Raw genomic sequence first — 72,089 nt, forward strand, 5'->3', positions numbered from 1 at the left:
AAAATTACTTACTTCCACGCTATAAAGCTTATTAGAAGAAACGTTGTATTCCTTCCATTCCAATTCATTCAGTTCTTCTTCAAGGTTCTCGTTTTCTCGAACCGTTGGCATTGGCGCTTTAGTCTGGCTTAAAACATTTTCCTCCAGGGTCCGTTGTAAAGGGTTTAAGTCTCCAATCTGCCCCGCGTTTTTAATTTTTACTGAACGTAAGAATATGAACGCGAAGCAAATAAGTAAGGCAAATGCAATTTTCCTTTTATGCTTGTTAATACCACGATAAACTCCATGTATCCAAGTAGATTGACTGCTGTGTATAGAAATCATAGATATTATATTCCCTCTCGTATGAATATTATAATCTTCTCTCGTAAACTGATTTTAACAGTTCGCAGTGAATAAGAAACAATTTTGTTTATCCAGCAGTGTTCGAGGACGTGTATTTAATATTCTGTGAATTTTTATACAAATTAACTAACAAGTAAAGACCTTCGCTTTTGTTTTGTTCTGTTCTATTAAACATCTGTAATTGACAAACTAACTTGGGATACTTTCGAACTGAAAAATCTTTCATTTCTTCGTAATCCTATTTCGTTCAAATATTAGAATTCGAAATAAAGATAGAAGTGCCTGAACGCAGTGATCAGCATAAATTTTCTCTCAACATTATATCCAGCCGTCAGTGCATAATTAAAAGAAAAAGTTACAATGATCACCAAAGGAGAAATGATTTGATCTTATTAAGACGGAATCCACCAGGAAATTGAGTAATTTTAGTATTCAGTGGACAAAAACCTTGTACCAGAATAATTTAAAGCATATTGCATTATTTTTTACATTTTTCAAGGGCTAAAGATGTAATTAATCATCTTTAATAACACCAAACAAAATTTCTGATCGGAGCCCGAGAAAATGAACGCCAAATTTCACAAAATTACACCTTACACATTAACTTTTAAGAATTTTACCTTTGTTTTTATAATTCTTGTGAAATTTGACATTCATTTTCTCGGAATCCCACGAGCAATTTTCTTTGGTGTTATTACAGATGACTAATTACATCTTGATCCCTTGAAAAATGTAAAAAAAAGCAGGCAATGTTCTTTAAATTATTGTGGTACAAGGTTTTTGTCCACTGAAAGTTAAATTACTCAATTTCTTGGTGGATTCCGTCTTAAATTCTCTCAACTAATTATTCAACAAAACGCATGGAGATCGGTCTGGAGAATTTGGATGCGGATACTTTGGGGTTAAAGGATTGTAAAGTATGTTTGGGTCGAAAATTGAATTGATATCAATTCTTTTATCCTCAAACTTTATCTCCTCTTCTCCCCGTGCCAGTTACACAGGTTTCAATGAAAACATAGTAGTAGAATTGCACGGTATTACTATTATGCAGTTACTACCGACGAAATATTTTTGTAAGACGAATTAAAGATTTCAATTGCATAGTCGATGAAGCTACTGCGCTGAGGGTTAAACGATCTTTCGGATTCTGAAGAATGGAGATTGTAACTTCCTTTCCTTAGTCAACTCATTTCTAAAGTTTCTTGTTTGATTAAAACGAATGAGGTAGATTCAACTGAATTTACAATCAAAATTAACAGAAACAAGTATTAGTACTCGCGTAACCAACATAAACTTGTCCCAAACTACAGCACAGTGGAACCTGTATTAAATTAAGAGACCCGATGTCAATCGCTGAGATACGAACGTCAGTTATGTTACTCTTTTCGTCCCATACTTTCTGTGAAACGAACATGTATTTAACTCTGGAACACTGCTGCTACGCGGGTATTTGCGAGGGTTTGCTTGACGTACGCTTTCTTTTGCACAACCGCATGCGAAGGAACTCGATAAGTGAGTGTTAAGCGTGCTAATTTTTATTTTCACTTCTTGTTAAATTCAAGGTCAATGGCTTGTAGTAACGGTTTGTCATAGTGCAAACTAAAAACCTCACCCGGAAAAATTTATGTTTAGCGTTTTAAAATTGAAAAATGAAGACATTTTTCTGTCGCGCGTCTGTTGATGACTTATCAGTCTTTCGATGTTAATAATTTCAGCCTTACTATGTTTTATGATATGATCAAATCTCTAATACGCCCCGTGATCGATGTGTTGTACACAGAATTTAGAATTTTCCAGAAGTCAGTCCATTTCGCACCCTCTTACACAGGAGCGAGGAACACTGGCCAGAAGTTAGTTACCAGTACCTCCCTTAAAGCTCGTTGCCTAAGAGATAATCGAAGTCAAAGTTTAATCTGCCCTATTCCACTTAGATCATCACTATGAAAAAGTTGCAAAATATATATGAAGAAATTTCTGTAAGGAACATCCCAACGCTTGAGGAATCTACAGAGAAGCCCATATTTTGGTCAAAATTTTGAGCCGTAGTGCTCTAAAATTGTAGACTTAATATTGTAAAATGTTAATCTACAATTCCAGTTTTCCTCTTTGATCAGCTGTAAAATATTTGCTCCGAACATTACTTGGGAAGATACATTAAGTTCCCTTTTAATCAAGCCATTCATGAACAGAAGAAGTGTTCATTTTGTGTGGTTGCTTTCTTTGGCTTGCCTATTAAATAGAACGGATGCATGACACTTTGAAATTATTATAATTACCTGAACATCATCGAACGCTCGTTTCCGATGATCGATATTTTTGCTATGCCGTGAGTCGCCTTAATTGAAATAAAAAAGGTAAAAAATATTTTGATTTGGAGTAAACTCAAAGACTGTTATCAGCACTTGGATATTGCTTCCTTTTTGAAAGGATCACTTTTTAACGTTACGCGCACGTTTTGAAGAACTTCGAAGAAAATGAATGTAAACAGCCGACTTGCTTTTTTTGATTGATGAAAAAAAGGTAAAGGGAAATGAATGGGGTCTGAACAGCGCAAATTACTGAAAACGGATGATTTATGAAACATTTTGTAACTAACATATAGATTAAGTGATAAATGCGGAATTTTCGTGCTTGTCGGGAATATACGAATGATAACTCTAGTCCTTGTGCAAACTTATTTCGGAGACATATTCATCCCCGATGAGAATCCAACAGGTGCATTTGTGTTCATTGATTGTATTCTAATAATTCAGCTGCAGCAAAAATTACCATCAGATTATTCCGATGTAATTAGTGTAATCAGCTGAGTATTGAAGGTCAAGCCCTCGTGCTCAGTGAAACGCTGTAGACATTCGCAGAAACACAAAACGTGTCTGATCAGTGCGAATGCCATGGGGAAGATAAAAGTTTTCCTCTGCTTCGCAGTTTTCTTTTTTGGAATTTGTCAGTTCGTGTCATCCCAGGACTGGCTTGATGTATCCAAAACAGAACTCCTGAAGTTAAGAAATCAATTCCTATCTTTTGACAACAAGAAATCGGATATACTTTTTCTGATCGACACGTCGGGCAGTTTACGCGGCAGCGACTTTAACGAGGAAAAAAAATTCGTGACAAATTTACTGAACGAAATAAGTGTAGGAATGGAAGCCACCCGTGTTGAGGTGATTCCGTTTGGAGAAAAAGCTACCATATTCATAGATTATGTTTCCGTCCCTGACCTGGCAAACACGAAGTGCACATTCAACGAGAAATTTAATCCGATGCCTCACAGCATTAATGGGTGGATGACTAATATGAGGGACGCCTTTCAACTGGCCTACGATGTCTGCATTGGGAGGTTAAGCGGTCAGAAAAGAGGCCCCCTAAACAAGTTGAAAACCGTCGTTATTCTTCTCACAGATGGGTATTGGAATTGGCCTTATAATGATCCGGACCCAACCAACATTGCCAAGCAGCTTATAGCAGGAAACGTGGAGATCTTTGCTATTGGCGTTGGAAGGGTTAATTTTCCCGCACTTCAAGGACTTGTAAAGGACAAAAATAAGCATGCTTTCTATCTGAATAACTTCGATCAGTTTGCGGAGCTTGCCACGTACCTGAGAGGGGGTAAGGAAACTTAAATAAAATTTCTTAACTTTTTTTATTTTCTAAGGTCTGGTTGTCAGTCGAAATAAGGGCTTTAGAAGCAATTTGAGATATTCGTTTCTTCCTTTGATGATGAGATGATGTTCCCTTTACCCACATTAGAATGTTATGTTAAAGGAGCTGAGCCACGAATTTTATCAAAATTCTAACCGTAGGAACTGTCACCAAATTGAGTGAAACATAAAAAAATAATAGCGAAAAACATTAAAAGAAGAAATTAATAACACAGCAAATACAAAAGTAGGCACGGGTGGACAAAAATGAAGAAGATTAAAACGGATTGAAGTTGTGGGTTTTTGAAAACTTGTTAGCCTAACAGTTTTTCAAAGTTCATTTTCATTGTTTGTAATGTTTGGTACAATGCTTGGGAATTACATTTGTTGGACAAGAAGCCGTGATTTCATCGTTTACAAGAAAAATTCTTCTTCCGGTAAACGTTAAGTTTCATGGCGCATAAGGAAGCGTAATTGGAATTTATTAAAAACAACAACAAAAAAATGAAGATTTAGCCGTGACACAGCCCCTTGAAACGTTCAGGACGAGTTAAGATTTTCAGCAGACATTCTCCACGCTTGCATTTATTTTACTGAACTGTGACTATCCGGACATACCGAAAGGAAAAAAAAAAACAACAACAACAACAACAAGGAAATGTCCACCCCATGCACCTTGTATGGTTACATTACGTTGATCAATCTTGATAAAGAAAAAGGTTCATGTGCCTAACCACACATGTATCCAAATTACCAGAAAAAAATCATATCTTGAAGGAAATTATCTCAGGTACTTGAATTCTTAAGAGAGAAGTGTTTTACTTGTTAAATTCAAAGTCGTTTTATTTTATAACTGATCAGAACTAAATTTATAATAAAGTCTACGAATCCTCAGCTTCTACGTTCGCAGGATTTTGATCAACTTTCGTGGTTTGGAAGGAGCTGTCGTAAAAATGATCAGCAATGTTTAGTTGATTGGCTCAGTGACGCGGTAATCAGAATGATATGCAGGTCGAGCGCGTTTCTCTAATCAAAAGTTATCAGGTTGGCGGCAAATCTTAAAAAGCTTCCAGGGTGAAATTTCTCAGGATTCTAGTCCCCCGCGAAAATTCCTTCAATCTCGCAACTTACACAAAATCAACGAGACCGTTAAGTGCAAACTAGAAACGGCAATCACACATCCATACTTTTATCGCAACACAACCCGCCAATATATTTTCACATCTCTTATCACTGCTCATTCTTATTACGAAAGTAGAAGCTGAGGACTTGCAGACTTTATTAAGACTCGAAAAATGGATAGACTTGTCGTACATGTAATTGTATGCGAGTGACTGTACCTTGTGCTTATCGCTTTAGCTGGTGAATGGAGACGAGCACTCGGTACTTTAGCCATGGCGTTGCTGAGTATACTCGAGTGTGGCCTAAAAATGTCTACTTTTTACTTAGCATCTAGATCATAAATTTCTATCTCTGTGCTCAAGAAGCCTATTGTTTTCAATTCCTTCAAAAAATTGTGAGCTTATGCTTTCAAAGCGAGTCAGATAAGCCTGCGACCTTTATAGAGAAAACCACATTATTTTGTAGCCTTTGATTATAATTTAGTTTATGTATAAGTAAATACCAGCATAAACAGTTTAGCATAGCTTTGAAGTCAAGAGTTCCTTTACTTCAAAACTTCCAATATTGTTTTATTGGAGAAAATATGCGTAGAGATGTTAATTATTCTTTCATTGTTCTTCTTATTATTCTTGTCTTTAGATCCGTATGAATATAAATGGCAAACGAAAACAGTGAGTGCTAGCAAATGTAACAACAATTGCGACGCAATAGCAGCTTGCGCATGCGGTTTAGTGTACGGAGACTACAAATGCGCTTGCCCCACTGGAATGGCGGGCTCAGGATTCGTGGGACAATGCACTCGTAAGTGTATAGATTAGAAATGGCGTAAGATATGGTTACACAGGCTCGATCATCAGTCAACTGACTTTTGTGTGCTTATTTTGTTCGTGTCTTTGTTTTTCTGAATCTCGTTCATATACCAACCCAAAATTCAAGGTGATTGATGGCCACCCATACGAAATAGTGACTTCTTACCCCTATGCAAAGACGTATATTGAGCGATTCAATCACTCTTGTCCAGAACACATTCTTAAATGTTATTGAAATGACTGACGTCAAAATGTTTAAAACTCCAGCGGGAATAAAAGCCAAAGGCGAGTGGTGTCATTCAAAAGCCCTAAGTCTCCTTCGATAAAAGAATCAAAAGTTTTTAGTGTCCCCTGCAATGTTCTTTGTGTCTCCTTATTCCACTACGTACCGTTACAAGCAGTATCACAAAATGAACAGCTTGGTTATAGTATGTAATCTCTTGTTTGATTTCAATTCTTAAATGATAGCAGCGATTTTTTTTTTTGTTTCTTCTACTTACGTCTCGTTTTTACGTGCTTGGTTGTCTTTGTTTTTTTGTTTAACATTATGCCCACCATCAACGCACAGTAAAAAGTTCTTATTCCATCTGACTAATTTCTTGCTTTTGTTTTTCTTTTTTTCTTTGATTCTTTGTTTGTTTAACAGAATGCCCACCATCAACGTACAAGAATTTCACTGGCTTTGCTAAAAACTGTTATCCTTGTCCAGCTAACTCTGGGCACACAAAAACAGGAAGCACATCTATACTGGATTGCAAATGTTTTGAAGGTTACGCCGGAAATCCACATAATGGACAAGACTGCTCAAGTAAGAGAACTGGTCATCTGTAAACTATGATAATAATAGTATAATAATAGTAATAATAATAATAATAATAATAATAATAATAATAATAATAATAATAATAATAATAAATAATCCTTTGCTTTTGGGAAACACAAAGGCTAAGCTAGATAGCAAAACTAACAAGTTATAATAATTTTTAGATTTTTGGGGGGATGCCGAAAGCTATTAGGAAATTAAAGCTAATCAACCAGCAAAACCTTCATTGATTTGACTCTCAGAAACAGTTCAGTTGTAACAGATGACTTGTTTCTCGTGTATTTGGGCATTTTAGTACGAATTTGAATTTAGCTGATTCAACTAAGGTACCGTATCTAACGATCACACCCGGAACACAATGCTAGAAAGGACAAATATGATACCCTGTTTAAGGGTCGACACCATAGTTAACATATCGGGCGGCACATATCTATCTAGCCCATAGGGGAGTACAGCTCCCCTCCCCACCCACCCACCCGCAATTTCCCCCGATCGCATGGCATATAAGATTTATTAAATAGCGTGTTTCCTCCAAGAAATTTAGCACTTTTTAACGTAGATTTGATAACGATAATTAATAACAGTCAGATTTTTTGAGTAACAATGGTTTATCAAGACCTCTTTTACATTCTAAGCTTGTCTATTAAAGCCCAGAAAAGTATAAACAAGCAGATTTTTCCACCTTGGGTTTTCCTTTGGTGACTTCGTGTAAGATGTCGAACAGGCCTATGCTTGTAACTTGCCCGGCAACTTGCTAACCCTTTTACTCCCCCTGTGAACGACGGAGTGTTACAAGGTGGTTTTGATTTCAGTGGATAAAGTTCTGTGGTTTTACCGTTCAAAGAAATCCTCCTCAGCAGTACTTTCACATGGTACAATATATTAAGTATGTAGTTCTAATTTTTGAGCCTGTGTATCAAATCCTATGGTATTACCATTCAAATGAGACCTCTTCAGCAGTACTTTCACATGACACTATTTATTAAGTATATAGTTGTACCTTTTGAGCCCGTGGATTTAATCCTATAGTGTTACCATTCAAACGGAACCTCTTCAGCAGTACTTTTACATGAAAAGTTTTTTTTAGTATGTAGTTCTAACTTTTGAGCCCGTGGATGGAACCTGTGGTGTTCAGTATCATTTCAATGAAACCTCTTTGGGATTACCTTTACTTTTTAAAATTTGGGAGTGAAAGGGTGAAATATTATACATCAATTAAAGGAGCTGTGGCGCAAAATTGGGATCATTATATGTTTTGGAAACTGCCCACCTACCCCTCCCCTAAGCCAAACTTAACACTTTCTTCTCACTTTGGGAAAAATGTTGGTTTAGGGGAGGGGTAGGTGGGCAGTTTCCCAGAAACGTATAATGATCCCGAAAGGTATCAAAATTCAATTGTTGTTTGCGTCGTTAAAAAAATGCTTGGGAGACATATTTGTTTGACACGTTCTCGGCTGCTATTTGTCATTCTCAAGTAATTTGTCAATTTTCGTAGCGAATAAAGACGTGTGATTGGTAGTTATTAAAAAGTGAACTAGACTAGACAACTGCGACACAGCCCCTTTGCACAGAACATACAGTTTATTACCTTCACTATTCATGGTGATCTTTTTTGTAAACAGTCCGCTATTGCGAGGAGCTGGCTACACCTACACATGGAAAGAAAAAAGGTGGTAGCTGCGGCCGAGCGTACCAAGCGATCTGCGAGTTTGAGTGTAATGAGGGATATGAACTGAAAGGGTCCGCCAGTCGGCAGTGTACTGTAAAAGACCCAAACGGAGTAAATTTAATGGAATGGAGTGGGACGCCTACCAAATGTGAAGGTTAGTTAATAATTAATGATAATTATAACAATTTACTAATTTGCTATTGCGCCTTTTAACCTAAAAATGATCAAAAGCGCTTTTCATTGTTTACCGTTATACTAGTTTATTATTTATAATATATACAACCGATAAAAAAGAAAAATGCTCATAAATAAAATAATGTCTTTCACGGATATGCGTTTGAAGGCTGCTCCTCGATGTAGGGGCGGCAGCGTAAACGATCTAGCGCCTAAAGTTGTCCGCATGCGCTCCTTAGGACGTTCTAAAACAATACTGTAATTTGATCTTAATGAATATGCGGAACAGGACCTAACTGCCCACCTACCCATCCCCTAAGCCAACATTGACACTTATTTCTCACTTAGGGCAAAATGTTGGCTTACTGGAGGGGTAGATGGGTAGTTTCTCAGATGCGTATAATAATTCATGCTAACTAAATCGCTAATGTAGCTAGTTGACCTTAAAAGCAATGATTGAAATTTTAGTTTATAGTGGCACAACCCGCGAGCAAAGCCCTATTGAAAAGGAAGCTCTGCATGAAACGGGTAACGCCTTGAAGTGGTCAATACCCAAGCGTTTGGACCAATCAATCTTGTTCTGTATTGTCAAACTGAATTTCCCAGTGCCAGCATCCGGTAATCGATAAACCGCTGGTCGTAACTGAGTTGCAGTAGTAAGCGCACGGGTAGTAGACCTAGGCTTGAAACTGTATCTCGGTACAAGCAGCACATGCGCAACAAAGATCTTACTCAATAGTTCATTACCACATGAAGGATTTGTAATAAGGAAACAAGACGCTGTGGGAGCGTACATTTGGGCATCGAAGCACTACGCGCGTGTGTGATGTTTTTTTTTTTACGTGTATTAGGGATGTGTGAGTAGTTCAGTAGCCTTGAATATTTTAGGGGTTGGTTGAGATGTTATATTAGACGTCGCTGATTGGTAAGATAATGGATGTAGTTTCTTAATCATTGAAACTGGTTTCTCATAGAATGTAATATGAAGTAACAAAAAACGATTTTGTTTTTGGAAGGTGAAAGATTTTAAGCGTTCCAGTGAGGTATTTATGGGAGTGCTTATTTGGTTATGAAGGGAAAGTGTAGTTATAGTCTGTTTTAATGAAGTGGTGGTTGTGAAAGATCTTATCAATAGTAGAAAATATGCTTGTACTTATTTTAAACATTTGCTAGGCTTTCTGTTTAGGATTTTTTTTCGGTCGATTTTTTATGTTTGTATGCAAAGAACGTGGATGGGGAAAGTTCATTTAATATAGAGAAGGGGGGTATGAAGATATTGAGAGGGTGGGGCTGAATTTTTTTGTGTGTTCGGGGGCTTTGAAAATTTGGTTAGGTCAAGTTGGAGGGCGTAAAATCTTGCTACAGAACTTAGGGCCCTATTATATCAACCGGGGATGGCTTGCTTTGCAGAGATCTTGGCATCTTAGTTAAAGTCAACAAAAATCAACTTTGTGATTATATAACAACCGGGCTAGTCCGCCGGTTAGCTAGGATCCCAGTATTGTGACGCCGGGATCCCGTGTGGGAATTTTCCAAGTAATCACTCTTGCTGAGCGGCCTGACGAATGAACTAAGCAAGAAACAGGACAGCAGGTAACACACTACTCATGCGCATTGCTTCCAATCTCCATACAAAAATGGCGGCTCACGGCTGGCCCTTTTCATGTAATAATGGGATAAAAGTCACCTCGGCAGAGCTAGCCAGCCAAACAAACCGAACCAGCCCGGCGCATGTGATCAGGCCCTTACTGTGAGTTGTACTGTTACACGGTTTGCACGTAAAATCTTTGGAATTTGCCGCTTTCGTCGTCTGTGTATGAGAGAATATGACTTAATCTAATTAACCCAGGCGTCTAAAAATAACTGTCATGAACGCGGTTTACACGTGAAAGTGTTGGACTCTGCCCCTTTAAGGGTTCGAACGTGGAAGAATGCAACTTGTTTATGAGATCATTTTGCTCAATAAAATTTTAAGAAATCACCACCTTTCCGAAAATCTGCATTGCTTCATTCAATATTACCCTTATTTATCTCATGCATGGTCACGGAATTTTGCGTGACATCTTCTTTGGCTCTCGAAAACTGAGGGAAAAATTTTGTCAAACTCTCGGCAATAAGCCATTGCTAGCAATGAAAAGTCTGTTCAATGAAAAAAAGGCAATGATAGGTACCTATGGTCCGTGTTAGAAAGACTCACGCCGTGTGCTGCGAGGACAATTATTTTCTAAAGGAAAAATTTAAATTATGTAATAGTTTGTATCACTCGGTGTACCTTGTTTTTTCAATACGTTTGTTTTCTATTGCCGATATGTTTGCCGTGCATTAGCTGTGGGACGTATTGTAACGAGGATAAATGCTGTGTCGTGACACATCGCACCGCAGACTTTCGCGTCGATTGGCTTGTTTACTTAGCTTGTTTACGTTCGCACGTATTGCGTGCCTATTGCAACTTTGAATCAAAACAAGCAATCTCGATTACTCTATTTGGGCGCCGCCAAAAAAAAACGCTGTCCAACCATTGTGATTGGCCTCAGATGTATAGGCGACATCTTTAAAGTCCTGAGACCCGAGCAACGAGGCCTGGTAGGTCTGCAGAGAATATTATTTTAGGTTTTCATAAATATAGAGTAATGCCTGAGCTTCTAGACCTTCTAAAAAAGAATGACTGAGCGCGTAGTGCTTGGTCATCATTTTTAAGAAGGCCTCGTATGCCAAAATTGTAAATACAGGTAAAATCAAGGATTCCAACAACGACGGAACAGTAACGCTTGTTGTAGGTTCGCTTTTTATTTGCTCTCTCTAGTTTTACCTTTTTGCCTTTTATGTTTTTATCTGAAAAGCTTTATGTACAATAGGCTATTTCTGAGTTGCTCCAAGCGTCTGTTAAAGAGCTAGGCTAAATGTGAAGCCATTGATATGAAAATGATTTCTATTCTCATGCAAATAAAACTCATTTGCACCTAGGTTCGTTTTAAAAATGAGAGTTTTTAGTACTCGAAAATGGCCCATTCAAGTTTCAATTGTTGATTTCTCACTCTACCAGAGAAATTACCATATTAACTCTGCAAGGTTTGTGTATTCATTTATTGTCTTTTGTTGTTTTTAGAGATAACTTGCCCCATACAATCAGTTACTTATGCGGATCCTACCACTGGTACATGCGTGGGAGCGGATGGTAAACAATCGGCTAACTATGCTTATAGAACAACGTGTACCTTTAAATGTCAGCAAGGTTACGATCGAATTGGTAGCGAGACAAACACATGTCAGCTGGACAAAACGTGGTCACCTTCTGCTCCGACCTGTAAAGGTATGCAGTTTATCACGGAGGGGGGCCATTACCTATCAGGGGCACCCAACGACGATTTCCCCCTAAATACGTTGAAAACACTTTTTAGGCCGTCCAGAGTATTTTTGAGGTCTCTAGAGATACATTCTAAGCGGCGCTATAGAATTTGTATCCATTTGGTCATCCTAGGGAATTTAGATGCAATTTATCGCTTTCCGAATGTGAGAATTTTTCTGATTCCTATCTCAATCACTTTTTTTAATGAGAACACTTTAGGTTTTTTTTTTTCTACTAAAAACAGCATTACTCGGGGAGTGAAATGTGAAAAATTAAGCTTCAGAAAATCGTAGGGAATTTATTAGATAAGATTCGAAAATTGTACATGAGTGGAACGGTCATCTAGAAATTTGTAGCGGTCCTCAAGCAATAGAAAATTCTAGGCAATATTTGCTTCTCCGAACAGATATTTTACAGATTTCTATCTGGCACGTTTGATGAAGAAGCCAATTCAAATTAGCTTTAACTGTTGGATTTGAGGGATAGTTAAGTCTTCAGTGCAGACGTTCGTAGGGCTTCGTCACGCCCTCCTGCCTCACAGACGGGTCGTGGCGCGGGAACGCGTGATGAAGCTGTCTTCGTCTGTGTTGGAGGCTAAGGATGGTTTTGCACCATCGTGAATATCACCACCAGTAATACTTTAGCTTTATATCTAAAACCGTTGTGGCCTGGTAAGGAGCGAAGAACATGGCGGATCTCTTTATAATCATTTTATAATGATCCTTTTTTTCTCATGTAAAAATCAGGCTCACTAACCAGAGCACCTCAAGTAAAATTTTTCGTTTGGATTTTGTTTCTGAGAATAAATCAGTTTTTTTTTGGAGTTTTTAAATATGCAAAAAATTTATTACATCTATGACTTGTATGCAAATTGCAATTAAAGATATAAGTGTGGATGTGAACCGCTTAGGTTCTGCCTTTAACTGCGAGGATCACATGCAAGTAAAAGGAATAATTCAGAAATGGCCAATAACCGTTCTTTAAATGTTTGTTTTTCTAGAGGTTCGTTGTCCAGCACTACCTACAGTGTCTATCGGTACGTACACTCCAGCCGACTGTGACGATGGCACGAAGCGTTTCTTTAGCACCTGTACGCTGGCATGCCCGGATGGGTATCACATTGCATATGGTCCTAAAACTTTGATAACTGACACAAGAAAATGTCAGCTGAATGGCACGTGGGAATACAGAGCAACAAGTCCAACGTGTAAAGGTCAGGGAAATCTCCCTCTGTTTTTTCCCCCGCCGCTCCACAAATTCTGCGTAAACTAGTGTTGTGTCCCAGAAGAACTGCATACCGTTAATTGTCGCTTGTTAGCCGGCGCTTATAGATCTTGTTTAGGGGTTTTAGGAGATTGTACAAACGGGGGGGGGGGGGGGGGGGGGGCTTTTATCTGAACCGGGAGCTTATAACCGCTTTTAAACAAGCTTTGGCATTAATGCTAATCAAAATACGTTTTGAATTTCTTTTTTAATTAAGCTTAAAACGTCCTAATAAATCAAATTCACTTCAATACTTTTGAAGGGGGACTAATAATCAGAAGCCTCTTTTGGGCAAGCAGGTGGGCCTGTAACGGGGGAGCTTATAAGATTGAGTCTACGGTATTCTTAAGAGCCTGGGAATTGCCGGCGACGTTTGATCTAGACCTTTAGGAGCCCAAATTGAGATGTAAAAGGAGATCATACTCTTCAACTGTAGTTGTCTTTGGATTTTCTTCAAGAAGAAAGTGAAGTAGAGGTCAACACGAACTTAGTTGTGACAAGTTCACAATCATGCCGTGGCATGATGTGGATGTTATTTCTCCAGATTATATTTGGTACTGAAAGAGACGTTCTCGGAGTTACCTCTGATGTAAAATGTTTCTTCATTTTGCATCGTTAAATGTTGAGTTCCACGGGGTAAAGTAGGTGCCTTCGGGTGTTATTTATGTATGTACACAAAGGAAAGGCGGGAAGACTGGTGGTGGTGGTGGAGAAAAACAGTTTTACCAATCTATGTTCATATGTACCCCACCGTATCCCTCTGTAATTTTTAAACGTTTTACCCAGATTTCAGGCCTCCAACGCTGTCCTGCCCTGGCCCAACACTTACGGCTAACAACGACAAAGGAAAAAATGTTGCCACTGTAAACTGGATGTTCGACTTTGATGACAATTCGCTGGTTGCAAATGAACCTGGAATAACCAAAAATGATTCTTTTACCGTTGTGCTGAGCATAGGTGGCAATAACGTCGATACAAAACTTCCAAAGCTAATGGGTATAGGAACGAACTCAGTCAAGTATTCTGTTACAGATGCTGCTCATAATACCGCAAATTGCTCATTTACTGTGACGGTTAGAGGTAAGTCAACCGTTTGACTGTTTAGAGTAAGAGATCCTGGGCCGGGTTTTACGAAGCTGCGGGTTAAGATAGCCTAGAGTTAGTGCGAAATGTGAATTTAGATATGAAAGCTTAAAACGCGAATTCAGTTTTATTCTTTTTGTCTACAGTTTGATGAGTGGATGCTATAAAAAGAATAGAGAAAATTACCCTGGGAATTGCTTTTGAACAAAAAGAAAAAGAAACCCAGATAAAAAACATACAAACAAACAAAAACAAAAAAGAAAAAAATAACTCTGAGTTTTTGGCGCTAATCGGCCTTCGATCAACTCAGGGCCCTGGCTAGTAACTCGCGCATAAACCAATTTAGATATGCCAATTGCAAGCTCTCGATTACTTAAGTACCAAAAAAATCTTACGACTAATATTCGTTTGTCTTTGTGTGTTTTGTATTTGTGTTTGTTTGCTTTCTTATTTTTTGATGGCCTTGTTGGTTGTTTGTTTTACTGGGCCTGGTTTACATGGAATAAATAGAACGGAGGGTATGTTCTTCGAGAAGAACTAAAAAAATTCTGAGTTCCAAGGGGGAATTGAATGCATACAAGACAAAATATAAACGCGGTAAACCTAATAGAAATAGTCATTATTCGTGGAGTACATTCTTCTTTGCAAGAAGCATTTGAGTTTTGATACCGCTCGTTCGCAGAAGAGCTCAAAACTTGAGGATAACAGACCATTTTACAAATTTACATCCGCACCCCCCTAACTACTAGATTAATTATGTAAACATTAAAGACTTATGTCATCAGTGTGGACGTTTTGGGGCCGAAATCGCACACTTCTCTCTCGCAAAACCTTCCTAGCTGTGGGGAGCGATAAGCAGTGGTTGGATTTGTAGGCTTTAGTTGATGGAAAACTATAGAAATAATGATATAAAGTGTAAAATTTAAAAGCTCAGTTGGGAAATTGTGTCAAGATATTCACACTTGTTATTGACGCTTTTTATTGTCTTTATTTTATTTTAATTTTTTCCTTTACTCAGAGTCTAAAGGCCAGTTATTTAAACGGAGTTTAGCCAGTGTTTAACAAAACCGCGTTCTAAGCCATTTTCAGTATGCCCAACGCTTTTATCTAAACACTGTTTGTCGTGAACAGTTTCACGGCAACTTATGGGGTACACTAGAGAGACATTTATCCAGTTAAAATAACCCGCTCAGGGAGAGAACAGAGAGAACAGTTCAATAATTTCTTTAACCGCGGTCTATTCAGTTAAGCTTCGTTTGAATAACCGACCCTAAGTATCTTATAACGTTTTTGGATTAGTCTAATAGTTCGGGAAATTGCCTTCCTATATATACTTCCCCCCCCCCCACCCGCTTTCCCCCACCCCCTTTCCCCCAAACTGAAGGTTAACCTCATAGCTAGAGGCAAAACCCTGTCACCAGACGGTCTTAACCGAAGGAATGAACATTGAACTGTTTCTACTTCTATTTTTCTTGTATATTTATTTACCTGTATCTTATTCTATCTAGTATTAATAATTGTAGTTAATTATAAACCATGATATGTGAAATTAAATTCAAATTTCAGGAGCCGTTAAAGATATTTTCTCCGGTATAGTTCTGGCCCAAAATATTGGCCTATAATAAATCAGCCCTTTGCCGTAGTGCCAGCGCTGCATTGAGTTTTGTTTTCCTTCACACTTTTAGTGACGTCTGGCTACAGTATCTCTTTGATTAGAGATCCGGCAAGAGGAACCAGTCAGTTATATTTACGCGTTGCGAGGACCTCTGCATTTAAACAGATTTTTTTTAATTTCTTACTTAGGGCAAAATGTTAGGTGGGGGGTAGTGATAGGAGGGTAATTTGCCAGAGTCATCATATACTACGTGTTTTGTTTTCTATTTTAGATACCGAGCCACCGACTTGTGGTTTCTGTCCACCTAATCAGTTGATCGACAACGCAACTCTGTCTGAAATCCGAGTAAACTGGCCGAGGGCAAATTGTTCTGATAACTCTGGCCAAAATCCCATAATCTCCTCAAACCGGCAATCTGGGGATAAGTTTACAGTGCCCGGTGTTTATGAAGTTGTATACACCGTCACCGATCAGCAAAATAACGTAAACAGAAACTGTTCTTTCAGGATAACACTTAAAAGTAAGTATTTATCAATTCGCTCATTTGTTAGTCCCCTACGTAACCGCGTTTAAAGGCTGGTTTCCGGAATCGTAAGAGAAGTCGTAAGAGCGCTTATGACCTTGTGAAAATCAAAAATCGGAGTCATAAGCGGAGTCATACGCGCATGGAATCGGAGTCGGAAGCCGATCAGGACGTTTCCATATTCTTCCGACTCCGCTTATGACTCCGTCGTTTACGATCTAGTGACCACAATCAACGTTTATACGCTTTGTGATTTTAATTCTTGCGCTTCAGCCTATGACCCGTCTGCGGAATCTGGGCGCCGTTTTCACCAGATAATTAAGTTTTACGCTTCTTTACGACTCCGACTCTTTCTTTACGCCCAATGTTTTGGAAAAACTCTGCCACAACTTAAGCCTTCTCTAGGCTTTTTGGTTCCGGTCGAGTTTTCTATCACAGAAAACATCTCGCAAGCTTTCAAACTTTTGTTTCTAATTCTCCGATAAAATTTGTTGCTTTGCTTTCTGTTTACGTTTAACCAGCTTCCTATTCATTTGCCCCGTCCTCCTCAACTTTTTACGTTCCCTTGTGCAATTGCATTAATTAGTACTCCATCGTGCGTTTAGGTTTTCTGAAGCGTCTTTAAATGCGCAGACATCTTCATTCGTAACATTTTAAAACTTCGGCGTCATCTTGGTACTGAGACGTACGGAACGTTGCCATGGCAATTTTGTGATTTCACATGTGAAGTTATAAAATTAGATAGGAAATTTCGCGCCAAAATTAAGGAGTAATTTGGCACCCATGATATTACAATGTTACTTTTTACTTTTTCGCTCATATATTTTTTTTCTTTCCATACCTGTTGTTTGATTAGGTTTATTTATGTTGCAGAGAAGACGTGTCCTCTTTACGCGCCACCAAAAAATGGCGCTTTGGTGGTGAACTACATTGGAGCGGACCCGAGTGTCCAAGTCCAGTGTAAAAATGGTTTTGACTTTGTGTTCACTCCTCCCTTTACCTATTACTGCTCTGGTGGAGTATGGAAATATTTCTCAATCGCTCCGTTCGATGCCAGGCTACCATGGCCAGACTGCGCAAGTAAGTGCGATGAATTTCTAATACGTTGCATTCGAACCTCCATGTGCGACCACCTTTCGTAAGCAATTACCTACCATAGCGATTACCTACCTGTAAACACCGACAAGCCAAGGATATTCGCGTTCTTGTTATTTGTTTTTACACTTGCTTCGTTAACAGCTCAAATTTCGTATTCGGAAAATGCCTCGAAGCGAGACGCCATCTTGGCTCCGGTCGCAAAACAGTGAATATCCAAGGATATTCCGAGTTACGGGAGCCAATCAAAACGTGCGAAAATTGCTATTTACTGATTTGGTAAATACTAAAAGGGAATATTTTATTATTTATTCTTAACAGATACGGTAAACCCTAGTAATGCATTGATAAGGAGTTTTCCGTTTTTCTACTTTACTGGAGACTGTAATGATCCTAACACACAAGACGCAATTAAGGGCAACTTTTTGAATCTTATGAACAACGGCCCGGTACTACCCTTATTTTGTAAAGATGTACCCGCACAGTGCAACAAGGATACAGTTCAAGTCTATTGTGGCAATGTTACTGCTGTGGAAAGACGAAGGAAGCGTGCTGCCACCAGGACGGTATGAATTGCATACTACTTAATTCATAGATTTAGCCTAAGCTAAAAGCGACGCGTCCATTTATATACTTTTAATTGATTAAAAGCATTTAAAAAAAAACGATTTTATTGCAAAAAGAGAAAATTATAAATCAAATTCGATCACAGTAATAGTCTTGGAAGGAATTCTTACCCATACCCCCCCTCCCCCTCCCTCCCCACTCTCTGTCCCAGCACACCCCTTTGAGAAGCTTGTAGGCCATGAAATTTAATCTTTTATAAAGGCTGGTTGTCGTTCTCGGAACTCTTTCGCTGCGTCCAGTTCACAGTTTATGTTTATAGGCGATTTTTGTGATTAGAATATGTCTTCTTTGCAAAATGGGACCGACAAACTGTTACGTGTACACTACCCTTTAGATTATACACCACAATATCTGATACTCAGTAACCTTTGCTGTAGAGTCGGTTATTAACTTTTTGTTTCTTCTGGCGAAAAGACCCAGGGAGGTTGATAACTTATTTGACATTTCCCCCTATGAATAACTATAATTTTGCCGTCTTTGTATGCTGTGTATTTTAATACGGTTAAATCGGCGCTGGACTTAAACTAGAAATTATAAACGTAATAACAATAAATAACGTATTCCAAAAATGCGAAAAAAGTAGGATTCTCTCGGGAAAATAATCGACAAAACTTTTATGTACTTTTGTGAGTTAATCTGTAAGGCACAAAGCACGCCATGTACCATTTTCAGACATTTTATTTACGCGTCGTGAGAGGGAAAAATCGCTACACGGAACCGTGCAAAATTATGACTGACAATCAAAACGTGAATAAAACATAAATTAAACATGTACAATAACAACACTTTTTATTCAAGACAGCAAGAAGAGTTTCCGAAAACCTTTCCGTTTTTTCGTGTTTGTTTGTTTGTTTGTTTTAGCCGGTTTGTGAGGCTGAGCCTTTAAAATAGACGAACACTCCTTCAAGCAAGAATTTTGTTAATTATCCTGACTCTCCGGCAGTCACTAGAAGTGGGTATTCGCTATTAAACAATTTCTCTTTCCATTTGCAACCAGAAAATCATTTAAGCTTGTGTAAGCTTTTATTGAACTCGAGGCCACTGACATCAATTCTTCATGACACGTCATGACATGAAATAATTACGCCTGACTTTACAACAAAACTCAAACGAGACAAAAGTGTAATAAATACTCAGACTCACCTTGGTTGCAGCTCCTGAAAGTGAGTAAGTGAGTCCCGAAACATTTTCTGTACTCTGCTGAAAGAAGCCTGCATGTTGGACTTGAATTCCGTGGCGAAGCCCTCCGCAAACGAAATTAACAACGAACACAAGAAACTTCAGTTTACCAAATTTCTGGTATCGATAGGTTTCCATTTTCCTTTGGGTATGCCGGGCTTTCCGCGCGCGCAAGTAGCTCCGCTATTAACCTCGTCCGTACGGTCATTACAGGGAAATCTCAGACCGAGACATACAATAGGGCCTGATATACTGACCAAGGGATAGCGAGGTCAATACATCAAGGCCTTGGTCTGAGATTTCCCTGTAATCATCGAACGGACAAGGTTAATAAGCTATTTATTATATGGCCTGTTTAGCGCTATTCTTAAAATGGTTATACAATAAAAAACACCGGAAAAAATTTTCAACATGTGCGCCTAAGAGGTCTTTTGAGGTCGTGTTCACTGAACCGAAACGAACCCGGCGATGCGATCGAAACTACAAGACACAGTTTCTTTGACAAGGAGAAATTTTGGACCTGAGCCCGCGATCATTAAAAAAACAACAACTAATAACTGGTCAGCGGATAACTTAAAAAAAACACGTCACCTCAATGGATTAGCGTTAGATAACATCGAGTGAAGCCACATTGGGCACCTTATGAATTTTACACAACGCATTATTTCCATAATAGAACGAGACGGGAAAGAGAATGAGGCTAGAATAGCTGAAGAAACCAAAACTACAGAGCGCCAGTTATGGAGAGAACATAGTAGAGAGTTAAGCACTGATCTGCAGTGATTAGGGTTAAGCACTGAACTGAAAACGGTTAGGTTTCAAATATTGTAATGGGATACGGCATAAGAACATGTATATTTTAAAAAATTATTGGATTTGGCAGCTAATCCTCGATGGTGTAGTGGATATGGATGTAGGCTATAAAGCAAATGACCCGGGTTCAAAGCATTACAGTGGATTTTTTCTAATTCATTGCGTACGTGGTACGAGAACGCAACCCCTAATTTGTGTTGGGTGTTCTGTGCATTATTGGGTGTCCTGTGCAATTAATAAGGGAGGTTTTTTTGAGATTGCATTTTCGTCGTCGACACACATTTGCCTCCCTTTGAGAAGCTTGCTTACGTTTTGCCTCACTTTGACGCGCTAACTCACGTGTTGCGTTCATCTTTCAAAGGTTTGCTGAGGTCTGATATTCTGTCTTCGTAAAGCGTTCATCTTTTAAAAAGTTTGCTGAATCTTCCTAAAGCGTACATCGATCTGTGATTGCTGAATTGTCCAAAGCCTTTATCTTTCAGAAGTTTGCTGTTAAATTTTACTTTGGATTAAGCCTTCATATTTTTCAGCATGATTTGTCCTTGTCTGGAAAATGTCTGCGACTCCTGGTGCATACATCAAACCGGGTTTAGTTCGTCGGCCGTTGTGTCACAAAGTAAATCTACCGAGTTGTGTAGCTCGGCAGCCGTTGTGCAGCTGTTGTGCCACAAAGTAAATCTACCGTGATGTGAAGTAAATTTACCGAGTTGTGTAGCTCGGCGGCCTTTGAGTCACAAAGTAAATTTACCGAGATGTAAAGCTCGGCGGCGCCATTTGATCATGACTTGTGATATTTTCGGCACCGGACAAACGAACACTTTAACTCTTTGTTATTTATTAGGAAAAACTTATAAACCAGCCCACAGTAGCGCCATTCTCGAGTCACTGAAATCAACACGCTCGACCACATTACTGGAAAAGTTATTGACGTGATGAGCCGCACACACATTCCATTGAAGGCTTTGACAGGGTTAGTGTAGCCTGCGTAGCTGGCGGTATTGTGTAGTAGTCGAGTGAGATTTGGCGGAGGAGCCGTTGTAATATAGTCGCTGCGTAGCTGGCGGTATTGTGTAGTAGTCGAGTGAGATTTGGTGGAGGAGCCGTTGTAATATAGTCGAGTGAGATTTGACGGCGGAGCCGTCACGAGCGGCGAAGCCGCGAGAAATACCACCTGCCAGAGAACCATGATTTTTCGAATGCCGCCCACTTATGTCACCTTAGCTGATCCCAATTAAATCAGCCAATCAAAGAGAAACCTGCAATTTGAAACTTTCGACTATTTTCGCGCGAGACAGTTTAGAAATAAGCGTTGACAGGCTAAACACGACTCCTAAGCTCGTGATAATGTGAAACGTGGCCTTGTGAGTTTGCTTGAAAAGAGGTTTTTTTATTTTCTCGGCTCTCGCGCGAAGGTTACTAGCACTACACATTGCATGTACCATTCTAAACTTTGACTGAGTAAATCTTTTTTTTGCCACACTAGGCTTAACATTAAAAGGTCATGAAGCTGGTTTGTTACATGCATACTGAGTAACCATTTCCTGTGGTTTATTCTTCTGTAGGTTTGATAGGTTTATTCTTCTGATGGTTTCTTCTGTAGATTTGATCTCAGATGCAGTTGTAAACTGTTTTAATTTTCTTTGACCTTTGTTTCTTACGGCTAAATAAAGACAATTCCAGCGCTGTGAAGTTTAAAGACGCCATTTCGGCAATTTGGTCATCAATTATGATCTTTTTAAAGGGGAAACCACAATCACTTACGTCTTTTCCAGTTTGCAATCTGCTCCTTTCTTGGGAAATATATGCCAAGGATCATCTAACATGATTGGCATATGTATGGCCCTAGACCAATCCGTTTCTCCGCACACTGGTGTGCGGACTATTCAAAATACCGGGGTTTTCTGGCAGGCGGTATTTTAGCCGCCTTGTCCCTACTCCCTTTTTTTAGGAACACGGCTCCGCCGCCAAAACTTTCATCTCGCACCCACACAATACCGCCAGCTACGCAGGCTAGGGTTATTGCGAAGTTTCAATTCAGATGTGAAAGCTTTTAAGACAGTAAATTCAATTTAATTTAATTGCGCCCTGTAATCGCGCCAGTAAAACAAAATGTTCTATTTACACGCCTGACTCACTCTGGCCAATGTCTCCTCCGATTACAAGCACTTGACACCGAACCATACGATATCTTTTCAAAACCTTCTTATAATGATACACAGTTTAAATAGAGGTTTCGCTGTACCTAACCCTTACCTTCAAAATATGCCATTATCATATTTATTTATATCGCAACCTCCCTTCCCCCTCAACTGCTACCTGTACGCCTAACAAACATATCGAACGCACTCTCCTAAGCTCTGGTTACTCCTAGTTTTATATTACACAGTAAAGTTGGACTTAAATTGTTCTTCATGTAATTTTACTGAAAGAAACAATCTGACTTCAGCCGATGTTACCTAATGCTAACCACCTCAATGAGTTGTACGCTTGAGCCCGCGATATAGTCATGTAACACTGGTCCGCGGATAGCCTTTTTTGACAGCTGTCAATCGACTATAGTATGGATGTCCACTATCAAGTTTTGTGTTTAAAAACACAGATTGTATATGGCTTGGGCACCCAGCCAGTAATGCCCGAGAAGAAAATTTTGGCTTAGCAGCCAATATAATATTATATTGTTGCAGGAGCCCATTGTAGCCACATAATATTATTATTGTAGCCATATAATAAAAATCTCTCATTAAATCTAATTTCAGCCAAGTTATACATACACTGCTTACAGGTAGCCATTGCGGCAGCAGAAGGAGAATCATGAGGTTATCCCTATATTAAAATATCCCCTTACAACACACTCAGGGTCTACGTTCCCTACTCTTTCGAACAGTGGTGTGGGTTCTTTTAAGTCCACAAGAACCAGATGAGTGAAAGTGCTGTGAGAGGGGACCTACGGCTTTTCGTCTTTATCCGAGAATACTAGAAAGACTAACCGTTTGTAGATGTCATTACAAAGGCAGCACTTTCTTCTCAGTTATTTAAGGTGTTTTCGATACAATTTTTCGGAGGCCATACTGATATTTTTCAATGGCTTTAAAAGTGATTTTGTCCTTGTCCCAACGCTGGAAAATTTTTACCAGTGACTGGATCTCAATGGAAGTTTGTCAAAATGCAGTTTTAAGTAAAAATCTATCTCACTATGACAAAAAATAGTTTAGTTCTAGTTTAGTATTAGAAATATGGTCTTTCACTGTATATTTCTGGGGAAAAGGCTATCATCATTTCATCCAAACACGGCACAAGGATCTTTTTTCCCGTTACAATCTTATTCTAAGAAAACTTTACGAAAAAATGTCCCGAAAAGCGCTCGAAAATACAAACGAAATGTGCTCATGCCCCCTGGGCATCCTACAATACTCCTTAAACCGAATTAATTCAATATATGGCCGCCGTATCGGTAAAAAGGTCTTTTTTGTGCGATCTAGACCTGCTACCGATAGAAAATCTGACTCCGGGAACTTTAAGTGTGCTATTTAGCAAATAACCTCGGCGAGAAGTAAAAAGTACTGTATTTTTGAATTTAAATAAAACGTAAATATATTTCAAACCTTATATTTTCAATGGCCGTGATAACTTGTTTATTGAAAAATTTCTAAGTGACTCAAATTAATCTTAAGTAGCGTCAAAATGCTTTCGCTGATTGGACATTTTGGTGTATTTTCTTTCTTGCGATCTTGAAAACTACCGTAACCTGTTTTCTCACCACCTGTGAGAGTTCAACTTTATTCTCAATTTTGAGTTTTAGCGCTTTTCCGTATATCTCTGGAACGGCTAGACAGACTCTTCTTTTTAAACCTCATCACATTATCTTCACGATGTATATAATAATATATGAATGTATGAAACTTTCATTAACATTGATTCACTGCAACACCTTGAAATTTCAAGACGAAACTTGCCCACGAACCGGACAAAAATCCTCGTTGCAACATTCACTGTTCGAATGATGATTAGTGCATTTCAGTGAGAATATTGTCAAGGTTTTACATTCAAAAGATGCAATAAAATTGATGAAGTCATGAACGTTTGGATGGTGAGCGTTAATTCGGAAAATTAGCATAACGTCAAAACAGTGAATGTTGTAACGAGGATTTTTGGCCGGTTCGTAGGCTAGGTTCGGCAGCAGACCGGCGCGCTCTTAACTGAGCTAATCAGGGGACAGTAAAAGACGCAATTAAGGGGATTTATTTTCCTTGGTAAGTCTCGTATTTAACTACTTTTTAACATCACGGCTTAACTGACACAAGGCCAATAACATCTCCACTTAGGCCCTGTCCACGCGTATCTGTATTTGTTTGAAAGCACAGTTTTTTTCTCCGTTTACAAAAAAATTCGCGTCCACTCGTAGCATTTTCGCCCGCCCACACGCATACGATGAATCGATTTGAAAACGATAACTTACCCGACTACGCATGCTTGACGCATACGCGTTCGGTATTATGAGCCCGCGAAATAATAAATTGGTGCCATCTTTGAATTTCTTTGGTGTGGGTTTACATTGTTGTGACGTTTTTCAAAGTCGCAGAAACAGTTTAAAATACCAAAGGCTAGGCAAAAACAAAGTCAAACTAATGGGAGATCCAACTTTCCGCCTCTTGATGCCGGTAGCGAAAGTAACCTGACAATGTTTTGCCGACTCCTGGAATAAGCAGCTTGAAGAATTAACAAAGCTAAATTTGCTTGAAAACAAGCAATTATGTTAGAAATAAGCTCAAGTTATAAAAGACAAGAAAGGGAAGCGACCATCCCCCATCTTGAATAAGTCAGTTCTAATATTGCACGGAGTGGATCGGAACTGACAGTGTGTCTTCAGCGTTTTTGAAAAGTCCCGTTTTCGTCTGGCCACACGTACACACGAAAACAGCGTGTTCAAAAAGTTCTACAATGGAGAGCGTTTTCAAAAAGTTCCGTTTTCATTGATCGTTTTCATCGGATACGTGTGCACTGAAGCCGTGTCCATAAAGAAAAAGTTGCGTTTTCAAATGAAAACGGATACGTGTGGACAGGGCCTTAATTGACCAATCACATCAATGACCATTATAGTTTAATACTGACGTGATACAACTCACCTTGACGCTGAAGATGACTACCACACAGGTTGTCCAAGCGTCAGTCACTGTCAGAAAAACAGTCCTATTCAGGAGTACGTTCATCTGGACGATCATAATCAAACTACTGATGAAATGACTTCAGGGTTCAAACCTTTCACAGTTTTAACAACGTTTCCTAGCCCAGGAGCTCCCTGAGGTGCCCGTAATATCTCCCCCTTCCCCACCCCACCTCTCCCCCCCCCCGCTCACCCCCCACCCACACTTGCAGTGGTATCCCTTTCCTTGTTGCCGCAAAAACGCATGAGAATTGATAAAGGAAAGTCCACGTTAAAATTCTAAAAAAAATCAAAAATTCTCTTTGTCTACAATGGAAGTCAAGAGTCTTGGGACCCAAGACTCTTGACTTCTATTGTAGCTCGATCACCAGCCATTAACTCTCACTTTTCCAAACATTTCTAGGTAACTATCAAATATGACTTCCACATAAACACCGGCCTTCCTGCAGGAACCACTGACCAAGCAGGACAGACCAATTTCAATAACGCGAAATCCGAAGCTGAAAAAAACCGGACCGAGATTTACCTCAGCCTTAAAAAAGTCAGGTGGGGCGACTTTCAATCGGAGTCAGGGCTGGAGTTGAAGGACAGCAATGTAGACAACTTTAACCTCGGCCATGTTGAAGCTTATTGCTCTGAGAACGGTGCAGTCGTTAGGAAGTGTACAGATGCTGACCTCAATTGCTGGATTAAACCTTGCTCATGCAATAAAAAGGAAGGGACTATCACTAAATGCAGTGAGTATATCAGTCACAAAATTTTACAATCATGAAATATGCCTTTTCCGCAGGGTCAAGCGTGCGGTCAAGATGGGTTGTTAATTATTGGCCACCATTTTTTTTCTTTCTCCTTCCTTTTTCTTTTTACCGTTTTTCGTGGACCAAAACGAATTCGAGGTCAATAAAAGCGCAAAAAAAAGAACGAGGCCAATATCCAGCCGTATTGACCGAGAAAACTTGACCAATATAGGATTTACTATATAGTCAAGAACAGTTTTTTTTTGTTTTGGGTAGCCAACCAGAAGCCCTGGCAGGAATCGCTTGTATCTTGCGGATTCAGCCACACTGAAATAATGCTGCGTGTGCGGCTGATTTAAATAGGAGTCTCCGTTCTGTTTATTTAATTCCTCGTCATGAGGGGTGGATCAAGATTTTACGGACTTGGTAAAAAATGACTTATGGACAGCTAAATGCAGTTGTAAGTGCACTCATAAGTCTTCATCAGTGTTTCCGACAAAACCCCACGATTCCCATTCCCCTCTAATCGTGTGGGGGAGGAGAGTGTCAGGGGTTTTAGTTGACTCATGTATCATTCTACGTGACTAGGGTTCTATCTAGGATTTATCATTCGGGGGAGAAGTCCCGAGTGGACAAAGGCCAGGACTTCCTAGGGAGGTCCGGGGGCATGCCCGCCCCGGAAATTTTTTGTAATGAATATGCGCTGAGATACAATTGCTGGTGCATTTTGAGACACAATTTTGAGAAATGTTCGAGAGTGTGCACTGACCTCGTCGGGTCTGGATGATGTTTCAGATATTGTTACTTATATACTGTAATGATATTTTTGTGGTGGAGGGGGGGGGGGGGGGGCGGGGGAGGGGGGACGCTGGGTACTGTACAAATACCCTAGATAGAACCCTGATGACAAAAGCAAAAAAAAAAGAAAAGACTGTGGTGGCTACTAAAACACAATGCACAGATAAAAAAGAGGAAAGGTACACACATTATGTAGATGAATCAAAAGTCAAACAAAAATTCAAGCTATTTTTAATGGAACCTGCTTGTCTTCTAACATCCAAAAATCAATAAGAAAGAATTCCTCCATTTCTTAATTCTTTCTGCACTCTTTTGTTTCACTTCTGCTGAAATATGTTTTTGCGATGATTGGAATTTGTTTGACCTTTAACTGGATAAATGTGTTTCATAACACATGGTTCAGCATTTTTGTACTTACAACTAAAAATGTAGTATCTTAGCGTAAGTCAACATTGATTTACTACAATATCTTCTCCTCATTACCTAAACATTCAAGTTTTTGTTTGTTAACCATTAGAGGCTTCTATTTTACGAACTAAAAAGATGGTAACTGAAGAACCATTTCTTTCAGTTTTTGATGCTGGAATACTATTCTCTTGCCATGACGATTAACGTATAGTTTACTGACAGTACAAATGTGATACAACGCGTATTGACTGGAACTGATTGATTTGAAATTCTGCTTTGTCGTTACTATCAGGTGTTACTTGTTTACCATCAGCAATTGAAGTGAGCTTCGAAAGCAGCTAGGTAAAGAGTATTTTTGTTATCTCAAATTAGCGAACTGATGTTATTTGCACTCTCACTGTCATTGCAGCACGCTGTCCTGTTGGGACGTACTACAACAGTGACGCCGATGATTGTCTTCTGTGTCCGGAGGGAACGTACAGTCCAAGTGAAGGCGCCTTGCAGTGTACACCATGCCCAGCGGGGACCTGGACCATAGGAGCACGACAAGAAAATTTCACGGCTTGTACAGGTAAAGGTTTTCTGTCTGGGTCCATGCATCATCTATCTATATTGCGCTAGTTCAAATCGGAGTTAAATTTTACAATGAAAGAGCGATTTTCCGCGCGCTGTTTGGTCGAGAGCTGTGATTGATGATGTATAGACCATGGAAACGAGGTAATGATGGCACAATTTTTTTTTCTCTATCTCCACTGCGCGATTTTCCAAGAAACCTAACTTCACTTCGCGTCGGGATAGACGCTTTTTTAGCTACAGAACTGAAGGAAAACTAAAGATATTTTTTAGTTCAAACTTTGGTCCGCACAGTAGGTTACGGACCTTATAAAAGTGACCAATCACATACAGGACGAGAAATGGCTTTGCCATGTAATGAAAGGCCTCGTCCCGAGAGATAGAGACGGAGTATGAACGTACCTAATGGCTTCATTTGGTTACATTTAGATGAATGTGGGCCCGGCCTGTTCTCTGAAACTGGTATCGCCAAGTGCTCCAACTGTCCGCTGGGAACTTACTCTTCAGGAGAGCGAAACAAAGCTTGTACGAAATGCCCAGCAGGCACTGTGACTGTTATTGTTGCCGCGAAAGGAATTCAAGATTGTGGAAGTGAGTAATTTAAACCTTTTACTCTCAAAGTGGCTAAATTCAAAATTCAACAAAATTGCTAAATTGTGTCTTGAAAAATGTTAAAAAGTAATAGAACCATGTGATAGTACTACTGAAGTCGTTCCATTTGAATGGTCACGCCTTATGATTTCATCCTCAGACATAAAAGGTTAGAACTACCTTTTAGTGCGCGATCAGTTCACCTTGGGATATATAATTACGGTACTTACTTATCAGTTTTTTTGTGTAATCAAAATATTTCTCCGTTTCCGATTGGCTCAGTTCTCCCTACTAATTCCTTATAACAAGCTGACGTTGACCAAATTTGGCAGACGTTAACGATATCCGGTGAAATTACGTCAATAGTACTGGCTATCGCGATAAAAAAAAAAAAAAAAGAGACGACACCCGAGACGCCCTTAGGACAAGGTTGCGTTAGCTCAGTTGTTTTAATATAGCTAGAGAAAATAGAGACCTTTAGATTCAAGGACGCGGACTACTGCGAGTACGGGATTTGACTTAAAGTTTTTTCGCGTATTCTCAAAACATAGACTCCCCGGAAAGCCTCATTTTACCATTTTTCACTAGAACAGTTAGCACTGTTACCTTTAGTGTAGGAGGTTACACCCTCTCCCGATCGCCAAATGATAAGACTTTTAACATTTGATAACTTATTTCTACCACTACGACATTCTCGCTAAAACTCGTAGTAGATTGACGACGGCTACCTCGTTTTCCCGTCAAAATGACGCTGGTTCACGCGCGAGCACAACTTAGTACTGAGAAAATCTCGCACTCGTTGTCGTACTCGTCTTGGAGTATAAAGGGCTGTAATGATGGAAAAGTTATACACGTTTTGCGCAACTGAGTTCGTATTTATATAGAAAATTCGCTTTACAAGTAATTAAATTATTGCTATTATTATTATTATTATTATTATTGTTAAATTATCATTATCATTATTATATCTGAACTTCTGCCTGAAAATAAATTATAACAGGAAGTACAAAAATGCACTCAACGGATGACACTGTTATTTCAAGAATATCTCGATAAATATCCCGTTTGATCCTGAATGTGCCGCGGAACATATAAATAAAGACAGGAAATTAACATAGTGTAAGTGAGTGTGAACTGTTTTGGACAATAATAATAATAATAATAATAATAATAATAATAATCATAATAATAACCATAATAATCATAATCATAATCATAATCATAATCATAATTATAATAATGATCATTTTAGTGATAACAACGTTTATTATAATAATAACGACTTATACTGAATTATTGTTGTTTCTTTTTTCAGTGCAATGTGCCCCTGGAACGTATTCAGACAATGGTGTGGAGCCATGTTTGCCATGTCCTGCTGGCACTTATCAAACGGAGAATGGAAAGACTACTTGTCTTCCTTGCCCGGGACAGCAGTCTACGCATGGTACCGGGGCAAGTTCTCTGTCGTTCTGTGGAGGTGCGACAAGTCTATTGTTTGTAATTCTGTCGTTTCTTTCAATGTACGGCTGTAAATCGCCTTGTAGTCTTCTTCCTTTACTCGTAGGATATGCTAAGACCACTGGTGGCCTCTGTTGAAAACCATCGGAATACCGTAAATCCTCTATTAACCCCCCGGGTACTTATTTATTTCGAACACCTCTGATAGGGTGGGTTAATAAAGACGGGCGACTTATTTGAGAGGGAGGGGGCCGGGGGGGATTATTTAAATTAGCGATGATGGTGGTATTAATTCTCCCTGAAGAACTAGAATGCAAACAGGGGCACCCAAAGAGAATATAGTTCAAAACCACTTGAACATGGCATTGTTAAACGTATTTTAGTATTTAAACGGTAGATATAGGCATATTTTTATCCCCTAAAAATTTTTCATCTGTTCGGATTTCCTAGCTGAAAGTCTATTGGCTTGTTTCCCTTTATTCTCAATGCTTACCCATTACAGCTTCGCGAGATTTTTGGGATTATAGCGTATTTCTAGTTAGGGAGAGTGGAGAGGGGCTGGTGTTTATTTGGGAGGGTGGGCTTAATAGAGGTTTTACGGTAAACCACATTCCTCTTAACTGTTATTCGTCTGGACCAAAAGACTTCCACTTATTCACGCCTACGTTTGAGTCGGTACCAAGGTTGAAGACAAGCCGTAACAGCTTTTCCCTCATCCTTGTGTTCAGGAAAAGCCCTGAAAACGAGACTGCCATTGCCCACTCTAGTTTGCCCCCTCGGTACATATAAGAGCGCTATGTCACGAGGATAACGCTGTTAGGGGTCAATTCTGTCCAGGAGTCGTTACTTAGTGTCTTTACCCATACACAAGCAGACATCAAACAAATTTCACCAGGAAGCACCAACCATAATCACTTTTAAGGTGATTTTTGAAGGCATAATTTTAAAACTTGAAAAAGATGAATTCATGTGCATCGTTGTTATCCATTGCAACAGACGACAAGAGAGAGTTTCAATGCCTAAATGCAGTCTTAAGTAACAAAACTGGACCATTATGCTTGGATTTCAATTGATGCAAAGAAAAGTTTGGATCAATTTAGGTTTCTGGGAAACTACCCAGCTACCCGTCCCCTAAGCCAACATTAACACTTAGTTCTCCCTCAGGGCAAAATGGTGGCTTAGGGGAGGGGTAGGTGGGCAGTTAAAAGGAAGGCAAATATCATGACGTAGCCCTTTTAAAACCAAGATGCCTCCCTCCCCCCCCCCCCCTCCCCCCTCCCATAACACAAAATGATCGGCTCCACAGTGGGGGAAAAGGGCAAAAACCTAACCTAGCGGTGGCCTGAGTAGGGGCTACTAGACTACTTCCCGTCTCCCTCCACTCGCCGACGCCGATTTTTTCCTCCTTTTTCCCAATGCGGAGCCTGGTGCCAGGCTACTCGATCTCGACTAAAACATTTGTACTAAGTAACCCGATTTTCGTGTCACACGTAGGCGCGGTGACAAGTAATAATTAAACCAAATTTGCAAATGTATGTACTGAACTACTACGCGAACTGCATGCAGATCTTCCGTATCTATGCGAGTCTTTTTCGTCTTTGTAGACGTTGACACCTGTGTTTCCAGCCCATGCGTGAATGGTGGCGCGTGCTTTAACACCAAAGAATCCTATCGCTGTGACTGTCCCCTTGGATACAATGGAGTGAACTGCGAGAATGAAATAAACGAGTGCTTGTCTTCACCATGCTATCAATCATCTACTTGTGTCAATAAGGTATTTTGTAACTAAACTTCAAGTAATTGATAGAACCACCCTCTTTACCTGCCGAAACCAAAAAAAAAAAAAAAAAAAAAAAAAAAAAAATATATATATATATATGTTGTAGTTATTTTTTTATCTCAGGTAATTTTTATTTTTCCTTTGTTTCAACTTCATTAGCATACATTACCATACCCCCAAACGAAACAAGAGAAATCCCTTAGTGTAAACATTCAAATGAAACCTTGGCAAAAAGTTTGCTTGGTACTATTTACATTTTAGGAATTTCCAAACAAAAAATTGCAAAACGTTTTCTTTTGGCTATTCTGAGGAGTTTTAGGAAAAACTTAGTCCTGTCATAATCGTTAATAGTTAATGTGTACCTTATTCTATCTATGCACTAGGTTAATGCGTTTAAATGTCTATGTCCCTCTGAGTTTACGGGCAACGAGTGTGAATTTCCTTACCTCCTTTGCAACCGATTAACGCCTTGTGTGCACGGGAATTGCATAGACAAAGCAGGGACATTCGACTGTCAGTGCAATAAAGGTTATGGAGAGAGGTTCTGCGAGAACAACATTGATGAATGCGCTTCAAACCCTTGTCAAAACAATGGGGTTTGCATCAGTGGCTTAGACACATACCAATGTAAGTGCCAGGCAGGTTACTCTGGTGCAAATTGCCAGTTCAATATCGACGATTGTGCTGCCGATCCATGCCAGAACGGTGGAACATGCGTGGACGGGCTGAGGTCATACACTTGTCAGTGTCCGACTGGGTATACTGGAGCCAATTGCGAGCATGCCATTGATCACTGCATTGGTCAGCCTTGTCGAAATGGGGGAACATGTGTAAACCAGCCAAATGGGTACAAATGTCTCTGCAAACCTTCGTATTACGCATGTCGCTGTCAGAAAGGTAACTGGCAGCCAACTGATTATTACTTTATTATGGTAGGCATTCAGACTGTGAGAAAGATCGAGAACAGGTCGAAAGGCCGGGGAGAGTTTTTCTCAATCAATTATTGCGATACGCTCCCTTATATCGGCTTTAGGTACCTTTATGAGGCCCTGGACCAATTCATATACCAAAACCTTTGAGTTTTTAGGCATAGAGCAATTCCATGTGTGTGTGACGAACTAGTGTGAGCACTTGCCTTCCGCCAATGTTGCCTGGGCTCGAATCCCAGAGATGATGTTAAATGTGGGTTGAAGTTGCTCCGAGAGGTTTTTCTCCGGGTAGGCCATGTTTAAGATCTCCTTAAAGACCAGTTCTTCCTCATTCCATGTATTAAATAAAAGGACTTCGTGAGAGCTTCCAAGTTTTTCGCGGGTAAATAAATCGCAGAAATCTACATTTTTGTTGGTCTTTTACTTCGTTTGCAATATCTAGCCCAGGCAAAAATTTTGTTCGTTAAAAAACCGTATTTCGTGAAAATATTCTTTTAAGGTGGCTACTTCAGAATACCAAGTGTATGTACCAAAGTTTGACAAATACGCTTTTTTCTCATTGCTATCATGTAAGTGGACTTGTAACTTTTGTGATGAGCAGCATATATAGATTAATCTATAACAAACTCTTTTTTTTCTAAATTAAATTTCAGAGCTTACGTCAGATTACGATCTTTCCTTCCAAGCCAGAGCGGTTAAGTCTTATTCGGAGATCAAAAAGCCAATTCCTGATCTCAGCGCCGTGACCATTGCTTTCTGGATTCGAACTAAAGATACCAATCCAGGAACAGTAATCTCGTACGCCACTTTAGATGGAGGTGTTGTTCAAGACAACGCTCTTACATTGCAAGACTATGCCGCTTTCAATCTCTTTGTGAACAACGTCACTGTGTTTACAGGCTTGGACGTTAATGATGGTCAATGGCATCACGTGGCAGTCACATGGGCGAGCTCTGATGGCACTTGGCACGCGTATCAAGATGGTGTCAATGTCAAAAGTTCTTCTACAGCTTTCCAGCAAGGTCAAGTTATAAGGGGCGGTGGTGTACTGATCCTGGGCCAAGAACAGGACGAAATAGGCGATGGATTTAACACTGAGGAAAACCTAATAGGAGATATTAGTCAGATGAATATTTTCGACCACGTTTTGTCGTCTAATGACATTTATAATCTTGCGTACAGCTCCTATCCTGTCAAAGGAAATGTGGCTGCGTGGGGTGATTTCAGAGAGGCGTTATTTGGAGAATATCACCTGACTGACAAGTCGTACGCCCGTGATTGTAAGCGAAAGTCACGTTTTACTGTTTTATTGATTGATTGATTGATTAATTGATTATTTTTTTTAATATCACACATACCATACTCTTTAGCAGCTTTATCAAACCGATTTCATTGTAGATAGTTTGAGAACTGACCTCTGGAGCTAAGGTATTAGGCTAAAGGAATTAATTATCAAATATTATTATATAACACCAATGAAATACCAGGTGAGCTTTCGCGCGAAAACTTGATATCTTCACATGTGAAAATATGTCCTTTGCTATGGCTACATAATCAATCGCGCCTTTCACACCAAAAAACTATTAAAGCGAAATTGTTTGGTATTTCATTGGTGTTTATATAATAAATAGATGCGCTCACTCGTAAAATTTTTTTTTCGACACTCGAAGAGAAATTTCGTATCTCCGCGCGGCCATGTAATTCCTCTATTTAAATTATTAAACCGACTCCTAGTGAAGGATATTACTTTTTTCAAGACGTAGAAGCCAAGTTCTCCAAAGTTGTAGATTTGAACAAATCGGAAAAAGTTATTTTTCTTTTCAACAAAATTGATCCATATGTTTGAAACAAAAATTCACTTTTTCAAATTATTGTTATTGTTGTTGTGGAGAACTGGCTGTAGCAAAATAAAAGTTTCGAGCCCGTTCAAAAGTTTAAAAACTTCGAAATCAATGATCTTTATGTCTCTTTTTTAGTCACTTCGGCCCAAAGGAAATTTTTTGTCACCTACAAGTCCTACATATCAGGAAACGATGACAAAGTGGTATCGAACAGTAACCCAACATCCTGTGCAGCGAGCTGTCTATCAGAAGCTGCCTTCATCTGCAGATCTTTTGAATTCGACAACTCAAGCAACACATGTCGGATGAGCGCGAAATCATCAATTGACAGGACTCTGGCAACTGCATCTGGCACCAGGTTTTTCGAGCTAAGTACGTAAAACATCCTTTTTTGAGTTGTTTGACAGTGTTCTCTAGTCTCTCTCCTTTCGCACAGTTTTGAAAGAGAGCTCTTTACATACAGGTTAGAGGTGTAAAACGTTGAGTAACCTATGGAGAGACGATTTAAGCAATACCAAAAGTGGAACAAATGTTTGAAAAGCTTTCCATTCGTCTCGCGCTTTTATTTATTTTTTTGTAAGAAATTTGTATGGAGTAAGGCTTAAATAATTCACCTATCTGATAAAAAAGCAAGGAGCTTCAAAAAAACAATTCTTTCCTTGGGTAGCATATATTTATATGCCGTCAGAAAGCCCAAACGTTTAACTTTACATCGAAAGAACTTAGCTTCGGTCAGTGGTTCAATCTGCTGGTGTTAAACATTTCGGCGTGATTTGTAGCTAACATCTACACGATATAGGAGAGTAGAGTATGGAAAGCAGTTAGTGTTTACTGTTATTATCATCAACATTATTATTATTATTATGTCGCAGTATGAAACTTTGGAATGCTGTCCACATTATGAGTAGTATAGGGCGCATAGCGTAACCTACACCACTTGAGAAGCTATACTTAGAAGTAAAAAAAGGTCGATACGAAACCTAATACAATCCTAAAATACATAGTGATATGAATCTCTCTACTTAAAAAGCCAATTTAGAATATTATTAAATTCTGATACTCTGTAAAACTTTCGCTATCTCTACTAAAAGCTTATACATAATGATATAAATCTCTCTACTAAAAAAGCCAATTTAGAATATTATTAAATTGTAATTATTATTATTATTATTATTATTATTATTATTATTATTATTATTATTATTATAAGTGATACCGGTAAAAGTAAATTATAATTATAAATCAAAAAGGATTAGCTTTTTCGTAGTCACGCTTCGAGGTTGTCCGCTATAGTGAGAAGCCTTCCATTTGCTTTTATTGAAATGGATGGCTGAAAATTAATCGCTCTTTTTGACATACAAATCATGTCCAGTGACATACAAATCATGTCAAAGATAAAGTAAAATCGGCACAAGCCGATTAATAAAATGGATTTACAAAGAAGGATACGAATTGCTCTTACTGAAAAGAAAACAACAACTTAATAGACCTTGTCACGGTTTTCGACGCCTTCTTGACGAGTAGGTAACCGCGTGAGAAATTACAGTGTTTGTATCAGAATCTAATGTCGAACAATTTCCATAAAACGGCTGTTCTGAAAAGAATAAGAGTTGTAAACTAAAGCTACGAAGTAAAAGATTGTACAAAAAAATTTTTTGGGCCGCACCTGTGCTTAAATTTCTCCAGAGGCTAGCTTTAGATTTTCCATATCTTTGTTTGTAATATTTCCCGAGACTTTCTTACAGACAAATGTATAGAAAATTTAAAAAAGTGGTTCTAGGTCTTCTAGCGCATGTAACGCCAGTAATTTTTGTCAATAGAACCCTTGGAGTGAAGCTTTAGTTTACAATTCATATTATTTTTCTCAGAACAACCGTTTTATGGAAATTTTATTCGACATTAGATTCTCATACAGACACTGCAATTTCTCACGCCGGTTTGCCTACTCGTCAAGATGGCGTCGAAAACCGTGACAAGGTCTATAACAGCCTGCAAACCACTAAGCTGAAACTTATGTCATGTTGGACCCTTTCAAACGTGGAATTTCTTATGAGTGCCGAACACCTATTTGTTAGTCGATGAAAGTACAGATTAAATACGGCAGTTGATTCAAACGTCGGACATGAAGGTGCCGAATGGACGTTCGTTTGTTTTTTTTATCCAATATGGATAAGGGTTTCTGTAATTAATGCATTAAATTCGGGACATGTGAAATGCGACTTCTAAATCAAATGTTGAACCTAAGTTGAATTTTCGACTGTTTCAGTTGCAGAGTCGACAAAGTCATATTTAATTTGAAACTGTCGAACTTAGTTTTTATTCAGACGTCCCATCTCAAGGTGGTTACCTCTCGAATTTGATTGGGCGCATGTGAAAATCGACGATTGAGCTGGGTAATGATAACAGTGTCCAGTATGACTAAAAATACCGGTAGATACACTGTGATACATACCGCATTATTTATATTCCTGTAAACTTTGCTTTCAATTTACCACATTATGTTACTAGCTATGTGCACCGTACATGTAAAAAAGGAGAGTAAAAAAGAGATTTAATAAAAAAGAAAAAATAATAAGGTTACGAAAAATTTGCTTCAAAGGGATTCGAACCCGGACCCTCAGAATCAGTTAGAACTAAAAGTTAACGCCTCTATCCACTGGACCACCTGACGGTACGCTGACAATAGGTCACTTCCGAATTCCAAAACCCCTCACTTTCAAAATGAGACTAGGTGCACAACCTTTCTTGTGAAAATGAGTTTTATTTGCATGAGAATGAAAAATGATTTCCATATTAAAGGCTGAACAACTACCCTCGTTTTGAAACAGAGGCCCGGGGGAACTCGGAATAATTTCCGTGTAGAATTTAATCTTTAACTGATCGAAGCTAGACGTAAAGCTAACAGCAAACCCATTAATACTCTGTCAGGCTTGGTCCATGTCGGGGAACGTAGAAATTTATGAACTATCGATCGCGCGGCTACCGACTGAACCATATAACCGTACGATTCTCTCCCTGCTCGTAAGGTGTCTTTTCATCTGTCGGGGAAAACAGTCACGTGACTGATGACGTTATTACCTTAGATGTGACATGGGAAGATATTTTATGGCAAATGTTATCTTGTTGTGGTCTGACAGTCTTCTACGTATAAAACTGTCAAAGTTATAAAGCTTTCAAAAAAATGCCTCAAAGGTTTCTGGGAGATTTTTTTATGATAATTATAATTCATTTTTATAATTATTTATTAACTTATTCTTTTTGGATCTAGATTGTCTTGCAAGCCTGGGAGTGTCAACAAGTCGAGGTATTCCTGACTCTGATATAACGGCATCCAGCCAGTTTAACAGCCAACATGCACCTTCAGGAGGTCGCCTAAATTATCAAGCGCAAATAAATTCTGTGGGAGTAACAACTCAAATTGGGGGTTGGGCTGCTTCACAAAATAACAAAGACCAATACCTGCAGATCAAGTTTAGCAAGATTACCCAGATTACAGGGGTGGCCACTCAAGGCAGGTCAGACGCAGATCAATGGGTGAAGTCTTACAAACTTCAATACAGTACTGACGGATCGAGTTGGACTGACTATCCAAGCGTACGTGTGAATCCTTAGTGAAATTCATTTTAGTTACTAGTGTACTAAGACTACGCCGGGAGCCGGGAGCGCGGGTCTAAAATAACGAAGAAAGGTATTGTCTTAACCCTGAAAACTGTTAGACCTTCAAAGATGGTGCTCCCGTCTCCAGTGTACATAGGAGGCATAAAAAATATTCACCCTAATTAGTACTTTCGTGCTAAATTCATTGTCACGCAAATAAATTGCTTTTTTTGTTGTGGCAGACTCTAAATGGAAACACAGACCGAAACACAGTTGTTCGTCATGAAGTCAGGTTGTTCCACGCGATGTATCTTAGGTTCAGACCACAGGCGTGGCACGGTCACATATCGATGAGAGTGGAAGCGTACGGGTGCCCACTAGGTAAGCAGAATAAGAATGCCTGCTGAGAATCCCCAATTAGGTTACCCAATCCCCCGGGGGGGTACTCCCTATAATGGCCTACGGGGGGAGGCTCCGTCCGAAGGGGGTATCTTTTTCAGGCATCAAGTACATGAAAGGGCCGGGATTTAACTTGTTGAAGAGTTTGAAAGGGTTGGGAAATCTGTTGTCTCGGTCAGTATATAGGTCCAAAAGGCCTAAAAAATGCATTTTATGGCTGTGAAGAAATCGTTCTGGTTTTTGTGCTTTCTTCGCATTTTAAAGACAGAGCATTTAAAGAAGCTAAAAGGGATGCGAAATTCTAAATTAGGTATTTGAAAGGGGTACCATTTGCCAATAGTAGGTATACAAAAGGGTACCTTTTTCTGTCAAAAATGGTTTATAAAAGGGTAAGGGGTTGGATCTCTGGGCGTAGCCTACCCTCACCTTATAAAACTTTTTTGAGTACCCTCGGTACTCAGTCCCGTTATCCCATGAAAAACTTTCCTTCAATCCAATAATCCCGCCGATTTTTTGTCAGAGTAATACCGATCCGAATCATATCTAAAAAAGTAATAAACAAATTAGGCCTGTTTCAAACGTCGTGCTACTTCCGTGCTAAGCTAGCTCGACCGCAGAACGACACTAGCACGACTTGGTTTCAGACCTCGATTTTAATTCAGTCCAATAGAACGGCTGTTGCCGAAAACAAAACACACAAGTAAATAAACTGTTTAGCAAACTTTTAAATGTATTCTAATGTATTTACAATGTACGAATTGAGTTCGGCACGGCGGTAGCACTATGTTTGAAACAAAGTCGTACCGAATGTTTGCCTTTAAAACAACATTTCTTGAATCCTACATTGACAACTGGTTCTGTGGTTTCCTTATGTGCTTATCGTGGCTATAACTGCCACATGTATAATTGGTCACTATAAAACTAATGTTTCTGAAATATTTCAGGAGTTCGTAGTCTTCTGAGTTATACAGTAATGATGCATGATAATTACTATTCCAGACTTTTTAGTTCTTGAAAGCGCTTACTAAGTAATTAAAAACATGTCGGTCCAAAACTGTTTGCAATTTTGTTATATCAACCACTTGAATCAAGTTAAATTTTGTCAAACAATCAAGAATAAAGATAAGCGAAAAAAGTATATATTGGGTCAGTTTTTAGTTTTATCTTTGTCACTTGATAAGGATGTCATGGCGACATCGAAACGTTGTGTTAAGCTTTATTCGCTTATCTTTATTCTTGCGTGATTAACTATTTGATTTACTTATTTATTTATTTCGACTTAGCGACCGTCGCACCTGTAGACAGTAGCAATGAATGCAGCCCCTCGCCTTGTCAAAACAGTGGAACTTGTATTAACAGATACAATGACTACCTGTGTGTTTGTAAAAGAGGTTACTCTGGAAAGAACTGTGAGACCGGTAAGCATGCCTACGGCTTTTTGTATGAAGGGAGGGAGGGAGATCCCGGCACCAGGAAAATACTAGTAAGCGGGTTTACGTGCAGAAGGTTTGGTCCGTGTGGTCACCAAGTTGAGGAGGAATTAAAAACATGTAATTTTGTCACAAACCGGCAGTTCTTTGGATCTTGGTGACGCCAAACGAAATTGTCGGCCTTTATTTACGTGATTACCCACTGAAAGACCCGCCGCCATTTTTGTCCAGTTTATCACTAGTACTAGAATCTTCCTAGCGAAAGTACTTAACATGGTGCCAGGATCTTCCTACCTCTCGGCTAGGAAGATCCTAGTAGGACTTTCCTAATGCTGGGGACAAGTACAACCTTTTGCATTGCTACTTGCGTTGCTATGACAACCCCGGTTGGTGACCGTTTTCAGGTATCTTTGTTAAAAGTGACGTAGTTAATTCTCGAACTTGGTAGGTAATGCCCCTAAGAAGAAAGTCATTTCCAGTCACCTTAAGGCCTTCTCTTTGGGCGAGTATGGACGCCTTCTGTAGTCATTCAAGTGTTCTCAAGTCTCACTTATTCAAACCATCCATTAATTTTACCCATGATTATTCACTAGAAGTCCGAAAAAAAAAATATTCTGTTCAAGTAATATTAAACAACTTATTTATGATAATGTTATTGTCTCAGCTGATCCGTGCAAGGCCATTGGCGCTCCTATCTACGGTACGAAGTCTTCGTCCAATTACAACGCCGGAAGCACCATCACCTTTAGCTGTAATGCAGGATACTCTCTCCAGGGTTCCCCATCTCGAACATGCCAAGGAGGGGGCTGGAGTGGGATCCATCCAACCTGTCCAGGTACTTAATAGAAATGATCAGCCTTTGCTTAAACTGATCCACAGATAGAAGTGGGTTGTCCGTTCAAGATTGTCATTGCTAATGACTCACTCAAATTGTGGATATTATTTTAACCATCAAACGAAGGAACTTTCATGTGACTTTGAAATGCTTACGTACAAAACGAAAACAACAACAACAACAACAACAACAAAAAAGAACAAACGAGCAATAATAGAAAAATCCCATTAGCTTATCCCTCAGGCAAAAACGCGCGCGGCGTTTGGTTAGTACAGCGAACGTGCAACGTATTCCTAGCGAAAGAAAGGTTTCTTAGAAGTTATTTCTATAACTTCTCGGCCACTTTTAAGAGAGCTGACTAGCAAGCTTATATTGAAGAGCCGTTAAAACCGTTTAAACGATCGGCCGTTGCCTGCAGGCGTTTTCTTCGGGGGCGCGAATGTTTTGTTCTCGAAAGCGTCATGTTGAAACTCCAAACGAGAGGAGGAAACGGGGCGAGTCAAAAGCAGCGGGGGAGGGGGTGAGGAGAGGGAGAAGAGAAAACGCCGTATTTTTTTCTTCCCTCCCTCTTTCCCTTTCCTTCTTTTGCCCTAGCACCTATTCTAAGGGTTACTGTTTTTACTCTTCCCTTATCTTCCTCCGTCATAAAATCAAAGATGGCGGTTACAATATGAACATAAACAAGCGGCTTTCGCACGCCAAAAATACGTCTGCATTACAGGCTAAATCGGCTGATGCTTTGCATATCCAAAGAAGGGAGAAAATCAAGGAGCTGTCTTCTAGAAAGTATAGAGATCTTTGTCGAATTGTTCATTGTGATATCTTGCTATTCTGGGGTCAATGTAACAAAACTTTTACAGTTGTAATTGTAAGTGAAGGCATTGTGTTAGGGTCCGAAAACAGTTGTTACACTTGTAAGACTTTCATTAAATTGACCCTTGTCTATGTCATGTAGACACCGATGAGTGCGTCAATAACCCTTGCAATCAGTGGTGTAAAAACACAAATGGAGGCTACATTTGTCATTGTCACAAAGGCTATCAGCTACAAGGAGCAACCAACTGTGTCGGTAAGTCAAATTCAGTATCATAAAATGAGGTGATAAATTATTATTATTACTATTATTATTATTATTATTGTTATTATTATTATTATTTTGTCGCTTTAGTTTATTTGAACGTTAAGTTGTCCGTTAAGTTTTTTAGTTGCTTTGAAACCACCGAAGAAGAGGACGTGTATTTTGACAAAACTTGAACTTTCACTGTTTAGTGCGTTAGGCAGTTTCTTGTAAAATTTAATGAAATAAAATTTGCCACGTTGGAGAGAGTCGAACATAGAATACTTGAATTACGGTCTATCAAATAAAAGAGGTATGCCATTGATGAGTAAACAAGTTCGATGAACAGTTTGCGTTGATTCCCAGGGGATTTACACATAGAGTATCTATTTGGTGACTGGTTGGTACGTTTTTGACAAAAAGGAAACTTCAGCTGTTTTATTTGTCATTACTGAATGGGAATAAATTGATGCGTTGCTATGGATTTCTCCTCAGAATAATAAGAAATGGAGTGCTTTTTTTAAAATTTTTATTTCCTATTTTTTCTTTCCTAACGTCCTGGTCAGATATCAATGAATGTTCATCCTCTAAAGGAGGCTGTTCCCACACTTGCCACAACTCTGCGGGATCATTTACTTGTTCCTGTCCAACTGGTATGGAGTTGGATTCTGGAAAAAGAAGTTGCAAAGGTAAAATTGGAATTTCCAACTGTTTTCCGCATCCCCTTTTTGAGCAACTGTTCATGTTTTTATCAGACTATAGTTTTAACTATTCGTTATGGAGCCTGTCAATCTTCCTTTTTCTCTTCCTCGCAAGCTTTTTTGGACGTAACAGTGCACAAAGCTTAATATAATTTATGGAATTTGTAACTAACTAAGTAGAAATATTGCATTGTTTTTATTTAGATCAAGCACAATTAAAAAAACAAAAACAAAAACATTGTTCACAGTGAGCGAACTCTGAACATAAAATTCAAGGCCTTTTCTTCCGCATCTTTCACGCTTAGCGAGTTTCATGACCAGCACCTCTACCAACTATGATTAGAAACATTTTAACAATCTTTGGTGACAGGCGGTTGCTATGGCAAGTAGACCTGACGTCATGATTAACATGGACTCAAATTCGATTCCTTTGCACCTTTTTGTAACAAACGCAAAAGCAGTACCAAGTGTAGTTAAAGGTTCAAATAGAACATCTAAACATTGAGAGTGCTAAGGTCACCTCAATTAACTCTTTTTGGGACGTACAATACCAAGTTGAATCATGTACTCATCTACCTTTATATTTGGCTCATCCTGGAAAGTTTATGATTTGTTTCACCATGCATGCATTTCACCATTGCCTTCGAATGAACTTTTCAACTTTTATGAGTGAAATACAAAAGCTTTAAGGACTTTACCGTTTTTGCTCTGTTCTTCAGACATCGACGAATGTGCTGCGTCCAACGGCGGCTGCGAACACAACTGTGTAAACAGCTACCAATCTTTCAGCTGTGAATGTAGGCAAGGATACACTCTCAGAGCAGACAAAAAGACATGTGCAGGTAAATTCACGCTCCTGGCGAGTGCAATGGAATCTTAAAGTTGAAATAGAGTTTAATCAGTGTTTTCTTGGCGGGCTTATCCAATAGAAGCTTGTAATAGGCCATTTCTGAGTTCCAAACATTTTCATTTTCAAAGAGAGGCTTAGTGCAAACCTTTTTTTTGTGAAAATAAATTTTATTTGCATGAGAATGAAACAAATTCCTATCAGTGGCTTCGCTCAGAGGCCAAGGTTCACTCAGGAATGTCCTTTCTCTGGTTTTGAACTTGAAAGCGTCGCATGGCTGCCTTTCTGTGCTATTTTCTATTTGAAGCATTCAGTTTGGAAAAAAACGACGAAACAAAACAAAACAAAATAAACATAACCGTCCAACTATCTAAACTGTTAAAAATCATTTCTTTTTTTCCATGTAGCACTGTCATGTCCCAGCTTAAGCAATCCAGGGAATGGCCAGGTTTCTCTAAGTTCTGGGCTCGTTATGGGAAGCACTGCAACATACACTTGCAACAGTGGCTTCAAAGCTACATTCACATCCACCAGATATTGTCAAGCAGATGGCCAGTGGTCTGGAGGAGCGCCAAGCTGCTTACGTTAGTGTTAAAGTTACATAAAATTCCGGGCAAAGTCATGTTTAAAATGAAAATGACTCATATTCCAAGTCCGAAAAACGATGGTGTATACCATTTGGACGTCGATAAGAAGTGACCATACCCTCATTCATTCATTCATTTCGTCAGTCAGTCAGTCATTCATTTATTCATCCATTCATTCATTCATTCATTCATTCATTCATTCATTCATTCATTCATTCATTCATTCATTCATTTAGTCAGTCAGTCAGTCAGTCAGTCAGTCAGTCAGTCAGTCAGTCAGTCAGTCAGTCAGTCAGTCAGTCAGTCAGTCAGTCATTCATTCATTCATTCATTCATTCATTCATCCATCCATTCATTCATTTAGTCAGTCATTCATTCATTCATTCATTCATTCATTCATTTATTCATTCGTTCTTATCATTTGCTCACTCTGTAATTTATTTACTCATTATTTTCGTTATTTACTTATTTATAAATTTTTATTGTCGTCAACTTTACTCTATCTGTTTCCTTTGTTAAAACTTCAGTCATTATTTTCCGCTGTTTTGTTTGATTCGCGTAATCTGCCACTAGGGTTTGAATTTGGCTAAATTACGTGAAATAGCCGCAACGACAGCAAGCATAACTTAGTTGACTTTTTCCACTTTAGAAACGAGAAAGGAACAGGAGCGGAAATGCGTCCCGCAGTTGTTTCTGGGGTCTGTACTAGGGACGCGCCGGTCACCTCTTGCCTTATTTTTTCTCTGTCACTAGTAATAGTACTAGGAACGTTAACTCAGCATAGAATCCTTCTCGTTTCTAAAGTGGTGATTACCGTAAATGACGTAATAAACGCCCACTTCCAAATAATCGCCTCTTATCTAATAAACGCCCTCTCCACGCTATTAAAATTGTATTAGACGCCCCTCTCTAATAAACGCCCCCTGTCTGATGGACGCCCCCTTTGAGAATTACGTCAAAATACTTTCAATTCATTGAGTTTCGTGTCGCTTGATTAACCAGGTTTGACGTACTTCATCTTGTTCAATGTCAAGTTGAGGATAAGGATAGACTAACGATGGCAACACAATAGCCCTGAGCAAAGATTTCTGACATCGATGTTGGGATTTGAAAGATCGATATGGATCTCCAGACGGCCTAGACGTGTCAATTGATGGAGTGGCTATTCCTCTATTTCTAAACTCCACTTGATATTTTTGCCGAAAGCGTATTAATTTAGTTGAGCTTGTTTCAGTTATCAGAATAAAGCCCTCTCTCTTTTGAATGCCTCCTATCTTTTAAACGCCCCAGCTTGGACCCCTAAAATTAATTAGACGCCCCGGGCGTTTAGTAGGTCGTTTACGCTATACTTCATGCTAACTAGTGTGACAGGCATTGGAAGAGCTGTACTAACGTCAATTTTCACTTACTTTCCAATGTAGGTGTTTTATGCGCAGAAATTGGTCAAGTGGAGCACGCTACACGTATCGTGACTGGAACAGATGCCTCGAAAAATGTTCTTGGAACCAAGGCAACGTTTACCTGTCTTGCGAATTACCGAATGCCTGCGAATGTTGATGCTACAAGAACCTGTCAGGCTGATGGAACGTGGAGCGGAACACAACCGAGATGTGTTGGTATGTTAAAATATTTTCAAGCACAGAGGGCTTTAAATTCAATTGATACAAACATTTGATCATCGTGTTGATAAGGACGAGGTTTTTTAGAATTTTTGCCGGACTGTTTTAATATGTGACCCTCCAAAGGATTTTGATGTTAAAGGTGAAAGAAGGCTCAGAAAAGATGAAACATGGGGAAATTTAAGCTCGGTGAATAAATGTGAAAGATGTGATAATCATTATGTCAAGGCAAAAATCTTGAATCCTCGACAGGGTTCGAGCCCATGGCCCCTTGAACATTGCGCGGGCGCTCTACCCACTTAGTTACGGAGACCTTGCGCAGACACTTATGCGTTCTTATGGAGCGCGCGGCTATTATGGAGAGCAAGGCCATATACAAGGTTCTTGTTTAACCATGACACGCGCGATATGTGATCTCATACATCTACCTGTGCTATGTATGTTATCGTGGGTGTCAACTTCAAAGGAATCAAAACTCCACTAAAACGCAAAAGACCACCTTTAAAGAAAGCCAAGTAAACTATCTTTCTCTCACATTTTGTCAAGATCAAACGGTGCAAAATTCTGTATTGTTTAAAGCGTTTTCTCGATCACTTGAATCAAGCTTATAGCAGCCGTCACGGAATACAGTATGAGGTCACATATTGCCCTTGACATCAGGCTACAGATTTGACACGCGCCATGCATACTGTAGTTCGCTCTACAGCCATTTTTGTGTCGTCATGCAAGGTGGAGCGTTGCGTGACAACACAACGCAAAGAACGGCTTTGTAGCAGGCTATGTTTTCCCCCAGGATTAATGTCGAAGAGCGTACTGTATGTTGATAAATAAAGAAAGATGGTGAATTTGGGTTAAAGAACTTGAAATGTGTTTCAAGCTACCCTTATCTTTGACTTCTCCATTACAAGAAACTGATTACTTCTAATTATCGGTTTATTATAGCTGCCTTCTGTAGTCCTGTTCCAGTTCCTAATAACGGCGCGGTTCAAGGTTACCGCTATGAGCTGGGTGCTACACTGCGTATCACTTGCAACGAAGGTTATAATTTGGTACCTACAGATTCATCCTTTCGAACTTGTATTTCTGACGGAGCAGGAGGCGGAAAATGGTCAGGGCAAGATCCCACTTGCGTATGTAAGTGCTTAAGTAGAGACTTATGAGACGAAGTGGGGTGAGGGTTTTAATTCTTAGTGGCGATGGAGTGAAGTGGAGCACCATGGGTAATAAAATTTTGTATATCTATTTAGTATATACTAAAACAGTGGATAGTGTTTTTCGGGCGCTCTGATTGGCTACTCAATCAGTGAATATCATGCACTATTCACTGATTCACCTCCAGTTCCTCCGAGCGAGCGACGCCAAACTCGCTTAGGTTGCGAGCAAAATGCTTTCCCAGTTTGCTGCCGTAACAAACTAATTCATTTCACAACTAATCAAGCAAGCTATTTCCGAAATACATGAAGAAGGTGACGAAGTTCGGTTTGGAAGTTTTAACAGATAAACCTTTGTCTTTTTTACTTGAATAGTTATCGATAAAACCGGTGAAAAAGTTTTTTGTTTACAAATGCAAATTAAGCTTTAGTTTTGCGTTACTTTATTTAGTTGACTTGTTCATAAATAAGCTTAAAACTAAATTTAATAATCTTTTTTACAGAATTATTTTAAATACAAACAGAATTCACAACTACTTTTGAAGAAACTTCCCCGCAAGAGCTAAACAAACGCCTTCAAAAGTTTTATTTGTCGCTAAGAAAAAGCGACGACCGCGGCCGTTCGGTCATCGCGCGCTAAAATTGTAATCGTTGGCAACAGTAAATGAGTTAAAAATCATCATTTTGTGCTCAATTATCTCACTGTTTTGGTATATACTAAAACAATTATTCACCTCAGTGTTGGTGGCTAGTAGTGGGTATTTACCTCGCCGCTTCGCGGCCTCGGTAAATATATCCAATACTAGCCACCTCCACTTCCGTGAATAATTGTTATATATATCAGAAGTAATTTTGATTGTGACCTATTCATCCGTCCTTACATACCGGTACGCAAGCCCTCTTTACGCCTGAACCGCCTTTCCTTCAGCGAATATCTATTCATCCAACAAATTTTGATTGTGGCATAATTTATTCACAATATTATTGTTCCAAAGTACGCACGCCGTCTTCACGTCCGAAGGGCCTTCCCCTTCATGTTAGTGGATGTGAAATTTAACACTTACTAGCTTGGAGCCCAAAGTAGAGAAATACTCTTATATTGAAACGCAAAAATGCTCCAATCACAGGCTTAGAGATGACTTATTCACCTGTTTAATGCCAATGCTAATGCAAAGTAAAAATGTTCTAATCGCAAGCTGGATTAGGGGGTGACTTGTTTGCCTATTTCTGTTTTCTTTCTTTTTGACTTGAGTGGTATATTAATCATACCACCATCATGCCAGTTGGTTGTGAAGAATTACCCGATTGATTAAAACTAATCAGAAACATATATCTGTCTTGAATGAAGAATAATCAAATCATTCTCTTTCTCTTTATTATTTATTTATTTTATTTCAATGCACATTTTAGTGGTGGATTGTGGAGATCCTGGTAATCCTTATGGTGGCTACCGTCACATAACAACCAACACTAAGTACCAGTCTACTGTTACCTACACGTGTCAGCCTCAACATCACCTTGAAGGGGAGAACAGCCAAGTATGTCAAGCTGATGGGACATGGAGTGGGTCAAAACCTGTTTGTCTTCGTAAGTTTGTTAAGGTGGCTTGACCCAGTATTTTCGTAGGTATACCTTCCATCTTTGGACCTCTTAGTAACGTCCTTGTTCTTGGCCCCCAAAGGACTCAATGAATTAATGGAGATGCCTTTCGTATTTACCCTCAACTTGATTAGCACGTGGACAAAGAATTTTTTATCAGAATAAACATGGCGCTTCCTCAAATCCCGGAAGACAGGTGGGGAACCAGAACAAGGATTTCCACGCTGTTTCACAGACGGACTTAAGTGGAAATTTATTGAGTTCCGTCTGTGGGGCAGGCTATGGAAAGATGGCCAGAATTCCTTGGGAAAGAAAGACGATTATTTCAGCAGCAAAAACACATAGAAAAGAAAGGACGAAGGAAAGACAGCGAATAAAGATCGAAATAGATTCGCCAAAAACAATTCAAATTTTGGCTTATATACCCATGCGCATACACGAGAAATACGCGAAATACATGACTGCAGCTTAAATAATTGCATCCAATTAGCAGGAAAATATGCCCTTCGTGCTGCAAATCTCCTTTTAAGCCATTCCCATGCTACTTGATGTTAAAACCGGTCAATAAAGAAGGATTTGGTAAAAAATTAATATACAATATCCCGTGTTTTGCTACCATATGTAGCTAGCAGACGCCAAAGGGGGGTTAATTCGTTAGTCTGTTGGTAAGAATTTTGAAAACTGAGAATTTATCTCTAAATATTTGATGATCTTAATTCACAGAGCATTCTTGCGGTAATCCTGGTGTTCCTGCCAATGGAAAGAAGAACTCGTCCACATACAAATATGGCGACTCACTTAAATTCGAATGTAATGTCGGTTACAATTTAATCGGTTCTGCTGTTCGCACTTGTCAAAATAACGGCCTGTGGACTGGTACGCAGCCTACATGTCAAAGTAAGTTTGGGGGCAAATTTTTGTAAAGAATTCGAAGAGAATGTCACCAGATACCCACTTACTATTGGATATTCAGAGCTCAGGCGCAAGCTAACACAATGACTTGGATTCTCGCTACAATTTACAACCATTACCTTCCCTTTTTTGTCTAAGCGTTTACCATAAATGATTAATTCATTATTTATAGATGAATTATGTAAAAAAATTTTCATTTATACATTATACATTATCATAATTATTTTTATTACGGATTATTGTTATTATTAATTGAAATGAATTGTTAATAGGTTTATTATTATTATTATTATTATTATTATAATATTATTACATATTTTAAACTATATTCTAGGGATTGCTAAGCCAGCCCAGGTGCTGGCTCGAATCATGCATTTCTACCCAGGTCTCGGCAAGCGGGCCAGTTCTCCTTCCTCAAATAAACATAGCGACAAGTTTATTAGCCTGCGAGCAAGCTCTCCGGGGCGCTCTGGCGGCAGGGCAGGAAAAAGAAGGAGAACTTGCAACTACGTCTCTGGGAATTGAATTCTGCCTCCAATTGCCCTGTAGCTTCCCGTCAACTGAGCTGTCAGATCTCCTCCAGTCAGCGCGAATCGGAAACGAGCGCGAATGTAAACAAACATTGAAAAACACGCGAATTCACGTGCCAATGGTAACTACCTTATTTCTAGTGTCATCTCCGCCAATCAGCATTTCGCACCGACTTTTTCGATGCGGATATTCATTTTCCCGAGACGTCTAGATACAAAAAAAGGGTGTGTCTGATAATTATATCAGTGACGTCGACTGGAGTTTTGGAATTCTTGCCGTTTAAACTTTCTCTCGAGACTCCCCCCACACTCCTCCTCCTCCAAAGAGCTTGCTCGCAAGCTATTGGGAAGAAGATAACTTCAACTTGTTGAATTCAATAATCGCAAACATTCATTTGTTGTTCTTTATTCAAGTCGTCAATTGTGGCGATCCAGGAAGACCACCAAACGGCGTCAGATACGGAGACGTTTTTACTTACCTAAGCCAAGTCATTCTGGAATGTGATCCCCAGTATAGACTTGTAGGTAACCTCTTTAGAACATGTCAAGCTGATGGCACCTGGTCAGGCAGTCAACCCACGTGTCAGGGTAAGAACGCGAAAGGCGCTCAAAGGAGCTCTGTCACTGTCAACAGACAGTGAAACAAAAAATAACCGCTCAAGGCATTAAAAGAAGATATAAAACAATTAAAAACAAGGCACGGATGAGCAAACTAAAACGGATTGCAACTGTGACTTTTGAAAACTTGATTGTTTATTAACACTTTTTCAAAGTTTATTTCTGTTGTTTGTAATTTATAATGTAATGCTTGGGAGACATATTTGTCTAACACGAAGCTATGATTTTGTCATTCACGAGTAATTTCTCAAGTCCATAGCAAATAAGGTCGCGTAAATTGGCTTTACATACAGCCGTGGCGGAGCCCCTTCATACGGTGACCCAGAAGGGTCACACATGCACATTAAAAATGTTGCTGCAAATTAAAAATAGTACATGCAAATTAAAAATTGTACATGCAAACTAAAAAATATTACCTGCAAATTAAATATAGTACATGCAAACTAAAAATTGTGCTGCAAATTAAAAATAGAAAACATCGATGCAAATTAAAAATGAAAAGTCCTGGGCGCGCAGTATGAGTGATGAGGACCTGGTCCGAGCCGTGCGACCTGGCCTTACAGCTGTCGGCCTATTCATGTTTCATGTTTGTAATATTTTTAGTTTGAATGTACAATTTTTAATTTGCATGTCCTATTTTTAACTTGCAGCAACATTTTTAATTTGCGGGTAAAATTTTTAGTTTGCAGCAACATTTTTAATTTGCATGTGTGATCCTTCTGGACCACCGTACCTTTAAGTGATATGAAAACTATATAATTATATCCTGGTGCAGTAAAGACCCTTAATTAAGAGCCTGGTTTCTAAGAACCATTGAAATTTGCCAGTTAGTCCCCAAGAACCTTTCAGCCTATAATTTGAAACAGGTTGTTTCGTTATAAAAAATTATAATAAGAATGATGTTTCGTTATAAAAAAAAAAACTAGGATAAAAACAACGCGGTTAAAGTAGAACAACATTTATTTGACATTGTGAGGCCATCAAAGTGTTTGGCAAATAAACCGTCATAGTATGCTGAACTGTAACATTATGAAATATGCAAAGTCTTGCCAATGTTTCTTATTCCTAAAAATAAGAAAACTATTAAAATAAAAACTTTCCAACGTTTCAACGTCAATTCTGTAGTCCATAAGACTATAGGCCGTGGCTAATGTTGTCGCGGATATTTTTAATTGATAATTTAGGAAGCATCTATACTTAAGCGGCAATTAATCGATCTTTTTTTTTTTTTCAGCAACAAGCTGTGGTACATTTTTGACTGGCCCAAGTGGCACTGTGAAGTCATCTAATTACCCTTCCAATTACAACGACAACGAATACTGCACGTGGCAGATACAAGTTCCGGTGAACAAGAAAATCAGGCTTGACTTTACAGAATTTAAAACGGAGACTGGCAAGGACTTCCTGATGATCTATGACACAAATCATTACGACAGACCCAACATAATTTTTGATGGAACAACGTACAAACCACCACCTTTTACTTCATCTGGGAATGTTTTGCGGGTGAGATTCATCAGCGACGGAGCTAATGCAATGAGAGGATTCAGTTTTAACTACAAGCAAGTTGGTAAGATGTGATGTCTTTAGTCCCTTAGATATTGTTGTTGCCACAAATAAGTTTTTCCCATTCACCACGAAGACCAATGGTCAGTGAAAATGACATTTTGCCATAATAAAGGCCTTAGAAATTATAGATCTTTTCCGTTAATGAAGAACAACTCTATCTACTACGTTATATAACACATAGTCGACCATCCCTGTAAGAGTTTGATTTTTTATTTTGTTTATGTTGCATGAATTTAGAGACTGTGGCAGACTTTGGGAAAACGCCTTTCATTTATGTGTTTGTTGTCAAGCACTTCTTAAATTCCTTAAGTTGTCCTATTATGCTAAACAATTTGTACTCATCAACACCTTTCAGAAGTTATATTACCCATTGGTTCGTGGTTGGTTGTTTGTTTCCGTTATTGGAAAACTGGGTGGAAATAGCAGTAGGGAAAAGGGTCAATATAGGAGATGAAGTGCTGTCTTTCCGCTATAACTTAGTTTTCAGCACTATTCACCGGATAAATGACTATCCAATGGATAACGCAATTTATTATATAGACACGAGTGTTTTACTAGAAAATATACCACTTGAAAATTCATAAAAACTACATCCGGGACCCGAGTGATTTATTTTTCATAATCTCACACGTGAGTTTATCGATGACGTAATTTCGGTAATTTCCCTCTATTATTTTATCGATGTGTTTTTGTCTATATAATAAAAAGAACATTACACGGCGGCTTGAAGATATGAATTTTATTTTCTCGTGGCAAAAACAATATCTTACTCACTTGCTGCGCTCGTTCGTAAAATATTGTTTTGCCACTCGAAAATAAAATTCATATCTTCGCGCCACTGTGTAATATCCTCTATATATACCATGATGATTAAGCCAATCAGAGCTCTAGAATTGCATTATCCAATGATTCATTTTTTAATAATAGGTGATATATCTGCTGGATAGCGCTACCCATGCCACGTTTTACACAACTGGGGCTTGAAGTTATATGTAAGAACATAAAGATCCATTTCCACTGGTCGTGACCTATTGATTGACCAACCACTAGGCCAAAAAATCAAGAAGCTTTCGTTAGTTGAGATATATCCTAACCACTGTTAAAGCTAATGAGCTGCTGTTAAGGAAATTAGGATGTTCGTAAATGTTTAACCATTATGCACTGTGTCCTTTGATGTCGAACTAAATAAGAAGGAGGACAACTTAACTTTGCTTTGGCAACCACAATTGAGGCCGTGGAGTTGGTGTGTAAGGTGTGTACGATGAATAGGGAATGTGGTATCGATGAAACGGGTGTTTCCTGGTGCTGCGTAGACTTTTGTTGGCTCGCTTCTGTTTTTTTTTTAATTTATTTTTTTTTGTATTGCTCAGTGTCTTTTTAGCCTTTTGTATTTCTTCATTTGGTGATTGCACCCATCTGCGACAAAAAGAAACTGCCGATAAACGCGAGAAAAGCTATTTATTTATGTATTTATTTTGGCAGTGAAGCTCGCAATTAATCTGGATGAACTTGCTGATCAACCAGATGAGGAGAAAACTAATCGGTTTCTAACCCATTTTCTAGATATAAACTGTGGCGGTGTATACGAAGACGGAACTGGTACAATCAGCTCCCCAGGCTTTCCTAATGGTTATGAAGATAACCTCGACTGTACGTGGCTTATATACCGCACGAAGGAAACTGCTGAATTTATTTTCGTGGATTTCGCGACGGAATCTAATTATGACATTGCGATTGTTACCTCTGGAAGGTGAGTACTAACAAGTTACGAAACAACATCAGGAACGTGTCATTGTTTGTTTGGATTTAACCTTTATTTAAAAAAGTTTGACATCTTTTCTTGATGTAATCATCAAGAAAGTGCAAACACAGTGGGGACCTTTCAAGATCCGAGGACGGCGACGATGACGGCGACGGTGACGGCGGCGAAAACGTCGCTTAAAAAGTGAATTCGCGTTCTTTCAATCTTTATCGTGATTTTTGAAACCCAGTTACTTTGTCAAATATCGGCGAACTCTCCTGGGTTTGATCCAAGTTCAGAAAGAGAAAGAAAATTTTGTCGTGGCTTGTTTACGTCCTCCATAAAACATGGTGAAAATGGACAAATTCATGTCGGACTTTGAGGTCCCCAGTACTATTGGAATTCCAGCGGGAATAGTAAAACACAACGGATTCCAGACAACATCGAGTGTTCATGCAAGTGGACATATTAAAAGTGTATGATTTCGTTTGAATATTTCGCACGTTAGATGTAAATTTGTACGCTGCTAAACGATTCCAGTTGAATAGTGGGCAAGGGTAGGAAAAAAAAATAGTTGGTAGTGATTACGTACCAACTTGTTAACCAAGTTGACTGTGGACGGACTGCAATCCTAATGGGCTGATAAAGGACTGTGCCACAAATTGTGCTTAAAGATTTGTTGCTTGTATTATTAAAACATCCTCAAAATTGTCGCTAATATTGCCGTTTAAAAATTGTGTTTTTTTGGATCGTAGTCTTTAAAACTTAACCAGTCGCTCATTAACTTTCCACGTTCGTGTTCTAAAAATTCTTCGGCGAGTCGATTAAACACAGATACATCAAAGATAAGTCATTCCTAAGGGAGCTGTGTCGCCAAATTTTTTGACATTCAGACAGTGGTAAATGCCACCAAATTCGGTGAAACATCAAAGTTACCGCTCAAAGAGTTAGAAGAAGGCATAAATGACCCAGAAAATACAAACTAAAGCACGGATGGACAAACTTGAAAAAGATTGAAAGAGATTGCAATACCATTTGCATTGTCAATGCAATGTGACGAAAACATCGCGCGCGATTTAAATTCAACGGCGATTTGACAAAACGTAGCACTAAAGATGATGGATGTACCGTCGAAACATGTCTGGTAAATCAAAGAAAGTTGTCGTGTCTTTGCGGCTATCTATATTGTTGCAGCTATCTATAACTTTTTCATTGCAATTGTGCCTTTTGAAAACCTGTTAGCCTAACGTTTTCTCAAATTTCATTGTTGTTTTTAACGATTGATATTAAATAATTGCAAGACATATTTTGTTTTCCACAGATCTGTGATTTTACCATTTACAGATTGTTTCTTAATTTTCTTTTCTTTTTTAGCGAACAACGACGCGTAACTTGCATTGCAAACAAAATGTTGTCACCTTGTGCTTCATTTTTAGTAATTGTTTCAGTTTTCTGTTCATTTTATATATACGTATGTTTTGTTTTAATTCCTAGATTTGGTGAATCAGTCTTAACAAACGGATGGGGAGGCCACGTAGTACCATCCGGCTCATTCACATCCGACACATATCTTTGGATTCGATTTACAACGAACGTGGGGAATGCAGATGCTCGTTTCCACAAAGGATGGACCGGAATCTATCAGAAATACTGGCCTTACGTCAATGGAAAAAAGAAGAGAAAGTAACAAGGAACGTTTGGCAAATAAAATATGTTCAGTAGGCAAATCGTGTGGTTTTGCACAATTTTTACCGTGTAGATTAAAAGTGTATTAAAAAAGGAAATATGTGGCCATGGAAGCAGACAAAAATAAAACTTACGAGTCTTATGCTGCTCTGTGCTTTAATTTCGTCTCATTGTATTAATGAACTTGTATCCGTTTCCAGCTTTTAATGGAGCGACTATCCGTGCCAAGGTAGAGATTATTTTATGTCATTTTTTTGGTCAACAGTAGCTGTTTATTGCAGAGAGCGCTGCAAGAAACGTCACACAGCCAATTTACTGTATTAAGATAAATTTTGGCCGCCCGAGATGGCTAATTTATTGATAAAATCAAGCCACGATCAAAGTAGTAAGCAACGATTTCTTTTAACTTCTTTAGTCCTGGCAAATGTACAGTGTAAGGGCACGAGGAAAAACGGATGCGAAGTAAAATACATCGAAAATTAAAAGAGGGGGTGAAGGCGGGTCGAGCTCGTAGGGCCCTTCAGGCCTGGGGACAAAGAGAACGAACTCGAGGAACACGCTGCTACTCGAGGAACATGCTGCAAGTATGTGATGTTTAAAACACGAACAGCAGCGATTAATCACTGGTTTAAAGATCGAGCGCTAAGTGCGAGGATTTTCAATCACGTGCTTTTAGTGCTTTGAACATTTTCCCTTCTCCTCTAAATAGGATTCCTAAATAATGCATTTTTCATTTTGAAAACGTGTTGATTAAAAAAAGTTAAACAAAAGCAGTAAAAGAACAAATGTTGGGCAGAAATATTTATGTAAATGAATTATGCAAGTTAAATAGACATTTTAGGAGTCTACCTTCGTAATACAGTCGACTAGAAGAAAGAAATTTCACAGTTAACCGGCTCCACAACAGGAAAAATAATGCTCGAGTAGAGTGCCGCTTACTCTAACTGCAAGGTGACGTAATGGATATTGATAATTTTCACGGCATTACAAATGGGTAAGCACTAAGTTTCGTTCCTGTGACTCATTTCGCCCATTCCTTCTTGAAATGGTACCATCAACCACGCTGTGCTGCTTCTTTTGGTTAGAAAACTTCGTATTTCATTTTAGACTAAGTTAATTCCGACCGGCCAGTGGGTTTTTTGTTCGTATTGCGAAGGCAATACCATCATCCAAAAGAGCAAATTCCACAGTTAACCGGCATCACAACAGGAAAAAATTGCTCGAGTAGAGTGTCGCTTAATCTAACTGGAAGGTGACGTAATGAATAATGATAATTTCACGGAATTGCAAACTGGTATGCACTAAGTATCATTGCCTGTGACTCATTACGCCCATTCCTTCTTGAAATGGTCCCTTGACCACGCTCTGGGTTTTTTTTTGGTTAGAAAACTTTCATTTTTCATTTCAGAATAAGTTAATTCTGACCGGCCAGTGGGTTTTTGTTTGATTAAGAATGACTTCTTCTTTAACTTTTCCTGTGAGATAAAATAGTTTTGTCAAATTTTTGTTTTTCATTTATTTGCAAAGAAGGGGAACCGTCAATATGAAAATTCATGTCTATTAGCATTATCAACAGCCTCGTTCCCAGTCGTCCTCGGCGATTTTGGATGTGACGTCACCTGTCAAGCTTGTCGGGAAAGTTTGCCGAGGACGCCTGGCAAATAATGGCAAATCCAAAATGGCGGCGCCAAGAATGCGACTTCAGCCAAGATTCTTGAAGAAATGAAAAAAAAGGGTCGGAAATAGGTTGGGATTCTTTAATCAACGTGTGCTATCAAATACCTAGAGATGATGGAGAATTTTCTTTCAAGGAATCGTTCTGCGTGTACACCTGTTATAATCGTAGGTCAGTAGTACAGTTTCGAGTTTCGATTGTATCAAAAAATATGGATTTAATTCAGCCCAACAAATCGTCGCATCTCAGGAGTGTGTACATGTCCCATTGAATGTACCTGGGGAAGGAAGCTGCCTGTCGGGAATGAGTTAAACCATGTTGAACTTCGTGAAACATGTGTCATCGAATTAGCTCTGTACTCAGCATATTATCTAGCGGATGCAGAACTTGTTAATCGAATCGTAGCACTGCACGCATTGCAATTCAAGAGAGACTTCTAGCCTAGGTGTAGTCCTAAACGATAGTGGATCAAGTCGTAGACGCTGCTTTTGTCCATTATCTATACAAAACAGAAGACATGAAGTACTGTCAGCCTTTTGAATACGCTTCACTGTGGCAGATACAAGCTGTAGGGGCAGTTTACAACATACTGAGTAACATCAGGAGCGTTCAAATATCCTGAAACGGCATCAGATGTAAAACACTTTGTGTCCATGCTTTTACAGCATTTAGCATGAATAAAATTTAATTCCATATCCAAGTTATCTTCAACCAATGTATCTACCCACAATTTAAATGAGATGATCCTTTGGGGACTCTTGAAAACTTTCAGTCAAGCCTTCTTTCTGTCTCTATTAATGTCTGATTCTATTGTTGTTGTTGTTGCACGACCCCATATTTAGGCTCTATGTTCCACCGTACTACTATCTTATGTAAACTTTATCTCAACCGTGGTAGGATTAGCTCAGTTGGTAGAGTGCTCGACTGCAGAGTGGGAGGTCACAATTTCAATTCCCGGGGTCGGACCAATACTCAGGATCTTAAAATAACTGAGAAATGAAGGTATTACCTTTGCCCTGCTGCAAATGGCTAGACCTTTGCGTGGCTCGGATGCATGACCATATAAAATGGCGGTAGTAGACTTAAAATAGTGTCCCCAATTATTACGTTTGTGCTGAATACATTGACACTCAAATTAAGTGCTTTCCTTTTTTTTTCTGTTTTCTTTTTTATCTCGAACCACTTTCGCAGCAGTGGTCTACCAGTGAGTCATAAGTTTAGAAATAATATTACATGAGTTATTGGTGCTATTTTCAAAATAGACAATTAGAATGTTCTGCGTGAACTGGTATGGCCGGCCATTTGTTTCAAAATTATGACACGAGATACGTGCGGTTTTTTCCCACGTATACTTGCAATCATCCCTGCTACACGATATACGTGCGTTTTTTTGTCACGTATACTTGCATTTTATTCCCAAGTATATGACCATTTTCTTACAAACGCGCATATATATGCGCACAAAAAAGCCCATATATATGTGTTACAAACAAGCAGGTGATATATGCGGTCGCAGAAAGTCGTCGTATAAGGGGCACCGAATTATACCGTCAGCAAAAAACCCCTTCATGTACGATGAAGCTGAAAAGTAACTTCAGTTTGAATCAAGCGTGGCCGCAATGCCCGCGTTAATTTCGAACAAGATTTCGTTCTTATTCATTGCCCTCACAGCAGTGGTGGTTGTTGGCTCCCCGACAACGGATTTGTTGGAGTCCGTGGATTGTCTCTTGAGAGACTTTGTACGCTATTTCACAAATGCTGACCGAAACAACGATCGGTTCAGTTAGAAATTAGCGTCCGACAGGCAAAACACGACTCATAAGCTCTTGATGTAATGCGAAACATGACCTTGAGACCTTTCTTCTTTTCTCTCTCGAGCGCGAATTATCACCTTTTTCGCCTCCACGAACACGTTCTAAACCTCCTAGTCTCGAAGCTTTTTCTTATTTCCCTGGTATTCTCACTGACTTTAATAGCCTTCCACCTGCCTCTCTTTCGTTAGTGCTCCTCCACTTTAATTGTGATTTTCATGGTTAACTAACTCGTTCTCGTTCAACTTGCATAAAATGTCCCTCAGGTATCAATTTGCTATTATGCGCATATATATGCGCGTTTGTAAGAAAATGGTCATATACTTGGGAATAAAACGCAAGTATACGTGACAAAAAAAAGCACGTATATCGTGTCATAATTTTGAAACAAATGGCCGACCATAAACTGGGAGCTGCAAGATACAAGTTCAAGGCACTAGGTTATTATAAAGAGCAAAAAGCATATTCAAACAGCTGAAAATGGCATGTAGCTGGCCCAGCCAATGGTACCATTATGGCATCAAATTAATTGGAAAAAGGTCTTGAGTTGGTCTTGAGGTTGTTTCCCCAACCCATTCCCACAACAAGTTTTACAAGACAAGAAGTAGTTGTAAGCATGTTTAAGAAATTTCTCTTAACAAATTTCTCAAGTGTTCAAAACTATGGCTTGTAAGGAAATCAATCTAATTTCCTTATAAAATCAGTACAGTTTTGTTTGATGAAACCTAAGAAATTCAATATTAAACATCATGGTTTCATATCTTTATTTCCATTTCAAGTTTTCTTCAGCTTAATTACATTTTCCTTTTGCTCCTGTATCCTTCGCATCCCCAGTGTCATCTATTACATACTCTCCTTTCAGCCCCTTCAAAACTTTCTGAAAATTAATGTAAAGGAAGGTAAAAATATAGACAACAGTATATAATAAAAACTAAACATTTGAGGTACATTACCTTGCTCAGAAATTATGCCTGTCAGGCAGGTAAATTAAGATTAAGTGTCAACTATCCAAAATTTTCCCATCTCTAAAATTGCAAACCAAAAGCATGGGTTAACCCCTTTGGTAAAAGGTCAATTTTTCGACTTTTTGAACTTTTTTTTATAGCCTAGAAAGGCGTTTTTTCCTTCTAGAATATCGTAAAAGACATTTTCCTGGCCCATATTGCCTAAAAAAAAAAGATTGAAATATGGCTATTTTTGGACAAAAACCATGGGTTAACCCCTTTGGAAAAATGTCAATTTTTCGACTTTTTGAACTTTTTTGTTTTTATAGCTTAGAAAGACGTTTGTTCGTTCTGGAATATCGTAAAAGACATTTTCCTTGCCTATATTGTATAAAAACAATGTCGGAAATAAAGCCATTTTTGGACCAAAACCATCGGTTAACCCCTATGAAAATATGTCAATTTTTTGACTTTTTGAACTTCTTGTTTTTATAGCCTAGAAAGGCGTTTTTTCGTTTTAGAATATCGTGAAAAACATTTTAAAGGCCTATATTGCCTAAAAAAAAAAAGAAGTAGGAAAAATGGCCGCTTTTCGAACAAAACCATGGGTTAACCCCTTTGGAAAAATATCAATTTTTCGACTTTTTGAACTTCTTCTTTTTATAGCCTAGAAAGGCGTTTTGTCGTTCTAGAATATGGTAAAAGACATTTTTCTGGCCTATATTGCTTAAAAAAAAAGGTGGAAAAATGGCCATTGTTGGACCAAAACCATGGGTTAACTCCTTGGGAAAAATGTCAGTTTTTAAACTTTTTGAACTTTTTGTTTTTATAGCCTAAAAAGGCGTTTTTTCGTTCTAGAATATCGTAAAAGACATTCTCCTCGCCAATATTGCCTAAAAAAAAAAGTTGAAAAATATGACCATTTTTGGACCAAAAGCATAGGTTAACCCCTTTCAAAAAATGTCAATTTTTCGACTTTTTGAACTTTTTGTTTTTATAGCCTAAAAAGGTGTTTTTTGCTTCTAGAATATCGTAAATGTCATTTTGTTGGCTTAGATTCCCTCCCCCCCAAAAAACAATGGTCGAAAAAGGGCCATTTTTTGGGCGAAAACCATAGGTTAACCCCTTTGGAAAAATGTCAATTTTTCGACTTTTTGAATCTCTTGTTTTTATAGCCTAGAAAGGCCTTTTTCCGTCCTAGAATATCGTAAAAGTCATTTTGCTGGCCTATATTGCCTAAAGAAAAATATGGAAAAATGGCCATTTTTGGACCAAAACGATGGGTTACCCCCTTTGGAAAAATATCAATTTTTCGACTTTTTGAACTTCTGTTTTTATACCCTCGAAAGGAGTTTTTTTGTTCTAGAATATCGTAAAAGACATTTTCCTGGCCTATATTGCCTAAAAAAAAAATTGAAATATGGCCATTTATGGACCAAAACCATGGTTTAACCCCTTTGCAAAAATGACAATTTTTAAACTATTTGAAGTTATTTTTTTATAGCCTAGAACAGCATGTTTTCGTTGTACAATATGGTAGAAGATATTTTCCTGGCCTCTTTTTCCTAAAAAAAAAAAAGTGTTTGAAATGTGGCCATTTTTGGACCAAAACCATGGGTTAACCCCTTTGGAAAAATGTCAGTTTATCGACTTTTTGAACTTCTCGTTTTTATTGCCTGGAAAGGCGTTTTTTTGTTCTAGAATATCGTAAAAGACATTTTCCTGGCCTATATTCCCAAAAAAAAAAGGTGGGAAAGTGGCCATTTTTGTACCAAACCATGGATTAACCCCTTAAAAAAATGTTAATTTTTCGACTTTTTGAACTTCTTCTTTTTAAAGCCTAGAAAGGCGTTTTTTTCGTTCTACAATATCGTAAAAGACATTTTCCTGGCCTATACTGCGTATGAAAAAAATGCACAAAAATGACCGTTTTTGGACCAAAACCATGGTTTAACCCCTTTGGAAAAATGTCAATTTTTAAACTTTTTGAACTTATTGTTTTTACAGCCTAGAACGGCATTTTTTCGTTCTAGAATATCGTAAAAGACAATTTCCTGGCCTATATTGCCAAAAAAAAGAAGTTGAAAAAATTGCCATTTTTGGACAAAAACCATGGGTTGACCCCTTTGGAAAAAAGTCAATTTTTCGACTTTTTGAACTTTTTTGTTTTTATAGCCTAGAAAGGAGTTTGTTCGTTCTGGAAAATCGTAAAAGACGTTTTCCTTGCCTATATTGCCTAAAAAAAATGTCGGAAATAAGGCCATTTTTGGACCAAAACCATGGGTTAACCCTTTTAAAAAAATGTCATTTTTTTTTTTACTTCTTGAACTTCTTGTTTTTAAAGCCTAGAAAGGCGTTTTTTCGTTGTATAATATCGTAAAAGTCATTTTGCTTGCCTACATTACCTAAAAAAAAGGTGGAAAAATTGGCCATTTTTGTACCCAAAGCATGGGTTAACCCCTTTAAAAAAATGTCCATTTTTCGACTTTTTGAACACTTTGTTTTTATAGCCTAGAAAGGCGTTTTTTTGTTCTAGAATATCGTAAAAGACATTTACCTGGCCTATATTGCCTAAAAAAAAAAGTACAAAAATGGCCATTTTTAGACCAAAAGCATGGGTTAACCCCTTCGGAAAAATGTCAATGTTTCGACCTTTTTAACTTCTTGTTTTTATAGCCTAAAAAGTCGTTTTTCTTGTTCTAGAATATCGTAAAAGACATTTTCTTGGCCTAAATTCCCTAAAAAAAAAAGGTAGGAAATTTGCCATTTTTGGACCAAAAGCATTGGTTAACCCCTTTGGTAAAATGTCAATTTTTCGACCATTTGAACTTGTTTTTTTTACAGACTAGAATGGCGTTTTTTCGTTCTAGAATATCGTAAAGACATTATCCTGGCCCATATTGCATTAAAAAAAAAGTAGGAAATATCCTCATTTTTGGAAAAAAACCATGGGTTAACTCCTTTGGAAAAATGTCAATTTTTATACTTTTTGAACTTTTTTGTTTTTATAGCCTTGAAAGGCGTTTTCTCGTTCTAGAATATTGTAAAGGACATTATTCTGGTCTATATTGCCTGAAAAAATAAGGTAGGAAATTTGCCATTTTTGGACAAAAACCATGGCTTAACCCCTTTGGAAAAATGTCCATTTTTCGACTTTTTGAACACTTTGTTTTTATAGCCTAGAAAGGCGTTTTTTTGTTCTAGAATACCGTAAAACACATTATTCTGGCCTATATTGCCTAAAAAAAAAGTTGAAAATATGCCCATTTTTGGACAAAAACCATGCCTTAACCCCTTTGGAAAAATATCCATTTTTTGACTTTTTGAACACTTTGTATTTATAGCCTAGAAAGGCGTTTGTTCGTTCTAGAATATCGTAAAAGACTTTTTCCTGGCATATATTGCCTAAAAAAAATTGTCGGAAATATGGCCATTTTTGGACCAAAACCATAGGTTAACCCGTTTGGAAAAATGTCAATTTTTTTGACTTTTTGAGCTTTTTGTTTTTATAGCCTAGAAAGGCGTTTCGTTCTAGAATATCGTAAAAGTCATTTTGGTGGCTTATATTGCCTAAAAAAAAGGTGGAAAAATTGGCCATTTTTGGACCAAAAGCATGGGTTAACCCCTTTGGTAAAAATGTCAATTTTTGGCCTTTTTGAATTTTTTGTTTTTATAGCTTAGAAAGGCGTTTGTTCGTTCTAGAATATCGTAAAAGACATTTTCCTGGCCAATATTACCAAAAATAAAAAGAATGGAACAGTTACCTTTTTTTGACCAAGACCATGGACTACCCCTTTTCGAAAAATCCCAATTTTTCGACTTCTTTTGACTTGTTGTTTTTTTAGTGCAGAAAGGCGTTTTTTTCGTTCTAGAATATCTTGAAACACATTATCCTGTCCTTTTTTGCCTAAAATAAAAAGATGGAAAAATTGCCAATTTTTCATCAAAACTATGGACTAATCCTTTTAGAAAAATGCCCTCCTTTCGACTTTTTTTCTTCTTGTTTTTCATTGTCTAGGAAGGCTTTTTTTTTCTTTCTAAAACATACTAAAAAACATATTTTAACCCTATTTCGCCTAAAATAAAAAGATGGAAAATTGCGAATTTTTGACCAAAACCATTCACTATCCCCTTTGGAAAAATCCCAGTTTTTGGACTTTTTTGAATTACTGTTTTTATAGTCTTTAAAGGAGGTTTTTCTTTCTATAATATCATGAAACACATTTTCCATGCCCATTGTACCAAAAATGAAAAGAATCGAACAATTGCCAAGTTTTGACTAAGACCATGGACTATCCCCTTTCGAAAAATCCCAATTTTTCGACTTCTTTTAACTTGTTGTCTTTATAGTCTAGACACCAATTTTTGACCCAGACTGACTGTTTTAACTTTTTGTTTTTATAGTCTAGAAAGGGGTTCTATTTTTCTACAATATCGTGAAACACCTTTTCCTGGCCTATTTTGTTTGAAATAAAAAGACGGAAACTCTTTTTTACTTTCTATAATATCCTGAAATACATTTTCCTGACCTTTTTTGCTTAAAAGAAAAAGATGGAAAAATTGCCAACTTTTTGACTGAGACCATGGACTAAACCCATTTGGAAAAATCCCAATTTTTCAGGTGGACCGGAAGCCCTATGAATGGCTCACAAGATTTGTTTAGAAAACAATAGATAGCCCTAACCCAAACAAAACTAACAATAAACCCCCACTCTGAAACAATAGAGCTTCGGGTCTTGGTCAAAAATATGAAATGTTTTCCATCCATTTATTTTAGGAAAAATAGAACAGGAAAATGTTATTGTCGATATTCTAGATAGAACGAAGCCTTTCTAGACTATAAAAATATAAACGTAAAGGAAATCGGAAAAACTGCATTTTTGCGAACGTGTCATCTTTAAGGCAAAATAGGGGAAGAAAATTTGTTTCTTGAATTCCCCGCACCCAAAAAACTGACAACCAGGAATGCGGTGCGGGATAAGCAGACAATTCTTAGCCCATTTATTGAACTAACCAACTAATTACAAAATCAAACAAACTATACGTTTGATGCGGCCAAAGTAAATTGAGTAAACAAAACCACTTACAATAACTGTCAATCATCAGGAAAACACAACTAAAATCGTTACAAGGAAATGGATTACAGGATTTCAATCAAAATATAAAAAAGAACAAAAATTTAACTGTCCGCTTGTAAAAATCCACAATGAAACTTGTTTACTGTTCAGCGAATATATACTTGCTACTTTGCATATCACACTTTCTTCTCATAATCTCATGCCGGCACTTAAAACACACTGCCGACAAATGCACCTGTGCTTGGGAATTCAAGAAACCATTTATCTTTTGTTTCATTACGCTTCGCTGCATTCAGGCAAAGATAAATGAACAATTCTTGAATTCCCCGCACCCAAAAAACTGACAACCAGGAATGCGGTGCGGGATAAGCAGGCAATTCACAATCAGTGGCAAAAGCATATAAGGATACAAGATAAGGCAATGTTCATTAAGCAAACATATTTACCGTATAGTAAATAGTTAATCGCTTGGATACCGTAAGGGTACTGTCCGAAAAATGTTAAGCATATCCACCTGTGGCAAGGATACTGCTCATCAAGCATCGTTAAGCTATCAGAATTGATTGGGCAAATGTAAATCTCTCCATATTGCTGCATACAACACAACTCGCACAATGTTTATCAAGCAAATCACATACTGAAAATTAAAGAGCCAAATTTCTAGATACCACAAGGGTATTTTCCAAAGATTCATCGACATAACCATCTGCGGCTTGGATACTGCGCCAACCACCATGTCTACGCCAAACTCTCCCAGAAACTCCGCTGCGTGCTGCTTGGGAAGCACCACCTGAACGAAGGCTATGTAAACCAAATTCGTTTGAGTCTAAACCAAGTTCGGAAATCATTTGGCGAAACTGTTCCCGTGCCCGAGAATATGACAGAGGAGCTTGTCGCAGCTTGTACCCGGTACCCAATTTCTGGCAGAGACAAAATAATGACTGAGATGGTTGATGCTCTCCGCGCTGAAGGAATAACTCTAGCAGTTTCACTGGACAAGAGCTAGAAGGTAAACGAGCAACTTTAACCACAGATCCCTGACGGAATTGATCGTTCTTACGTCTGTCTAGGAAAACAGACATGTGGGTGGCGCAAAACTTTAAGTCACAGGCACGTAAGTCACGCAGCTCTGACCAACGTAGGAAGGCACAAAAACCAAGCGCAACCAGCGACACCATTTGCAAGTTCGGTAGAGAAGCACGAGGGTGACCATAGGAACGAATTAGCGCCCAAACGTGATGAGATTCAATAGGCTGTTTTTTCTTAGATGGGCCAGCCAGGAGGCGTTTAAAACCAGCCAAGGTCTGAGAAACGAGCGGATCGTCGACAGGATTAGGACATCCAAGTTTCTTATGTAGCCATGCAATGCCATAAGCTGCTCCAAGGATTGACGAGCGAGATAAGCCACGGTCTGAAAGACTTGTTAAGTAGAGAGCAAGAGCGGTTGGGTTAGACTGTAAAGGAGGAAACGAGTAAGACTTGCACCAGTCAATCCATCGATTGGCTGCCCCTGCATACGAAGACACGGTTGAAGCGGCACAGTCATTAAGTATGACAGTCTTTAACAGTTCAACAAGCCTCTGAATCTCCGCGTTGCTCCGTTGGAAAGGCGACAAGCCTAAAGTGAAAAATCAACAATGTCCAAAACATGGCACTTTAAAGACAGGAACAACATCCAATTGCTACACAGCACTAAACGCGCAAGATACACAACGTCTGCAACGAAAACTGCCCACATGGCAAGTTAACACAGCACCAGTACACACTCCAACACATGGAGACTTGGCCCACTCGGCGTCAACTGGTAAGCAAATCCAGGCAAAAGGATAGGAGTCCACTTGACTCTAAAATGAACACACTACTGTGTCAGCACTGCCCTCTCGGCTTGCTTCAGCTGCACAACTCGTGCGCACTAGTACAGCTCCAAGTCCACTGACTTGCACAGAGCAAAGGCCCACACCTAGGCCAAAAAGGCTCAGACAAAACAAAAACAAAAAATTAGGCTGAACAACTCGTTCAAGGTACTCATCTAATACCCGAAAAACGTTCTACAGCAAAACTAAGGAAATGCAATTCTCAAAGCAAATACCCTACACGAGGGAATACCATGCCCGAAAAAATCCGCGGCTGCGGAACCAGGGAGAAAAGTAGACTCATGTAAAGGAATCTCCCGCCAGTCAAGAACAAAAGGGTGGAAAACCCCGGGGCTTCGAGACACCAACGGCCACCAATGAGCAGATTGCCAAAAGGGGATAATGAGAGTGCCCTGTTCTTTACCCACTTTCATGTGATTGATAACCCTGGGAATAAGGAAGACTGGGGGGACCAACCAATTGTTTTCCCCTCCCCAGCTGACGGTAAAAGAATCAACAGTTTCGGTCCCAGGACACCACCATCGAGAACAAAACCTGGGCAACTGGAAAGAATTATGACTCGCAAAACGATCTACGGTGTGGGGTCCCCACAGAGTATCCAACTGGCGAAAATGGACAGGGTTGAGCATCCAATCATCGGTGTCGACAACTTTCGACCAATAATCAGCTTTAAAATTAAAATGGCGAGGTATCCACTCCGCAGAAAAGCGAATGCCTGCTTCATGGCGCAAATTGTAAATGGCAACCGCTTCTTTTTGCAAATGAGGCTTACTACTGCCGACGGACAAAATACTGCAGACGCTCTGATTGTCAGATCTATGCTTGCACTCCTTGCCCGCCAAAAGACCGGAAAACGACTGAAGAACAAATCTAATTGCACGAATCTCGCGGAAAGAAGAGCTGCATAGGGCCTCGGAACCCAACCAGTTCCCTCTAGCGATGTGCGTACCAAATTGAACAATAAATCCCGCCCAACCCACATTGCTGGCATCAGAATAAGACAAAAGCTCTATCTTCGGGGAGGGCCTCCAGATTGGTTTTCCGCACAAACGAAAGAAATTATCTCTCCAAAAATTAAGTTCCTCTACAGCTTCACGCGTTAAAGCCACCTTGCAGCTAAGGCTATGAACGCTATTAAGGACTGCGTACAAGGCTCGGGTGCGCAAACGCACAACTGGACCTAATGCGAGCTCCATAGAAATAAGGGTACCCGTAAAACGAGACACATCCCTAGCCGTGGGTGAAACATCGTCAAGAAGCAGTGAAATCAGATTAAACAGGTGATCAATCTTGCCTGGTGGGATACTAAATTCTCCTTTGGTAAGGTCCAAAATAAAGCCTAAGTGCTCCCCTTTTTGACGCGGTTCAAAATTGCTCTTTTCCTCATTCACTAGCAGGCCAAGGCGATCAAGATCGCCTCGCACTAGTTGCGCTTCCTGAGAACACGAATCTTTACTTGAATCGGCGCCGATACCGTCGTCCAAATAGACAGAAATCCTAATGCCTTGCGACCGCCAGTGTGCAACAACTGGTCTTAACAATTTGGTAAAAACATAAGGAGACGTACTTAAACCAAAAGGAAGCGAACAAAACAAAAAATAGCGCGGCTTCCCATCGAAAGTAAACGAAAAAGCCAAATACTTCCAATGCTCTTGAAAAATGTCAACATGATGGTAGCCATTACGAAGATCGAAAGTAAAAAACCAATCATCTGGCTGAAGAATTTCCGCCACGACTCGGAGGTCTTCGAACTTAAACTTACGCTTGGCTAGGTGCTTGTTAAGAAAGCGAAGGTCAAGAATCAATCGAAGTTTGCCATTCTTTTTAGGAACTACACCTAAGGGACTGCAAACATGAACTTGGTCACGCTTGACTTCCACCGCGCTTCCCGCCAACAACAATTGCTCGATAGCCTCACAAACAAAAGATCTATTGTCAACAGCGCTTTTATGATTACTAAAGAAATACTTCACTGGAATTGAAACAAATGGTAACTTATAACCGCTTTCAATGACACTAAGAACAAAAGAAGAGGCCCCAATAGAACGCCAAACATGCAAAAACTTGCGCAAGCGGCCTCTAATCCAAAATACTGAGGAAACGCCCGTGTCAAGTTCAGCCTCGCCGCGCTCCGAAAATTCGTCAAAGTCAGAGTCAGCTAGTCATTTAGCGGAAGAGGAGACTTTACAGTCCTTGATGAAATGGCCTGCTTCGCCGCAACCAAAGCAGCGATAAACAGAAGCTTTTTTCTCCGGTACAGGATTAACCAAAAGCTGACCGACATCCGGGCGAAAATCCACGATTCTATGTGACGGACCAAAATTTACACTGGGGCCGCTTTTGGAAGATGTAGACTGAGACTTAAAACGAGTCCCCATTTTGCTTCTCAGGCTATTTTTTCGATTTCGCTTCTCCCGAGACCTCTCAGCTTCCTTGCGCGCGACACGAAGTTTCTTTTCTTCTTCGTCATTTTTAGTGAGTGGGTCTGCCTCAAAATATTCTACCACGTCCCAGCCATCCCGGTCAGCAATAGAAATAAGCTTATTTCTGTTATCAAGGAGTGACATACCTTCGTTGGCAATCTTAGTAATCGCGTCATCCGCCCCAGCCCTCTCTAAAATCTGATTGAACTTATCCTTGACGTCAGTGTTGAACTTGAACTGTTTCTTGTTACTCTTATATTTGAACTCGGGCTCCTCCTCTGCAGACTTGCGTTTTAGTGAGTCGAGCTGTTCCTTGACAACCTTGACCTCCTCCGTTTTCGCCTCCAGGGCCTTTAAGATTTCCTTCGCCCAAGTTGGGGGCTCAGGGCTGCGAGAAGCGGAACGACTTCTACGGTGCGAACGCTCGCGGACACTCCTCCGCGAAGGCGAAGAACTACGGCCAGAACCGCTTGAAGCTGCAACATGTGAACGTGAACTACGACGGCCTGAACTTCGATGTTCTCTTGTTCTGGACGGCCGGGCAACAGGGTCTTCAATGTCCGCGTTGACTCTCGAAACATGAGAACGAACTGAAGCAGGGCGACCACGACGGCCCCGCGCCATGTGGACGACAAAGGAGGAACGAGCTAAGAATTTAACTGTCCGCTTGTAAAAATCCACAATGAAACTTGTTTACTGTTCAGCGAATATATACTTGCTACTTTGCATATCACACTTTCTTCTCATAATCTCATGCCGGCACTTAAAACACACTGCCGACAAATGCACCTGTGCTTGGGAATTCAAGAAACCATTTATCTTTTGTTTCATTACGCTTCGCTGCATTCAGGCAAAGATAAATGAACAATTGGTGATATTCTACATAGGACAAAAAGCCTTTGTAGACCATGAAAATATCGAGTTAAAAGCGTTGAGAAAGTTGCATTTTGTCAAAGGGGTTAATCCATGGTTTTGGTCAAAAATTTGAAATAATTTTCATACGTTCATTTTAGGGAAAATAGGGCAAGAAAATGTGTTTGGTTGTTTGTTTGTTGTTGTTGTTTTTTTCTTAACAGAAAGAAAGCCTTTCTATGCAAAAGAAACATTATCTTGAAAGAAGTAAGTTGAAAAAATGCATTTTTGCCAAGGGCGGTTAGTCCATGGTTTTGGTCAAAAATATGAATTTTTTTTCCATCTTTTTCTTTTAGGAAGAATAAAGCAGAAAATGTGTTTGTCGATATTCTAGATAATAAAATGGCCCTTTTAGACTATAAAAATGTCGACTTAGAAAAAGTCGAAAAAAATGCATTTCTCCAAGGGGTTAGTCTATGTTCTGGTCAAAGCTTAGATATTTTTTCATTTGCTTATTTTAGGCAAAATAGGCCAAGAAAATGGGTTTGGTGGTACTCTAGACAGAAAAAAAGCCTTTCTATGCTATAAAAGCGTTATCTTAAAAAAAGATGAAAAAAAAGCATTTTTGCAAAGGTTGGTTAGGCTATGGTTTTGGTTAAAAGAGGAAAGGTTTTCCATCTATTTATTTTAAGGAAAATAGAACAGGAAACTATCATTGACGATATTTTAGATAGAAAAAAAGCCTTTCTAGACTATAAAAACATTAAAAACTGTTTTTTTGCGTCCGAAATTTACAATAACTGACGAAAAAAATAGAAGAAAAAAAAAATAGCAAGAACGGGAAGAAAGAAAGGAGGAAAGGGGAAAATCAATGGTTGTACGCAATTTTACATTGACTGTTTTGGAGATTTTGGCCAAAAAAGCTTTACAGCGCGAAGAGCTCTGTTTGGCGGTAACATATTTAAAATCGAGTTACGTAAATTTTATAAATTTTGATGGGTGCTTGGCATATTATATACGATTAGACAATTACTGAACAGAATTTTGCTACCTAGTTTAATACTTCCAGTTAACGATATGTTTACAATATTCAACTAAAAACTGCTCTTCAAATTCGCGAGAAAAGAAAACGTGAACAATCAATCAAACATGTAGATTATAAGTATTAAGTTATTCTCCGTCATTTCCATGTTCCTCATCTTAGCCACTAACATAAGGCCAGTATCTTTGGTAGGTTCCAGTCCACCCCTCATGGAAACGAGTGTCAGAGTTGCCTACGTTGCTGATGAAACGAATCCAGAGATAGGTGTTGGAAGTGAAGGAACCAGACGGAATACTGTGCCCCGACCAGCCGTTAGTAAGCACTGTATCACCAAATCTATAAACAAGCCACAAATCAAAGTTAACACGTACAAGAGATATTGCCCGAAAGAGGCGACCAGTTAATAATAACATTTTTACACGTGACATTAGGAAGTAACATAATTGTAACGTAACATGACACAACATAACAACGTTTTTATTCACGATGATGAGCAGATTAAAACTCGAGTTACTATACTCCTATTACGTTTCTTAAAATTAAATTTCTCTCCTCTCCCACCCTCATTACATTTTCTACTGGTCTAAGCTTTTTACAGCTGGAAAAGTTCCCCAACAGCTCTTACTGGTCAATTCGAGGTCATATGATATCAAACAACTATGACATCTAATTTAACTACGACCAAAAGCTTCTGAGAAGGCAAGATTGCACAATGTATGATGTCAGATCATAACAGCGCATTGCAGCGGCAACCAATGTTAACCGGTGGCTTAGATTTGCTTTCCCGAATTAATTTTACACGTAGAAGGTTTCCGTCGGGGGTTAATAATATACAATAAAGCCTAGTCACTCATAAACCTGGGTAATTTTGTTTGCACTTGGAAAATATTGAGATTCATGGGATTACCACTAGATTCGGAGAAACTTTAACTAAGATTTGTAGTGGACAACTTAGTTGCAACACCTGCCACTGGAATAAACTTTAACCAGACATACCTAAAAAGCTTGATAAAATCAGATTTTTACTTTGGATTTCCTTCTTTCACTTTGATAAGGCTGGTTCAACCAGAGTTGATCAAGAAAACCTAGCTTTTAGCCAGACTCTTGATAAT

At 38.9% G+C, this 72,089-nt stretch overlaps 2 protein-coding genes across 2 annotated transcripts in view; one reads left to right on the forward strand and one right to left on the reverse strand.

The window, feature by feature from the left end:
• The first annotated feature begins 3,197 nt into the window (after nucleotides 1-3,197).
• Nucleotides 3,198-55,420, forward strand: LOC140947609 (sushi, von Willebrand factor type A, EGF and pentraxin domain-containing protein 1-like). The gene is made up of 34 exons (XM_073396758.1): nucleotides 3,198-3,951; nucleotides 5,745-5,906; nucleotides 6,561-6,722; nucleotides 8,360-8,560; nucleotides 11,687-11,890; nucleotides 12,927-13,139; nucleotides 13,976-14,269; nucleotides 16,159-16,407; nucleotides 17,284-17,490; nucleotides 17,827-18,071; nucleotides 25,689-26,022; nucleotides 27,638-27,799; nucleotides 28,231-28,392; nucleotides 29,708-29,869; nucleotides 31,455-31,624; nucleotides 32,014-32,527; nucleotides 33,213-33,839; nucleotides 34,536-34,772; nucleotides 37,669-37,994; nucleotides 38,240-38,378; nucleotides 39,680-39,814; nucleotides 40,491-40,661; nucleotides 41,617-41,730; nucleotides 42,285-42,407; nucleotides 43,139-43,261; nucleotides 43,674-43,850; nucleotides 45,275-45,469; nucleotides 46,415-46,606; nucleotides 48,034-48,210; nucleotides 48,946-49,119; nucleotides 50,079-50,252; nucleotides 51,517-51,852; nucleotides 53,415-53,601; nucleotides 55,087-55,420. Exons 1-34 carry the CDS (start codon nucleotides 3,237-3,239, stop codon nucleotides 55,277-55,279), a joined length of 7,956 nt encoding a protein of 2,651 aa, XP_073252859.1. The 5' UTR covers nucleotides 3,198-3,236; the 3' UTR covers nucleotides 55,280-55,420.
• A 15,548-nt stretch (nucleotides 55,421-70,968) lies between these two features.
• The window catches only part of LOC140947610 (sushi, von Willebrand factor type A, EGF and pentraxin domain-containing protein 1-like), a 42,312-nt gene continuing 41,191 nt past the window's right edge, over nucleotides 70,969-72,089 (reverse strand). Inside the window, exon 34 of the mRNA XM_073396759.1 lies at nucleotides 70,969-71,313. Within this exon, the coding sequence (XP_073252860.1) occupies nucleotides 71,136-71,313 (178 nt within the window). The 3' untranslated portion in view covers nucleotides 70,969-71,135. The remainder of the gene's footprint in view (nucleotides 71,314-72,089) is intronic.

Source organism: Porites lutea, chromosome 9 (assembly GCF_958299795.1).
Source record: "Porites lutea chromosome 9, jaPorLute2.1, whole genome shotgun sequence".
Taxonomy (NCBI): domain Eukaryota; kingdom Metazoa; phylum Cnidaria; class Anthozoa; order Scleractinia; family Poritidae; genus Porites; species Porites lutea.

Bases quoted from the DNA above. Each gene is read 5' to 3' on its own strand.
- LOC140947609 (XM_073396758.1), top strand. From the start codon at position 3,237: ATGGGGAAGATAAAAGTTTTCCTCTGCTTCGCAGTTTTCTTTTTTGGA. The intron at 29,870-31,454 runs GTGCGACAAGTC...TCGTCTTTGTAG, and splicing joins TTCTCTGTCGTTCTGTGGAG to ACGTTGACACCTGTGTTTCC. The intron at 39,815-40,490 runs GTAAGCATGCCT...TTATTGTCTCAG, and splicing joins TGGAAAGAACTGTGAGACCG to CTGATCCGTGCAAGGCCATT.